We start from the raw sequence: 72,089 nt of genomic DNA, 5'->3' as shown, positions 1-72,089 counted from the left end.
AGAAAAATGTTTGTTAGTTTTTCTATACAAACCAAATGTAAACTACACAAACATTATACATTTAAATGTATAGTTATAATGTAAATGTATCATTTATTCACCACCTTCAGCTTATTATAAGTCACACATCTCAGAACAATGTTGTCAACTTGTTAGCACACTCCATTACCTATCACTCATGCCTTTACGATGCACTGCTTATACCCTTTCATATTACATCACTTGTACTATGTAAAATGATAGATTTGATAAAAACATTTATGGCATGAGGTAATTTGTGTGAATACTATGCATGCTAGTGTGGCGAGTTATAGTTACTGTAGTGTGGCTAGCGAGTTGGCAACACTGTGTTCAGAGGTGCCCAAGTTATAGTAAAGAGAAAGTTGTGTTCAAATGATAATTTATAAATCAAAAGTATAAGTGTGACTATACCATAGGAAGAGAGTTTCTTTGGTTTGCTAATAACTTTAAACAAACAAAAGAAGGAGTATAACCAGGAGACTGATCAGAGTCTCTAAAAAGCTGGGAAAAGAGCGCAAGGCACGAAGAATTCTCTCTTCGTGCCTTGCGCTCTTTTCCCAGCTTTTTGGAGACTCTGATCGGTCTCCTGGTTATACTCCTTCTTTTGTTTGTTTAAAGTATCATAAGGGGACTAGGAGTATTTCCCTTCATTTTAATGACAATTCCCTTCCCTCTCTCACTTGTTTTGTATTGCTAATAACTTTGGCATGGTTTGCCGAATCTTCACAAAACTTTCCCAGAATAAATGTCATCTACTTCAGCTCCTTTCCTGAGGGTGATTCATCAAATGGGGGCTAGGAAAAAAAGGAGAGTCCCAAAACACAATTTCCCAATGCAATTTTCATAGGGATTTTTAAACAGTGAGAGGGTTCCTCACAGCATGTTGGGTGCAGGCCTTTCAGCCAACTGCACTCATGGCCATAGGCTGTGAGTGGCAAGGGGGTGGGCATACTTTATGCTAAAATGAATCAAAGAACATTCACTGGAAAAGCTAAAGGTTAAAGTGAAGTTATAATTAGTTTTGTTAGTAATATGCGACTTTACATTTAAAAACATGATAAATTCAGTGAGAAAAACAAAAGTTAAAGTTACGTTATAGCTAGATGAAAATGTCAGCTTAAGCGTAACATTTTAAACTAAAAAACACAGACATTCCCCATTTATAGTTATTTCAAGTAACTATAACTCACATCCTTGCCACACACTGCTTATAACCTCACTTATTACAACAGTTGTGACATATTCTATGGCATCATTGATAACATCACTCATGACATTTGGCATGGAATCGTTGAAGGCAACACTGTGCATTGTGAATGTCATTGTAAAGGCTGTCTCCCTGTGGGATGAATGTGGGATTACTTACAAGTATTATGCACTATACCATCCATGGGGTCACCAACATTTGTTTGCCAAGATGCAGGGGGAGCTACAGGAGCAATGTAGACTCCCCCAGCACAAAAGTGGAAAGTCCCCTCCCCTAAGTGTCTGGAGATTTCAAGGAAATAACCACTCAAGGGTTCAGCCATGTTATTCAGCTTACCTAATGCTGGAACTTTTGTTCTGCAGTTTGGTGCTGATGTTTAGGACTACACCGAGGTGTGAAAGGCTGAACATGGATTGTCTTTGTGGAGACATCCCCTGGAGGTGTAAAGGTGCAATTGCACAATTGGTGCACTTACATAATGTTGTTCCTTTTAGTGACAGGAAGTCACATGCAATATATGAAATGTTAAGTAAATTGGAAATATGTTACTAGGCACTCTTTTCAGGTCGCCTGGTTGTAATTGCATAATCATGTGATGCCTTTTAGGTGCTGTGATTGACTTGCATTGATCATGTTACCAAATATGATAAGTACCTGTCATTCCAAGTGCTGCTTAGACTTGTATACTTGCTACTGCGTTAATTGAACAACCAGTCTGTCAGCCACTGTGATTTAAGGGCGTATACTGTATGGTTAGTATGAGAAGTTCTCAGACAGGGTTATGTGTCACTGTGGCAGGTGTTACCATTATAAATGTGTATTGAAATAATGGGGTACCAGTTGGAAGGGCCCTCCCTCCAGTTTATGGTCAACCCATTGCATTTGGGGGCAAGATGATGTTCACACTTGGGAGTGGTGGTACTAAACACCCCCCTGCGGGAGGGGTGGGAATGCTTAAGCAGTGTCTAAAAGTATTTCCCACAGCTTATGTATATATGCAAATTGATGCATAGTATTGAATAGTATGTGTGTGTGTAATAAATGTACTCTTCCTTTTTATAAAGAAAGTACAGACTGGACAATCAGTTACTGAGCGTTATTTCTGCTTACCTGTAAATGGCAATTACTAGCCCACACCACCTCCCTTGAGTAAGCCTTAGACTGCTGTGCAACGCTACCCTCTGAGGGTCAATCGCTACAATGGGGTGTTTGGTTCCCAGTGAAGGACTAATGTAGACCCAATTTGTGTGCAGGCCTCACAACGAATGCATCGTTTTCCAACAGAAATGTACACTTAAAAGATGTTAAATCAATCCCTATGTTAACCAGTGGGAGAGATAGGCTAAGCAGTAGTGAACAATTAATTTAGCAGTTTTTGACTACCAGAACAGGTAAAACTCAAAAGTGCATGTCCTACTTTTCAAATACACTGCAACCTGCCCATGGGGCTGCCTAGGACCTACCATAGGGGTGACGTATATGTCATAAAAGGAAAGGTTTGCGCCTGGCAAATAGGCGAACTTGGCAGTTCGAAATTGCAGTTTATAACTGCACACACAGGCTCTTTAGTGGCAGGCCTGATCCATCTTTATGGTCTACTGAGTGGGTTGCACAATCAAAGCTACAGGCCAACTAGTATCATTTTTAATTTACGGGCCCTGGGCACATAGAGTGCACTTTATAAGGGACTTATAGGTAAATTAAATATGATAGTTGTGGATAATCCTATGTTACCATGTTTTAAGTACAGAACAAATGCACTTGGGCACTAGTTAGCAGTGTTAAAGTTCCCAGAGTCCATAATCCAACAAAAAACTAATGCAGCACAATGGGCAAGAGGAAGGCAAAATGTTTGGGGGTGACCCTGCAGAAAGTGCCATTTCCAACGGTTGTGATCTGTTTTAACTCTATAGCACAAACTTAACAAACTTATCACAACGAAACCACAAGGAAAAAAGGAAGCACTTAGTACTTAAAATGGAAACATAGAAGTGCTAGTACTCCTCATCCAGAGTACGTTTTCTTCTGAAAAGTGCCAGTACTTTCCCATTAAATGTATTGCAGCAGTGTTGAGGAGTGCAGGGACACTCCTTTTCAAATTAAAGTAGTGCCGGTACTCAGTACCAGACAGTACCTGCCCATTTAAAACACTGCTTATGTATAATCCTCTATTTAACTCTAATCTTGGGTTCCGGAGGAGCGTATTAGTCGCTGCAAAGTGCTTCCCATCAGGGGTAGTAAATGCTATCATATGTCCCGTGCAGGCCCATTGTTGTTTCCCCTATGTTAGCATGAGCACGTTTCAGATTGTCCTCTGCGTTGCGGACGTTACTCTACAGACATATTTTGCTTTGTGCCACACTTTGGTTTCACACAGAACGTGCTATTGTTTTTGCGTTCTATTCGTTCGTGGGATTTAGTCTGAGCAAGTAGACAAAGTCGAAGAACAACGCCCCTTGTTATTCTGTTATGGAAGGCCCTAGCACCTAGACAAAATAGGCAACTGCAGCTGTTGTTTCGGAACACGTATTTTTGTCATATAGATAAGCACAGATAGGTAACACACACACTTGGGGAGGGACCTTTCCAGGGAAAAGATTGTGACAGCACCTGAGATGTGGAACTTTCAAATGTGTATACTGAGGTGTAGGGTCTGCTGCTAACACCTAGAGATCTTCTGATATATAATTATTGTGCTTCTTTAGAAAGGAAGGTAGGTTAGGTTACATTGTCGTATACAATGACTGCTCCATTTATGATTTATGGACTACTTGCAATGCTAACCATATTTGTGTTAGACATTCTCCTACTTGTTGTGGCTTGTATACTGCTTGCTAGAGCATGATAGTTAAAATAAATATTTTAAACTTTTCTTGTGTCTCTGTTAGAACTTATTGTGAACTAGTATGAGTGTGAGAACAAAAGGGTGTGTCCTCCAACCGTAATTCTTGAGAGGGGTGGGATTGTTGTATAATGGGGTGTCTAATCACGTGTTCCTCTGTGAGTGAGGAGGAGGGCAGGTGAGACAATAAAGCTAGTTGGTTCCGGCCCATGGGTATTCAAGTGATAGGATGACTCAGTCCCTGCCTACTAAGGTTCAATAATACCAAGCATAGTTCTGTGACTCTGCAGAATCCCTGCAAAATGGTGCCACAATGTTTGGTCTGGTACTTATTCACTGGACCCCTGGGTAGCGCGTGTGCTTGTCCACTATACCCTTGCACCGTTTTCCAGACACTTCCGTGGTGGTAGGACTTTGCCTTCTCAATTTTTAGAGTGCACCTATTGCTTTAGTGATGGGCCAACCAATTGCAATTCCGGCTCATTGCTGTGCAGCGCTTACTCAACATATGTTGCAGCATGTAGTCCCCAATGTGGGGTCTCTAGTTGTTTTTGCAATCGAAGCAGATCCTGCATACCATTTCAAAGTGTTTTACTCCTGGGTTACATTTCCCGCTGAGGATGTGAATGATAATTCTTTTCATTCTTATACTCCTGCTGCTGTTAGTGCAACTTATGGCCCTTTTGCAGTTGTTGAAGTTCCTCTTATGGCCTGGGAGCACCAGATTTGGTTTAATGGCACCCTACCCCATCCTATTTCTTTTGTTTGTATGGGCCCCTTAAGTATTGATGGGACCACATGGCCTGTTTGGGCCGGTTTTACTCCGCATGCTAATTATCTGAACGCTAATTTAGCGGACGTTCGCTTGTTGTAAGGTCAGGTGGTTCTTCTTTATAGGTGCCTCATCCAATGTGTTGGCCATACTTTTTTAGTGGCTCGACCTGGGGCTGCGCACCCGGTGCAGACTGCTCATGGTGGTGGTCTTGTGATTAGCCCCGTTAATATTAATATGTCCGCCAAATCGTGAGGACTTTGCTGTTTTGGATTGTTCTGAAAATTAAGCAGCTTGATGCAGTTTTCCCTCCTATGGGTCCTGTAGAGAAACACAGAATCCTGACTATGTGCTTTCCTAGTGGTCTCATTCTTCCTTTGGCTATCTGCAACACCTAGGGCCTCATGTAGGTAGCCAAATACCGGTCGGTAATGGACGATTTTTGGTAATTATACCGTTACCGACCGGTATTTTGGCTTTTGAGATGTAGGGGGAGAATTTCTGTATTCGGAATTTACCGAATCGGTAAAATTACCGATTCGGTAATTTTACCGATTCGGTAAATTCCGAATACAGAAATGAGATGTAGGGGGACTGTGTGGTGTGTGTGGGGATTCGTTATTTACCACCAACTAATAGTTGGTGGTAAATGATGAATATGTGTGTAAATGCAATATTTTGCCCGTAGATGTGTGCAATGTGGCAGACACACATGCCCTCAGGGCATGTATGTGTGCCACATGTGCACACATGGCCGAATCAGGGGTGCAACAGGGTGTCAATGTGACACCCTGCCACCCTTGCATGTGCTCCCCCATTACCGAATCGGTATTTACCGATTCGGTAATGAGGCATACCTTCCCATCAATGGGAAGGTATGCCTCATTACCAAATCGGTAAATACCGATTCGGTAGTTACCGAATTATTCCGAATCGGTAATATTTACCGACCAATAACCTACATAGCATTTACCACTTCATAAATACCGAATCGGTATGATTCGGTATTTATGAAGTGGTAAATGCCAGCCCACCTACTTAAGGCCCCTAGTGGATGGTGTTTACCTCAGTGTATATACTTTGTTATGGCACCACCTTGATGAACGTTCTTCCAAGCATTCTAAAACAGGTACACGGTGAACATGAGACGGGTCCTGCCCTAGATCTGGGTATGAAATAATTGGTAATTTTTGCCATAGTCTCCAGAATGATTCTTTCTAATGTTAAAGGTGAAGCAGCAGCTTTGATGGTTCCTCAATGCCTTTTGGCGGTGCCTGACCTTGATCGGGAACATTAGTTGCTGATTATTGTATGTCCTTGGCACGCAATAATGTGGGGGTTAGAGCTTCTACCCAGTCTCAGGGTAAGCACCCTCCTGCAAAGGAGTGACATCGGTCTTACTAAGAAGTCTTGGGACAAAAATAAGCAGCAACACAAGCCTAGGTCTCTTGGCGGTTCTCTGCGACCGGACGCTTCTGAACATAGACATGATTGCTCTAAGATTAAAACTGCTGAGATGTTTCAGGTTCCTAATCCTCATTCTCCTTCTTCCTTTCAGGAATCATCAGATCAACAGTACGACCGAGGGCGAAAAGCAAGATTACAGACAAGGTGAGTCTGAGCAACCTCAGTGGGACCTGCAGTGTCCTTTTGACATGAAAGTCAAGCGAGAGGAACCACTTCCATATAGATCCCCATTACAGAAGAAAAAAGGTGCGGCATTGACAGCAAAGTATGTGCCAGGTGGTGAGAACCCTCCTCCTGTACAGGAGTTGGGCAGTGACTCTCCTCAACAGCGCAGTGGACGTTACCATGGTGCGAAAGACACTGCACCGGTTTCTGGAGGCGAAAGCAATTGATACTTTTATCATTATTGAAACTGCGAAAACCCGTGTAGCACCCCCTGATAGACTTTATCATATAGACATTCAGATTGAAGGTGACATTAAGCGCACCATAAATACTATTTTTTGGAACAACTTGATGTCTTCTTATGAAATATTATTGGTGGAGGTCGATTGGACCCTAGCCCCTTTGTTATTGCTTGTCCTCGAGGTGACAATGTGATAATTCCTTCCTTTTCCCGATACATCCCTGATGAGACTAAGAATGCTTTGATGTGGGCTCTTGCCTTACCTCCTGCCTTATAGTCCAACGAGGCTGTTTGGGACAACGATTCTCCTTCACTTGTTGTACCTGTTTCCTCTATTCCTCAGCCATTGCCTCAGTATCCAATTAAGCTTGACAAAAAGGAATCTGTTAAAGAGACTCTGACTCAATTGGAGTATCAGGGTGTAATTGAACCCTGTGTCTCTGTGATGAATAATCCTCTCTTTCCGATTTGGAAACCTGATGGTTCATATTGCATAGTTTTAGATTATAGACTTATGCAGTGCAAACCAGGCATAGTGCAGCATTGATAAATAATATTCTATGTAAAAGATTTAAAACTACTTTGGATATTTCCAATGGCTTTTTGTGTCACAGCCTGGCTCATGGGAGCTGGAATTTGTCCGCATTCAGCACCCTCCTCAGCACTTAGAGGAGCTATGCGAGATTGCCTATGGAGTATAAGAATAGCTCCAGTGTTTTTGCAGCACGTATAGTGGCTCTTTTGAATGAAATTGATCCTGACACTTTTCCTATGTCAATGACATATACCTGACGGATGATGAATTAAATCCACAGCTTGTGAGAGTCGATCGCATTATCACTCGGTTCACTGCTCTAGGCTACACAAGTTCAATTTCAGCAAAGTCGCATATTGCTTTTCTAGCCGTTATTTTTCTTGGTTATGAATTGACCAATGAAGGCCGTGGCTTAGTTCCCCAATTCTTGAAGGAATGTGCACAATTGCAACCTCCATATACTATTAAGAAACTCCAATCTTTGCTTGGTTTTCTGAATTTTGGCAGGACATACATTCCTGACTATGCTCAGTGTAGGAAGCTGGAATCTGACTGCATGGTTGCCCCCACTTTTTTCCTTGTGTTTCTGAGTGCTTTGAAGTCCTGCACTGGGAGCACATTTGGTGTCACTATGCATAGTCCAGCTCAAACCGGTTCTGGGGCTTCCAGCCCCTGCTCTGGCGGGAAACTGGACAAAGGAAATGGGTGTAGCCACCCCTCTTTCCAAACTCTCACATAGGTGGGTCCCCAGAGCTAGTCCAACCCCTTCCTTAGGTATAAGTAAGGAACCTCTGTAACCAGAACTTTAGATTACCCTGGATGAAACTCTGAAGCCAAATCCTGGACCTTCGATGCTCTGCTCAAGACCAGAGGACTGAAGAAATCTCCCATGGGGTCAAGGATTGACTCCCCTTCTTGGCAGGCACCAAGGAAGCAATTTGCCGGCCTGCATTATCGAAGCTCCCGCCGGACTCTGAAGTATTTGCAGCCCAGGAAGAGGATTTCCAGACATCTGAGAGGCAGACCCAAGTCCCCAGCAAAGTGGAGACCTGCAGCCCTCGTGAGTAGCATCGAACCGGAACTACTGGTCACCGTACATTTCTGCAAGTGCATTGACTTCTCGATGTCTCTTGAAGTCGTACTTGGGCTGATTTGTAGCCCCCTCCTCAAGCACTAAATCCACTGAAGATTGTCAGCCTGGTCATTCCGAGTGACCCGTGGGCCGCCATTTTGTGTTTTGTCTTGTGGAACCTTTGCGATCCCTGGTCCATTGACTGGTGGGTCCTTGAGGGGGTAACTTTGCATTTCCTTGGACATCCCTGGTTGCTCCAGAAATGCCCTGACTCCCAACCAAGTGTTGAGTCCCACAGACCTTGCTGGTCTGCATAGAAGCATCTTTCTCGTTGCTGCGTGGGTTGCAGTTGCCAAGGCTTGTTGTGTCCAATCCAGGCACTAATGCTGCAGCACTCGACATCCTATGTGGAACAGCTCAAATCTAGCTCCTGGTTGTCCTCGACACCTCCTGGTCCTCGTGGCTGAAGAGTCAAGCTTCACCTCTTTCACTTGAAATCTCCTGACATCGGTGGGCATCTGCTCATCGCCTACCTGTTCACTGGATAGTGACCCAGACTCTGTCCCCTCCACTTTCAGGTTCTTCTCATCTTTGATCCAGGCCTGGATCTCTTCGGACACTTTGTATCTTCACAGCAGCAGCACTTCTTCGCCAGCTCCCATTGAAATCAATGACGCGACCCGACACCAAAAGACACCTATGCACCGGGCTTTCCTGGGTGAGGTAACACGAGTACTCCGGGGCTCCCGTGGGTGCTAGCCCTAGAGCTTCCTAAGTCCCAAAGGGTTTGGTCCTGACTCATTTCTAAGTGTCCCTAATCTTTAAAAATCTAACCGCGACTTTCCCCATAGAAGCTAATGGGAGCTCGCTGCTGTGTTCACACACTGCACATGGCCCCCGTGGGTCCCCTGTGTCACTACCTTGGGTGGTTCCTTGGGGTCCCAGCGATTCGACAGGCTCTAGGCCTTGTGTCTAGTTAAGTCGTGGTTCTTATTCCACTATTTTAGTATATGGTTTGGCTCGCCCCTTGGGCCTGACATGTATTTGTGCTATTTTACTGTGATCATTGAAGTGTAACTTATGTGTTTTGACCTCAAGTCTCATAAAGAGACTAGGAGGGTGTGTTTAGTAATAAATACATATATTTTATATATATACCTGGTGTGGATATTTTTCATTTAGTGACTCAAGAGATTATAGACTGGTAAAACAAGCTGCTTTACATTCCTTCAAGACTTAACCTGAAGGCTGCTCTCCATAGCTACCACTAGGATAGCTTTCAATAAAGGTTGTATTTAACCTATAACCAATAAGGGGCTGTTTGGACTGATACAAGGTGCCCACTATAACTAGTGGACAGCATATATCAGGCCAACTTCTCACACTCAGCATATAAAACCTCTTTATGCTTTGATACATCCATCCTTTTCTGCTTTCTCTTGGCTTCCGGAACACACCGAAGTGCTACACGCTTCACAGTCTGACTTCCTTGGGATGCAGTACTTACAGGCTAAGTTAAATACTACAAATGTGGCAATTTGGGTTCTCCCCAGAGCAACTGGTTTCACTTATGTATATTTTGATGAGGGTGACACAGTCCCAATCGCTCATAAATAGCATCTGTATACTCCTACGGAATTGCGTTTTTCTTCTACTGAAAAGATTCTCACTGCTGTGGAGATACCTGTTCTGACAGAATGCCTTCGGGCACAAGGTAAACACATTTTTGTTGTTTCTCCTGTGCCAGGTCTGGAGGCAATCACGAAAGCCATTGTCCCTGATTCTAAAGCTCTTTATCCTCGTTGGATTCAATGCGCTATGTCATTGACGTCGGCTGATGTCATTTTTTTTTACCCTTCTTTGCAAACACAAGAATTTCTTCAGTATGAACATGTTCATCCACTTCCTTCTTCCAGTCTTCCTTTGGATGAGTACAACTGTCTCATTTACACTGAAGGTTCAGCTCAATCAGCTATTAGCGCAAGCAGGCTTATTCAGCAGCTTGCGTTTCTGTCGTAGGTACAATGAAATTGAGTTTTTACATCGATCTTGGTGCACACACAGTCTCTTGGAGACTGCACGGCCCAGTTGTCCCAGTTATGTGCACTCCTTTTAGCTCTTGAATATGCTGATCCTGAATTACCCACCCTTGTTGTGTGTGATACTTTTTATTGTGAACAGTCTTTTAATGACAATTTGTTTTGGGGAAACAAAACGATTTACAGGATTCTAAAGGTAGCACAATAAAGCATAAAACCCTTTGGGTACGGGAGACAGCCCTAAAGAAATGCTTGGCCCTCACACATGTTGTCCATACATTGGGACATCAACATGCGGGAGTATACGCTGTTGGTAAATCATTGGCTGGTAAGGCAGCCAAACCTGCAGTAGCCACAGTTAGAGTAGCCTCTGTCCTTTGACTAAAGTTGCCAATGACATTTTGCCGGCTATTGCAGTGACTAGGGAGGGCACTCCTTTTCCACAGGGTTTTCCTTCTTGCTATGCTTATCACTTGGCTACTGACAAAGTACCTTTTGTTTCTACTCCTACTGTTGGCGATCGCTTGATTCCCAACCTTTACCGTAGACAGTTTCTTATAGTGGCCACCCATGAAGGCATGGCTTCTGCTCACGCAGGTGTTGCGGCTACTGTTTTTCTTTTACAACAGCGCTATTGGTGGCATAGGTTAGACCAACAAACTCACAGATATGTCCTTTGTTGTGATGTTTGTCAACAAATTATGAATTCCACTGTGTTGCATCCTCCACAAACTCATCTGTTTATTTCTATTCATCCTTTTAGTTGTATTTGACATCTGACACTGCCTTCAAATACATTTTAGATGCAGTGTATTCTTCCACTAGGTTCTTCTGGGTTTGGCTGCAGCCCTCTGCTGACGCTCGTTCTGTTATAAAGTATTTGCATGTCTTTGTCTGGACTTTTGTCTGTGGCACTTCCCATTCATACCAAAGTCTGGCTTTTGCCTATAAAGCATACCGTGATTCGATGAAGTCTGTGGAAGAGCAGATGCATTTCTCGTCTCCCTATTGGTCCAAGGGCAAGTCTGTGGTGGAGCGGATGAACTGTGACTTAAATCAATCTTTAAAAGAAAGAGTATTAGGTATGGGCCGTGGCTGGCTAATTCACCTCTATGCAGTTCAATGTGCTCCTAATAATCTCCCAAGAAAATATCTAGGTGGGCAGACCCAATATGAAAGGCTTTTGGCATCAAGATATTTGTTTCAGACCTTGATGGTCTAGACGTTGTGGCGGCTGCCGCAACATTTGATGTAACCGCTGTGCTGTCTTACAGGATCTACAAAAGTATCCTGATACACTGGCAAAAGCTCATTTGCCTTCTACTTCACCTGAATAACCAGATTTCTGTTTCAGGCTGGCTCCCTAAAATTAGTGTTCTGGTTCGTGAAAAGGTGGAGATAAAGAAATAATTTGGTCCCTACTACCATGCTCCTGTTCCAGTGCTTGGTCTTCAGGGTACCCGAACTGTAGATTTACCTCCTCTGTAAGATACAAAGGACATAGCTTTGTTTCAATTGACCATGCCAAGTTACACCATATGGCCAATACTGAATAGTATACCTCGAGGTGTCCCAGTAAGGGATATACATTTACAGCCTGTGAGCTCCGTTTATTTCTAATTATCCCCGGGTGCCGGAGGTGGATGTCGAGTCTGTTTTACCTCCTACACCCTCCACAATGGAAGTTGCTTATTCTGATCCACCCCTTGAGTCCCCTATGGAAGTAGAAGCCTCAAGTTCAAATTCAGATTATTATATTGATCAAGACAAGTTTTCTTCTGACATTTCTTCATTGTCTTCAATTTTAACCCCACCACCAGCGAGAATTTGTGTGCTCATATCTTAGTTAAAATGCACTTATCTGGTTCCACCTTGGACATATTTCTGGATTGTGTTTTCCATAGTATTTGTGTTCATGTGGATTGGATTCTTGACTGTTTTTTTCCTCTTGATTAATGACCACTATCTCCCGGAATGTTCTGCTGCGGAACTTGTCGACTGTGGGTTAGCCCCAAATTCGTACTCTTATAAAATGAAAAGAGACCACTCCCATGTTAACATTTTAGCAGTCCCAGTCACTGAAGGAATTGTATGGAATGAAGTACCATTTGATGTATTTGGTCCTACGGAGACCTTACTGATACCATATGTATTCTGTGTTTCTATGGGTGATGTGATAATACCTGGGTTACAATCAGATGAATGGGATGTCAATGCTGTGAATTCGATGTTTTCCGATATCACACTGTTTTTGATACTGAAGATTTATATTTGAATTCTGCTAACTCTGCTAACTCTGCTGATTTGTTCTGTTATCAACATTATGGCCATCATTTTCTGCACAGCTCAAATGGCCAACGTCCCCACTTTAACTATACTCAATAGGAATATTGCATTACTCCATCTAAGGGTAGTTCCAACATGCCAAAAATTAAGTACACTTCTTTTAACAGTAATACTCTTTCAGATCCGGTGTCATATTATTTTAAATTCCAATCTTTAAAAAAAAATACATGCTCACTCCGACCAAGGTAATTTATGCTTCTCCTTTTATTGGCAACTTAACACTAAAAGGATATGATTATTGTAAGGACAATATTGATTTAAAATCAGCATGTGGTCCTGGCCAGTCCAAGGTATTGAATCGTTATTCCATACATGTCTGATACCAGCTCAAATTATTCTTCTCAATGACATGGTCCAACAGACTACTTGTCTGGGGTTGACTAAGATTAAAGAATTGAATACTCCCACTATTCCGTCCTTGGCCCAGTTTGATGGAAGATTGGCAATCTTATACCAATTATGCTGCAGACCAATTAAATAGTATGATACAAAATGATACATTTAATTCTACCACGATATCTCCATTTGGATGGTTATTGTGGCCTCTAAACACTAATGTCTGTCAAGCTTGTTTTGTGAACACTACTTCAGGGTTTACATTAAATATACCTGATCCCCATTACCCACATTCCAACTCTGTTACCACTTATTGTGTGGGTAAATTATGTCAACAATGGTTAGAACATTCCACATTGTCTGCTGTGAAACAACATCTTTAACTTCTATCTGAAGATATACAATTTTTTGATTTCCTTTTGGGTCCAAATCCATGCATTCAAAATTATTCATTTATCCTGCATATAATTAATTTAGGAAAGTGTCACAAATGGAACCTGCTGTGCGTTTACGTCAAATTGATCAGGGCAATTTACACCAAGTGCTTGCTGTTGTCGACAAAAACATTGATACGTTATCATCTCATATTTATACTTTAGATAATATTGTGTCTTCTGTCATTGATATTGTGCAAAATGAAGTGTCAACCTTGTATCATAGACAACATCAACTTGGATAGGTTATGCAATTTGGTTGGTCACGGTAAACAGTGACAAATGGGTGCATACCTTGGCATTACCTAAATTGTTGAGCTTTGTTCTTACCATTTAATTTAACATGTAAACAGCAATTAATGGCTATGAAAGATGCAAGTTATACCATGCTACATATAGAAAAACTTGAATAGCTTCCCTTCACTGTAGCTGAAAGTCATTCAGCGGTTTGGTGAATACACAAGGTTATCTTGTTGCCCTTCTCTATGTTTCAATTTACTGCCTGCATGAAACACTTCCCTATAGGTAGATATGAACCCCTTGGGAGCAGTTACATACATGAGTTATGGTCCCTACATTTTACATGTTGTTATCAATGGGCTGAAAGAGAAGTTTTTCTTACGGCAGAAATGTGCATTTTCACTGCTGGCCATTCCCTTTTGTGCTAACAAGTAAAAATCCACAGCGCCTGTAATGTTTCTGACCCTAATCTGTCTTATTATTTGAAAGGACCTCCAGTTCCCGCAGTTATTTTGTTCTTAATAATCATGACTGTTGCGGTCTGCTGACGGGAATCCTGTACATGGTGTCTGTTTCTCAGTTATTTACTTGTTGCATCAATATCCTGCTTCCTCCTCAACATAGGAATATAGATAGTTTGATGTGGCCTGCCATACCAACCCTGAAAACAGCTCTCAATGAGTTAAGCAGACTCAAAGCGCTATTGTTTCAACAAGAAGTGGCTGTCACTTTAGCATGTGAGACCTTCGAGTTGCAGGTGGCAAGAACGTCCAGAGAAATACAATCATTACTGAAGACAAATCTATCATTGCATTTTGGATAATTGATACATCCAATATTTATTGTGTTTGATACCACGGGCCTGCCACGCTTTTTTAAACTTGTGGGCTCCGGCCTCGTGACTTCTTTTCAAACTATTTTCGAAGTAATCCCAGCTTTAGTGCATTCTCTTTCTTTCAGGGTATTTGGTGGGTTTCCGCTGCTGCTCATTTTGATTTGCGGTATCATTGTGCTTTCCTGCTATGCAGCAATGTCTGCTCTATCTGTGGTCCTGCCTGGAAAGTCATCACTGCAGCTGTACAATGAGCGAATGCTTCAAATCTTTGGAATGGTGCCTGTAAATGCTCTAGATGCTTAATTTTGTCTGACTTTTCTATATGCTTAGTTTACCTGTGTGCAACCTGTGTTTCACTGTATCCAGTGCCCCTTTCAGTGGGCCCTGGATATCTGCCTAGCTACCCAATCTCACGCTGCCCTGGATTTCAAACTGTTGATGGGTCCCTTAGTGGCCCATAACCAGGGCTGTTCCTTGGGTATGCGGTTTGCATACAACCCAGTGTTGAGTCTGGAGGCCAGAGGTGGTCCCTGTGCAGCTGCACAGCATCTCCTGGATCTCAGTTACATCGAAGTCCACACAGGTTCTCCTTGACTGGTTCTATCTACAACTGGAAATGAAGAGCATGCTTGTTCCTTTAACCTGCTTAATTGTATTGCAGCTATTAAGAATTTGGAAGGCCCGTATATCTTACTGGAATTGATGTCGTTCCATTTGGCATCTTACATCTTGGTTCCCTGCAATACACTGTAATTGGATGTATTGATGTGCACAAAACGCTTCCTCGCATTTGGCAATACTATTCTAATGAAGTTCTTCACCTGCAATTGCTCATACACTTTAGTTCTGCTTATCATCTGCTCTCCATCGTCATTCAGTGCTACTATCCTGACCAAGGGGAGGGTGTCATAAGGCTCGTGCAGGCCCATTGTTGTTTTCTCAGTTAGCATGAGCACGTTGTAGACTGTCCCCTGCTTTGCGCATGTTACTCTACAGACATATTTTCTTTCTGACACACTGTACTTTCACACAGAACTTACTATTGTTTTTGCGTTCGATTGTTTCCTAGAATTTAGTCTGAACATGTAGACAAGGTCGAACAACAATGCTCCTTGTTATTCTATTCTTGTCAGGTCTTAGAATCTAGACAAAACATGCAACTGCAGCTGCTGTTTGGGAACTCATATTTTTGTCATATATGTATGCACAGATAGGTAACACACACACTTGGAGAAGGACCTTTCCAGGGAAAAGATTGTGACAGCACCTGAGATGTAGAACTTTCATCTGTGTATACTGAGGTTCAGGGCCTGCTGCTAACACCTAGAGATCTTCTAATATATAATATTTTGCTTCTGTAGAAGGGAAGGGATGTTAGATTACATTGTCGTATATAAGGGCTGCTCCATTTATGATTTATGGACTACATGCTATGCTAACCATATTTGTGTTAGGCATATTCCTACTTGTTGTGGCTTGTATACTACATGCCAGAGCACAATAGTTACAATAAACATTTTAAAATGTTCTTGTGTCTCTGTCAGAACGTATTGTGGGCTTGTATGAGTTTGAGAGTGAAAGGGTGTGTCCTGCAACTGTGTTTCCTGTGAGTGTATGGAGTGTTGTGTTGTCGGGTGTCTAATCACTTTTTTTCTCTGTGAGTGAGTAGGAGGGCAAGTGAGACACTATAGCTAGTTGGTCCCGGGCTCATGGGTACTCAGCTGGTAGGATGACTCAATCCCTCCCTATTAAGGTCCTATGATCCCAAGCATAGTTCTGTGACTCCGCAGGATCCATGCAACAATGCTATATAAATACAATTTAAAAACGTACATTATTCATAATCGGTCTGGAATATACTTTTAGAAATGCTGACCCCTTGTACAAAATGGTAAGATTTCTGTCATGTGGAGAAGCTGTTAATGTGGGGTCAGTGGGAATGATGACGGACATGATATTCCGCACGCAGTCTTGTGCCAATTTAAGGTGAAAGTTTCTGTGAACTAAAGTGCCAAGAAGTTTGCGTCACAGAGTGCTAACTTCATTTTAATGAATGCAAAAGGTTCATGAAAGATTACCAACAGCTTAAAAATCTATGGGATTTGATGCTAAGTCAGATGTACTAATCTAGTGTGACCTAGCTTTGTTTCAATTCGAAACACTACATGAAACTACGCACAAGCTATGGACAAGTGAAACATCTTAAAATTCCAATAACTTGTAACTTTGTCTAAATTATACATTTTAGGTGGTTGCACTTAACTAGCTGTCATCTTATTGACATTTGTACTGCAGCTGCCCCTCTAGTCAGTGCTTTAAATAGAGATATTGTTATTCTGGTGCTTACTGTTCAGAGTACCTTATTGCCCCATAAAAGGAATGAAATGTCATATTTACAAAGAAGTGGCGGAGCGTGTCGTTAGTCTCCTTGGCCTAACGACATGCTGCGCCACTTCTGAAATGCAGAGCTGTACCATATTTACATGAATATGGTGCAGCCCTGCGTTTCCCCCTGCGCTGGTGCTAAGTTTAGCAGCCTGGCGCCAACGCAGGTACCATTGCACCATAGTGCAAGGGTGTGTGCGTTCATGGAAGATTGTTTATGTACAGGAAGATCCACCTTCCTGCACATAAACAATGTTGAAATGCTGCTTTGTAACTTCTATGTGTGCTGCTTAATGCAGCACACACAGAAGTTGCAGAACAACATTAAAAAAAAGTATTGTTTATGTGCAGGAAGGGCATCTTCCTGTACCTAAACAATCATTGGGGTTTTGATGTTTCATGTGTGCTACACAACGCAGCACACGTGAAAACAGCAAAGACAAGGAGAAATGAAACCTTTCTCCTCATTGCACCAGGGAAAGTCCAGGTTTTCCCTGGTCTTAATTCTGGAGCTGCCTCCTATTTATGCCACCCTTGTAAATAGGATGCAGCGTCAGAATCAATGGGTGTTGCAGTGGAGCGCCAACAACAACAGCCATTGCCCTCCCCGTTCACGCTAAGCATAGCATGAAAGGGGGCCTTATTTACAAGACAGCGTCAATCCACGTTAAGTGGCTTAACGCTGCCTTGTAAGTAAGGCGAGGCACCTATCGCCATTACAACGTCACTTTACATCACTTCAAGAGACATTGTGATGACGATAGGAGCTTATAAACATGCCCCTAAGTTACTTACGGGTAACTGTAGTTCTGCAGTATTTGCACCTTAATGTACTGCTTTATTATGGAACTGTGGGACTCCCACTTGGACAACAGGAAATGGGGAATGGTTCAAGCATGTGAATCTATGAAAGATACAACACTGGAGAAGTGTCAAGTACTCTATCCTTGAATGTATTGTAAGAGTGCTAAAAAGTGCCAGTAATCTCCCTTTCAAATGAAAGAACTTTGCCTCTAGTAGAAATCTGAGACTTCACACCCATGCTTCTCCCTTGCCTCATAGCGCTATGATTAGCAAAGCACTATTTTTGGCGTGAGCGCTGTCCATGACAGTGTTGATGTGTGACTCTTAGTAGTTGTGGAGCTGAACAATTTTTTATCATTTAGGCTGCTTTCATTGCATGGATTTTGTTAACTCTGGGCCTCTCTGTCATTTTGGCCTGGGCATTATCCTGTGCATATAGTCTTTGCACGCACATTACATTTAGAATCATGCCCGAATGCCAATAAAATAAATTACGCAGATGAATCCCTAAATTCTTTGTCATTTAAATATTTGACACACCGTGATCATCACGTCTGACCTCAAACTTTTTTGCCCTAATTTTGTGATAGGATTCATAGCACAGCCGTCATCTTCCGAAATTTGTATTTCGGGTGTTCTCTGTTGCAAAAAGTGTGCAGGACAACAACAGATGTAAAATACTGGCGGCCAAAGAAAGCATCGCCGTTATACCGGGGCCTGAGTGCTTTCGACATCCCTGAACCACATCCTATCTCATAGAGGCAATGAATGCAAATGTAAGCGACGCAGCGGCTAAGCATTAAGACAAATGAGTTCCCAGAAAATGTCAGCACTTTGTATGATGAGCTTTGGCAGCGGTGACAGCGGTGACAGCGGTGACAGCAGGCTAGAGGAGCTCTCAACTGAAATCAGTCTGCGCCACTCCTCACAGGAAGTGCGGGCAGGACTCCCTGATCCGAGTCAGGGGGCAACAACAAAGTCAAAGCAATAAAAGATGGCAACTTTGTCTCTCGAGCCTAATTTCGCTCACTGGCTTGATCCAACTGGCAAGCATTTTTTCCTGAAAAGACATTCATAAGTGCTGCGAATATAGAACATGCAGGATATGTGTCAGGGCCTCGAAAGTAGCAGAGGAGCGATTTTCTAACTTAGCCCTCTGCATTTTTTGTTGAATGATTTCATTAGGCTGCACTTTTCTGAATGTACTTTTACCATATCTTCAAAATGTTAAAAAATGTATTGTTCAAAACAGTCCTGATAATGCTCGACTTAATTAAAATAGAGAGAACTAAGGGCTGCATGGGGGTCACACAGGCCTAAGGGGCTTATTTACAAGCCACGTGGCGCAGGGCCCGCGCAGCAAGTGACGTTCCTGTGCTCCCCTGCACCACTGGCACACAATGGGCTGCCTAGCACGGATGCAAGCACCCTTGCATCATGGTGCGACACTGCAAACAGTGAAGCTGGTCCGCAGTATGTCATTTAAAAAATGCAGGGATGCATCGTATTGACAAGAATACGGCGCACTCCTGTGTTTTCTGTTGCACCGGCACTAAAAAAGCTGACTAGCACCAGTGCAGGCACCCTTGCACCACGGTGAAAGGTGCCTGCATTGCAGGGATGATTGTGTTTGTGCAGGATGGGATCCCTTCCTGCACAAAAACAATCATTAATGGCATTTTGCTCCTTCTATGTGTACTACAGAATGCAGCACACAAGAGCAACAAAAGAGAAATATACTTATGTCTCCTGGTTCCGCTACTCTAAGGCCTCTCGCAGATTTACAGATCCTTGTAAATCTAGGGCAGTGTCAAAAAGCAATTGGTGTTGCGTCTGAACACCCACAGCAACAACCACTGCATGCCCCTATGCCACAGAAATCTGTGGCGAGGAGGGCCATATTTACAAGGCGGCGTTGACTTTTAAATATGGAGCAGGCCATTGCGCCAACTGAGCATCGCAAAAAGTGACGCTCAGGTGGTGCAATATCCTAGCACACATAGAAAGATGAAAAAACAAGGAGAAATAAAGATATTCTCCTCGTTGCGCCTCCCCTGGAGAGGAGTAAGATGTTGACGCATTCCTAGGTGTACAGATTCTTGTAAATCTGTGAATGTGTCAAATGCCATGGGTGTTACGTGGGAAAACCCACTGTTACACCCGCCTATGGCACGGCTCCCCATCGCTGTGTGAGGCAATGCAGTGACTTGTGCTGTGTTGCTTAACGTCATTTGTACAAGGCCATGAAAAGCCACACAGGGTGGCTTTCTGTGGCCTTGTAGATATAGCTAAGCCCTGTGCGCCACCGGAATGTCACAAAAAGTGACATTCTGGCAGCACACAGGTCTTGTAAATAGGCCCCTAAGTGTATTGTGTAGAGCTGTTTGGGTTGGGACACTGAAGGACGTGTCTTCATATGGCGTTGATGCCTCCTTTTTCTATGATTTCCCTTTCCCGGGTACTGCAAATGCACCCTCATCTGTGCATGACCTCTGTTTCCGCTAGGTCTGAATGCATGCACAGATGCCTACTCTGGCACCTGTGACTTTGGGTGCGTGAGTGCTGGTTAGATCACTTAGGATCGCCATAGGCCCAGAGAGGCAGTGGCTGTATACTGAGAAAAAGCAGCTTGAGGTTTCAAGCAGCACACTATATAGCTGCCGAGTTTTTAGTTATTAGAATTCTTATGCGTGACACCTTTAATGTTTCAATTGGTGTATGTGTGACATTCTACTGTCAATGTGTCACAATTGAAGTAAGAAATGTTTGTGTTACCCAAAATAATGACTAGTATTCGAGTGCCTTTCTGCGTATTCCATTACTGCATTCAGACATATCATACAGCAATGAAAATATGTGTATATCATGCCAGATCTATTGGAATTCTCATTGCTTGTTAGTTCTGTGAGATCAATGTGTGATAATGTTTTTGTCATGAATACATTAAATTGAAATTGTTTTCATTCTGAGAATATTACACTGTAAATTACGTAGTATTAGGTCTGTATTAGAGTGGACATCAGAGGGCCTGAATCACTCCTGTTCGCTCTGTCACTACTTTGAACCTCTGCTCACAGAGCTATAGGTGAAAGTGCTGCCATTCACACCGAATGGCTAGTGTGTTGCGCTCAATTTGAGCATTTCAGGTCTTGGTGTCAGTGAGGGCTCTGTTGGCATAGGAACTGGGAACCCAAAACCATTCCTGTTTTTCTTCGAGCAGGACAGCGCCCAGGCCTAGGGGGCTTGCATCTACAACCAGCTCAGTTCTGGCACCCCCCTTTTATCTGAAGTATCTTATTGTGACACTTTTCTCCAGACATCTTTTCCCAAATTCTCTGAAATGCTGACACAATGTGGATGACAGGATTTAACCACCCTCCAGCAAGGTCTTGTCATTCAACAGTCAGGCCTTTCCACCCACTAGACTCGTACTCGAGGAAGCCGGCGTGAGGGGTGTTGGACGATTTAATTAAGAATTAAGACGTTTTTGAAGCCATATACTGGAGAGCGAACGTCTAATTTGGGGACCCTATTACAGACATTTACCCACGCTGGAGTATCGTGTGGGTTGGAATTATTACCACACATTAATAGGTACAAAGTGAATCCGATTGAGCCTTGAAAAAGTTGCATGTATATGTAACAGAAGCGACGAAACACGTGTTGGCTCTGGCTTTTGAACTGTCACAAAAACTCACACATGAGAAGAATCAATAGAAATAATAAAAGATTGAAGATTCAAAATTTTGACTTGTACATATGTTTGTGTTGACTTACTAAGCTACGGGTGTCAAATTCGATACTTCTTGTAATATGACATGTCCTAGGGATTTTGTAAACAAATTGTTTTTCTTAGAGCAGGACAGCGCCCATGGGGGCTTGCCTCTACAACCAGCTCAGTTCTGGCACACCCCTTTCATCTGCAGTATCTTATTGTGACAGTTTTCTCCAGACATCTTTTCACAAATTCTCTGAAATGCTGACACAATTTAGATGACAGGATTTAACCACCCTCCAGCAAGGTCTTGTCATTCAACAGTCAGGCCTTTCCACCAACTGGCCAGGCTTTGTCTCCCACCACAGCACACACAAACTGGAACTCAATTCCACTTAGAAGGACATCAGCTACTACCAGTAGATGTCAAGATCCATTTGCCACATCTGGTTCCACAAAACTAACATCTGGATTCACCAGTCAAACCTCAGGAAATACCAGTCAGACCTAAGGCCCCACCAACCATATCTATTAATACATCAACAGGACTTTGTAAAGGGCTTGTATCAAGGTAATTATTATGAACTGTGCAGCACAAAGGGGCTGCAGCTAAACATGGAAGAAAGGCACACTAGATAACTGGTACCGACAAGTAACCAGAAGCAATCACCTCTAAAAGCAGCTTTTATATTTGCTTTGTCATGTAGTTATCAAGATCCATTTGCCAGATCTGGGTCCACAAAACTAACATCTGGATTTACCAGTCAAACCTCAGGAAATACCAGTCAGACCTAAGGCCCCACCAACCATATCTATCAATACATCGACAGGACTTTGTAAAGGGCTTGTATCAATGTAATTATTATGAACTGTGCAACACAAAGGGGGGGGGGGAAGCTAAACATGGAAGAAAGGCACACTAGATAACTGGTACCGACGAGTAAACACAAGCAATCACCTCGAGAAGCTGCTTTAATAATTGCTTTGTCATGTCATTGCTTTGTCATGTCATATTTAACTTAAAGAGAGACAGATTCAGCGGGGAACACCAAAGTCTGATAGGGACCACATCACTCTCGCTATGGCGCAAACGTTTTGAGAAGGGCAAAATAAAGAGTCAAGTAGCACGTTGGCAATGCCAAAATAATATCAAAAATTATTGTTTCTTGAATGCAGACATTATGACAATCCAAAAGCATCCACACCAAGCAGGCTTCATTTCATGCAGACAAGGAGGCGGCACTACAAAAAGGGTCAAGAACGTTTTATCAATGCAAGAGTGAGGACAAGATGAGAGCCATATTAGTATCGCCAGAAGCCTAAAATGCATTCATCACAGTCGACTGCAGCGTCATGCGGTACGCACTGCCTGTGATAGACTTTGGGAAGGGCTTCCTCAGCTGGGCTGTGGTGGGATATCAAACCTTCTGAGAATATAGGGGCATATCATCAAGCACGGCGTTAAAATTATCGCCGCTTTAGCGGCAGAAAACTGCTGCTAAAGCGGCGATAATGGGCTTGATAATATGCCGCAGAGAATTCCAATAGAAGCCCATGTTGACACCAGAACATGGGCTTCTATTGAAATTCTCAAGGGCAAATTATCAAGCCCATTATCGCCGCTTATGCGGCAGTTTTCTGCCGGCAAAGCAGCAATAATCTTAACGCCGTTTCTTGATAATATGCCCCATAGTGACTATATAGTACTCTTTCACATTGGAATTGAATGCACTTGAAATGTGGAAAAATGTGGGAGCGTACTCTCCCCTTTCCGGTCTGTCCTTGCCAGAGCATAGCGAGCATTGTAAATTAAATTAAAGGGACTGAAACTCTTGCAACATTACAGGAACTAGAACAATTGCAGTACGTAGGTGTCAATTTTCTTAGCTGGGTCTCTATAATGAACCAAATAAATCAAGCTTGCTGCTCTGCAAAGAGCAGTGAAATCAGAACTGCCGAAGGCACAAGCAGAACTCCTGGGTAAGCTGAATAGTGGCACTTATAATGTCTGTACTGTCTAAAATCCTTTCAGGTGCTGTCCTTACATATAAGGAGGGACTGTCTGGCAAATTTGCAAATGCCATGCGCTGACTTTATATGCCAATGAAACAAGCATTTGCAATGCAATAGGTCTTTCATTTACGCGAGTTTCAGCTATTGACATTGCAAATAACAACGCCTTTTGTTTACGTTTTTAAAACATAAATAAAAGGCATTGTCATTTACAATGCCAATAGCTTAAACTCGTGTAAATGCGAGACCTATTGTTTTGCAAAAGCTTATTTTACACTATTGTTTTGACAAAACATCCCTGCAAATTAAATTATTAAATTCATAAACAAATTATATAAGATACAAAAACTGGGAGGGTTGAGGTAGACCATTTTGAATACTGGTCAACATAAACGCATTAAACCCTTGAGTGTCTCTTCTGTTTTTACTGTAGGTGAGTTCGATGAGATGGGCCATTGGGTGCAGTGATGCTTTACACAGTTGTTTCCTGAAAAATTACATTTGTTTAGGGATACCTTCGAATAAGAACTTAAGTAGAATTGTCTTATGTTAAATCATTAACAGTTGCATGGCAATATACCTTTATTTACAGGACCTATGATTTTCTTTGAATAGTTTCTTTAACCTCTTCAGTGCCCCGCCCTTTCCCCGCCCTGTTACGGGCGTTGCATTAGCGGGGGGTTCATGACGAGATAGTCTCGTCATGGGCACAGCGCAACCGCGCTCCATGACGAGACTATCTCGTCATGGGCACTGAAGGGGTTAAAAAAGTGACAAAATCATATCTGGGTGGAATTGACCTCAATAGTTGTATGTGCACAAAACAATCCGAGAAGCACTCGGTACTGCCCTCTTCCCTGTGGGGACATTTAGTTGCCTGTTTTTGTGCACTCTTGACGTGTCCGGTCAAGCAGGCATCCTTGTTTAGCAAGAAATGTTTACATTTGTCAAAGTTAAGGAGTTGAGTGGGCAGCAATAATAATGTTGGTCAGTTTCTAATATGTAAGGAGTCGTAACTCATCTATAATAAAGTAATAGTTTGTCACTTTCATTTAATTTATAGAGCGCATGAGGCTCTCCTTGACGTGCAATAGAGCGTTATTACAGACATTGAGATTAATATTAAAAGAAGAAAAAGAGAAAAAATATAAGAACGGTAGGAGAAAATTAATAAGAAAGGGAATTGAATGGAAAAAAAAATTAGAAACGGAAAAAGGGTAAAAACAAAAAGTAGGTGAAGAAAGCTGATATAAAGTCGAAAAATAAAACAGTCGAAAAAAGAGATAGGCTAATTGAAAAAAGAACAAAATGAAGCTAGAATAATAATAAAAAGGGTGAGAAAATGTAATTTGCGTTGTTTGCTTATTGAATAGCTACAATTTCAAAAAAACAGATTTCAGTGAGTTTAAATAAAATTCCTAAAATGCCATGGGTTGGGTTAGGAAAGATTCTGGGCATAGATTAGTGCCTGTGACAATATATGGTTGGTCCTATTTTAAACAAGTGAAGTGGGGTATCCTGAACGGCATGGGGAGAGCTCACTGCTGCTTTCTGAGGCTCCATACATTTCAGGTTCAGAATCATGAGACCAGAGCCCTCTAGAGGACAAAGCCCAGGTCTCGGTTACAAAATAAAGTTCACGCCAGGAAGTTTGGAAAGCTGATTTGGAAGCCAGCGTTGCAGATGACAGAGTTGTGAAACTTCCTGGCACACGCTGATATGCAGATTAGTATTGTTCACCCCTCCTCGGGCCCGTTTAAAGAGCAATTCATAGCCCAACCCCCCAGCAGCCCACCTGTAGTTCAGAGTGCGAAGGGTTAAAAGTGGTTCTTGCAGCGTAACTGGATGCCCTTCTAACTTGTTTGCCAGTTCTGGCGCTGTTTGTGCTTTACAGACCAGGGAGCACACTTTGGACGCACACTCTCGTGTTTGCCCGGATTATTCCCAGTCGTGACAGCACCTCTGTCAGCCTGTGATTGCCACACCCTGCCTGTAGAGGGCCATACAACTGCTACAATACATTGTAGCCAGCACACCACCCCTTGTGACTGAGCTCGGTCCGGGGGTATAAATAAATGGGCCCCAAGTCGCACATGACCTTTGGCCGACAAAGTAACCTAGAGTGAACAAGTCATTTATACCTCTGAATTTAGGCCTCAGCCCCTAACTTGCTGCAGCCCCTTACATTGGCGATGAGGGGGCAGAGTCGACCCTGCGTCCTTCCCATGCTGCGCAGCTGCTGCCCCACAGACCGGCTATGGCGCGGTCTGCCAGAGGATATTGCTACTGCTCGCCTCACCTTGATCGGCACTGCCTGGGGACAGGACGGCACACACCACAGCGTCATCGGTGCTGCCCGACTCCTGCCGCAACCTTGCAAGACGAGCGGTGAGTCACCAGAGTCTGAGGAGTGCTGCTCCAGCTGCAGAGGCGTTTGCAAGGTTCTGGCTGGAGCAGCGCTGGGTGAAGTCGGCCTCACTCCAGGCTGGACCGGCAGTGAAGGCGAGGCCCGCTATCCATTACTGCGCATGGTATTACATCCCATGCGCGGTAATGGCAATCCACCTCGTTGTGAGGAAACTGACGCTCTTTTGTTTCCTCACAATGACATGCACCTTGCACCACCCCTCAGCCGACGTGAAGCGAAGCAGGAACCAGGGAGAGGAACCACGAGGAGAGCGAGGTAGGGGGTTTGAGCCTGGGGTGGGGGTAGTGTTTTAGGGTTTCGGGTAGTGTTGTAGTGTTTGTGTAGTGTAGGGTAGTGTTTTAGAGTATAGGGTTTGTGTCGGGGGGTCGTGCAGGGTAGTGTTTTAGTGTAGGAACTGGACTAGGGGTCGGAGGAGGGTCGTGCTGGAGGTAATGTTTTTAGGGTAGTGCTGTGGTGTGTGTGTAGTGCAGGGTAGTGTTTTAGGGTTTAGGGTAGTGTCAGGGGGTCGTGCAGGGTAGTGTTTAAGTGTAGGGAGTGGACTGGGGTCGGGGAGGGTCATGCTGGAGGTAGTGTTTTATGGTTTAGGGTAGTGCTGTGGTGTGTGTGTAGTACAGGGTAGTGTTTTAGGGTTTCGGGTAGTGTTGTAGTGTTTGTGTAGTGTAGGGTAGTGTTTTAGAGTATAGGGTTTGTGTCGGGGGGTCGTGCAGGGTAGTTTTTTAGTGTAGGAACTGGACTAGGGGTCGGAGGAGGGTCGTGCTGGAGGTAATGTTTTTAGGGTAGTGCTGTGGTGTGTGTGTGGTGCAGGGTAGTGTTTTAGGGTTTAGGGTAGTGTCAGGGGGTCATGCAGGGTAGTGTTTAAGTGTAGGGAGTGGACTGGGGTTGGGGGAGGGTCATGCTGGAGGTAGTGTTTTATGGTTTAGGGTAGTGCTGTGGTGTGTGTGTAGTACAGGGTAGTGTTTTAGGGTTTAGGGTAATGTCAGGGGGTCATGCAGGGTAGTGTTTAAGTGTAGGAAGAGGACTGGGGTCGAGGGATGGTCGTGCTGGAGGTAGTGTTTGAGGGTAGTGCTGTGGTGTGTGTGTAGTGCAGGGTAGTGTTTTAGGGTTTAGGGTAGTGTCGGGGGTTGTGCAGGGTAGTGTTTGAGTGTAGGGAGCAGACTAGGGGTCAGGGGAGGGTCATGCTGGAGCTAGTGTTTTAGCATTTAGGGTAGTGCTGTGGTGTGTGTGTAGTGCAGGGTAGTGTTTTAGGGCCCGATTCACAGTACTAACTTAAGACAAAATCCTAAACTTACTACCAATTTGGTATTCACAGAAGGCACTTACTCATTTTGGTATTCACAGAAGGTACTTACTCATTTCGGTATTCACAGAAGTTAGGAGTCCTAACTTTAGGACTCCTAAATGCCTTCTGTGAATACCGAAAGTCTTAAAATTAGGATTTTTCGCAGTTTAGTAGTAGTATAGTTAGGACTCCTAACTTTAGGACTCCTAAATGCCTTCTGTGAATACCGAAAGTCTTAAAATTAGGATTTTTCTCAATTTAGTAGTCCTAAATTTAGATTTAGGACTACTAAATTGAGAAAAATCCTAATTTTAAGACTTTTGTTATTCACAGAAGGCATTTAGGAGTCCTAAAGTTAGGAGTCCTAACTATACTACTACTAAACTGAGAAATATCCTAATCTTAAGGCTTTCGGTAGTCACAGAAGGCATTTAGGAGTCCTAAAGTTAGGAGTCCTAAACTTAGGACTACTAAATTGAGAAAAATCCTAATTTTAAGAATTTCGGTATTCACAGAAGGCATTTAGGAGTCCTAAAGTTAGGACTCCTAGCTTCTGTGAATACCGAAATGAGTAAGTGCCTTCTGTGAATACCAAAATGAGTAAGTGCCTTCTGTGAATACCAAAATGGTAGTAAGTTTAGGATTTTGTCTTAAGTTAGTTCCGTGAATCGGGCCCTTAGGGTTTAGGGTAGTGTCTGGGGGCTGTGAAGGGTAGTTCTTAAGTGGAGGTAGCGGATTAGGGGTCAGGGGAGGGCCGTGCTGGAGGTAGTGTTTTAGGGTTTAGGGTAGTGCCATGTTGTGTTTGTAGGGCAGGGTAGTGTTTTAGGGTTTAGGGAAGTGTCGGGGGTTGTGCAGGGTAGTGCTTAAGTGTAGGGAGCAGACTGAGTGTCAGGGGAGGGTCGTGCTGGAGGTAGTGTTTTAGGGTTTAGGGTAGTGCCATGGTGTGTGTGTGTAGTGCAGGGTAGTGTTGTTGGGTTTAGTGTAGTGTCAGGGGTTTGTGCTGGGTAATCTTAATGTTTAGAGAGTACTGGGGGTGGCCCCGTGGTGTGTGTTTAGTGCAGGGTAGTGTTGGGTTTGGTGTAGTGTCAGGGGGTCGTGCTGGGTAGTCTTAATGTAGGTGTGTGTAGTGCAGGGTACTGTTGTTGGGTTTAGAGTAGTGTCAGGGGGTCGTACTGGGTAGTCTTAATGTAGGGAGAGTACTGGGGGTCAGAAAGGGTTGTGCAGGGGTACTAAATTAGGGTTGAGGGCAGGGCAGGGTAGTGTCACTTACATTGCATACTTTTATCATGAGTATAGCTTTACCACACATGGCTTTGCATTGTGATGGTATGCGCAGTTAAAGCATATGTGTGGTAAAAGTATGCGATGTAATGGCATGTCGTTGTAATTGCAATGCATAGTAATACGGGCGATGTAATGGCACACGTGGTATTAGTATGCGTTGTAATGAGTCCTATTCCCTACAGACCAATATGAAAGGCTGTCACCCAAACCAAAGCTAACCCCCAGCGCTGCCAGGAGCTACACAAACGGAGGCACCAAACCGATACCACTGGGAGGGATGATGGAAGTCGAGGTTTCGAACTCTAAATATTCAGGGAAAACAAAAGTTCATGTAACCAAAGGAAAGGAAGAAACGCTGCTGAGCTGCTACACAGCGGAAGACTTGGAGCTGGTGTTCTTCACCAAGCAGGTCCATGATAATCATGCCGAAGACATGATGAAGGAATTTCCCCAACTCTTCCAAGGGCTGGGCAAGCTCCGAGATGGTGGCAAGTGAAACTTCACATTGACCAGGCTGTAATGCCGGGCGAACTCCGACATCGGCGCATACCATTCCACCTCCGCCCCCTGGTGGAGCAAGAATTACAGATCCTTGAAGAGTTGGGCGTAATAGAAAAGGTGTAGGGGCCCACTCCGTTGGTATCCCTGCTAGTGGTGGCACCGAAGCAGAAGCAACCTGGCGCAATCCAGCTGTGTGTAGATATGAGGCTCCCCAACAAGGCCATCCACAGGGGGAGGCATGTGACCCCGACGATGACCCAAACGGCGCCCAATGTTTGTCGAAACTCAATCTGAACTCCGGATACCACCAGCTGGAGTTAATGCAGAAGAGCCACTACATTACCACCTTCTCTACGCACGTGGGACTCCGAAGGTACACCCAACTCAGCTTCAGGGTGTTGTCAGCCGCAGAGGTGTTCCAGAACGCCATCAAGAAAGCCCTCTCCAGCCTCATGGGGTGATCAACTTAAGTGCCGATATCTTGATCTACTCAAAGAGCCCAGAGGAGCACCATGCCTGACTGAGAGCCACGCTACAGAGGCTAGCCAACTCTGGGCTCACTCTCCACAAGAAAAAGTGTGCCTTTTATCAAGGGTTGATAGGCTTCTTTGGCTATGTCTTCTCGAGAGAGAGGGGCTTTGCGTCGATCCTCGCAAGGCGTAAGCCATCCGAAGTGTCCCAGTGCCACAGAATCCCACAGAAATAAGAAGCTTCCTAGGGATGGCAACATATTGTGGAAGGTATCTCTCAAACCTTGCTACCGTATCAAGACCTCTCGAGCAATTGACCAAGACTGGAACACCCTGGGAATGAAGCGGTGTTTCAAGGCATCGAGAGAGCACTGCTAGACCAAACGAAGATGGCCTACTTTCACCCCAAAAGGAAGACTACGTTCGTTGTGGATGCCAGCCTGGTGGGGCTACGGGCACTCCTACTGCAAGAAAACACCAAAGGAACCTGCGTCTCAGTGGCCTACACCAGCCGCGCACTGTCTCTGACGGAAACAAGATACCCGCAGATAGAGCAAGAGGCTCTTGCCATACGATGGGCATAACAGAATTTTCATCTGTACCTGTGCGGCCATCCTTTTAGAGTGATAACGGACCACACACTACTCATACACTACTCATACTACTATTCAGCGGGTCCACGCACCTAGCGCCCTCAACGATCGAAAGGTGGACCATCCAGCTCCAGGCAAATTCATTCCAGCTGCTATACCAACCTTGGGGAGGCAACCGAGCCGACTTTCTGTCAAGACACCCCACGGCAAAGGAGGGAGACCCGGTCCCGGATGACACTGCAAACACAGAGGCCTTCATCTGCATGGTGAAGACAATGCCGGCCCTCGAGCAGTCACCAAGGACGATCTGTGCAACCCCACAGTGGTGGATGACACTATGAAAAGATTCAAAGAGGCTCTCGAAAAGGGACAGTGGCATCGATTCCTGGACGGTCTCTCTCTACTCACCCGGCTACATATATGTAGAGTACGACACAAACTCAGCATTAATGGGTCAGGACTAGTTTTAAGAGGGCAGAGGATCATGGTGCCCAAAGACCTGCACCAACGGATGGTTACCCTGGCTCATCAAGGTCATCAGGGCACTGCCAAGACAAAGGCCCGGCTCCGGCCAAAGGTGTGGTTCCCCGGCATGGACAACCAGGTGGACAAATAAGTCAGGAAGTGCCATCTCTGCACTATAATTGGCAGAGAACCCACTCCCACACCTGTGATCACAGAAGAACTCTGCTACACACCCTGGGCCAAAATCAGTTTCGACTTTGGGAGTTTCCCATACGGGCGACATACCATGGTTGTCATGGACTCTTTCTCTAAATTCCAGGTGGTGGAGTTGGTACCATCAACAGCATTTACACACGTTCAACCAGCCCTGGAGAAGATCTTTTCCATCTTTGGACTGCCGAAGGAAGTCAAGTCTGACAACGGATCCCTTCCAGGGTCAGGACTTCCACGACTTCCTAGAACGTCGAGCCATTCAACACCGTCGGATCACACCCCAATGGCCTCAAGCCAACGGCGAGGCCGAGCAATTCATGAGGACACTCAACAGAGCCCTTCGAATTGGTGTGGATCAGGAACAAGATCCGGAGACGTGCCTCCACCAATTCCTGCTCACCTATCGGCAGACACCTCAATCAACAACGGGATGTGTCCCGGCCACACTGCTGTTAAAGTCCCCGAAGATCCTGATGGGATACCGCCAAGTCCGGACGTTGAGCGAACCAAGCAGAAGCAGAGAACTACCAATGAAAAGGTGACGGAGAGCTGAGTAGCTGGGACTCCAGCTGTGTGTGTAGGATCCTGGGTGGTCCTCAGAGATCGCCACCCCGATGGAAGTTTTGCACGCCCTTCGAACTGGAGGTGTGGACAGTCACCTGGGTGGTTGGTACCATGGTTACGGCTTGGTGAGGCCGCCACATGGGTGTACAAAACATATCCTGGTTCAAAGAGGCCCCGCACACCAGCAGGGCGTCACCTAAAGACGATGAGGAAGCACCGGCTGGGTCCATGGAACCTGCAGTAAGTCCGAGCGTGAGTCCGACACTGATACACAGAGGTGATGCGACAAGTGACCAAGGAGTAAGCCCCAGAGACTCACCACGGCGTAAGAGATGGAGAGCTCCACAGGGAACAGTGTGGCGGATACAGGTGAACTGCCCACTTGTAGTCAATGGTACATGCTTCGACCCAGTCAGAAGCTAAGAGACTTTGTATGTTGAAGAGCTGGTTGTGGGCAACCTCGGCCAAGACAGCAGTATCCTGATGTATGGTTGAATTAATACTTTTGTTCCGATGTTCCTTTCCTCTTTCTTTTCATGTTTCAGCTAGTCTTTATCTAAAAGCAAGGAGGAATGTAGAGGGCCATCCGGCCACTACAATACATTGCAGCCAGCACACCACCCTTTGTGACCGGGCTCAGTCTGAGGGTATAAATAAATGGGCCCCACGTCACACGTGACCATTGGCCGACAAAGTAATCCAGAGTGAACCAGTCATTTATACCTCTGCATTTAGGCCTAAGCCCCTACCTTGCTGCTGCCCCTTACACCGCCCTCCCTGCAGGCAGCAGGACATGTCCCCCATCCGCCAGGCCTCTCTCTCCACAGAAGCTGAGGAAACTGTTCCAGACAGCATGGCAGAGCCGTACCGGAGCCCTCTGAGGTGGTGTGACATTGCGCACAAGGTGTGACTGTGCTGTCCATGCCCCTGAAGGGGGATCCTCGAGCAGGCAAGGCAAAACAAAAACACAGGAGCGGCTGGTGGAGGTGCGGGAAATGAAGAGTAGGGTGGGAAGGGAGGCGGGTAGGGAAGAAGGAAGGTGCAAGGCAGGAATGGAAAGAAAAACAAGCATTACGCAAGAACGAATGCATCACGGACAATGGGAGGGAGGGCACGGACAACGGGAGGGAGGGTGGGTGGAAGAAGGCATGGATGATGGGAGTGCCGTCTGGGGGAGAAGCGGGCAACATGTAGTGCTCACAGTCCATGTACCGTGTAACACTCGCAGTAAACGGGCCAGTAACCAAGGGAGGTGACAAATGACAACATGGCCGTCATAAGGAGGGACTAACAAGCCTCATAATGAATCATAAGACAGCATTTACAGAGGACAAAGACTCAAGCCAAAATGGGTGGGGCAGTGGGCAGGCCTTCCTTCACGTATTGAACTACCCCAGATCTTTCCTAGAGCAGCGCTTGCGCACTGACTCTAGGCTCGACCTAAAAAGGCACAAAGTTGGTGTGCAATGCTCAATACAGCATTAAGCAGAGTTAGATCTTTGGAGTCAGGAGGTATGCGTGCTGACTAGTAGTAAGTGACATGTTTTGCATGGGTCATTTTAAACATGGATACAGGTCAGGGAAAACGTTGAGTTCGATTTAGATATGTGCTTCCTTGCACGGATAAAGAAAGTAGCATTGAAAAAGTCCTCCTCAACAATAAAGATCAGAGATATGCCGTATCACACATCCATCACATTTTAAACAGCCACAGGAGAGAGAAACTAGCACAGAACTTCTTACAGCTGCAGCCACACATAGGCTCTTCAGTTAGGAAGCAGAATCATCAGATCATCAGACAAAGAACAGACAACACATATTTGATTGAGAAAGCAAGACACACTGACAAAAACTCAAAGGTGCAATGCGTTAATATTGATTTATTTGACAGGACCATGTCAGTCATGTAGCAGGGAATTATTGCTGCCAGGAGGCCTACAAGAAGACATAATCTTTGCTAGTTGCTGGCACTGTTTGTTTTGGGCCGTATGGCTCGCTTAAATGGTGAACGAATAGGTCAAACCTGTATGCTGTGAATTATAATATTTTCGTAATGCACAATTTTGATAAAATTACCATAGTTACCAGTTACTATAGAGCAGTTATATCGGCAGCAAAGGAGGCTTTAGGAGTGACCCGGGAAATTGATTAAACACACACACACACACACATATATATATATATATATATATATTCACTGAAAAAACCATGGGTTTCACACACGTTATAGTTAGGAATTAGCATTTAAAAAACCTTAGAAATTCAATGAAAAAACCAAAGGTTTCACACATGTTATAGTTAGCTGGACATTTCACTCGTAAAAAACCATTGAAATTCCCCCGTTATAGTTAGTTCAGCTAACTATAACTCACGCGCCCGCAATGCACTACTGATGACGTCACATATTACATCACTCATGACATGGTCAGTGACATCACTCATGACATCACTGATGACATCTCAAATGACATCACTGATGACATCATCCAGTGAATGTGTGTTTTTCTGAAAATTAAATATGTTTAATATATGTATATCTCAAGGTCGATGGAAGAATAAATGAGTATATAAGTGTCTAAATTGATGATTTGTTTTTTGAAAAATTGATTGTGTAACTGACTGATTAAGTGTATCTTTATGAATACATGGCTAAGTGAGTAATGTTTAAATGTGTAAATACCTGTATCAGTCTCTCACTTTGTATATAAGTGGCTGCATGGGTTGGTGAGTAGCTACATGAGTGTCTATATAGGTTATTAGTTGGTTTTTTGAGTATCAGTATGGGTGTCTGAGTGTCTTCATGGTTCGGTGGGGGTTATTATGTAGTGCATAGGTGCATGAATGAGTGACTCACTGTTTGTATGTGTTGAAGACAGCATGTGTGTAGGACCGTATGGGTGGATGAGTGTGTGTATGGGTGTGTTAGTGAGTGAATGACTGTCTCAATAGTGTCTTTATGAGTAACTACATATGTTTTAAACTAGTATATATGACTATTGGTGTATATAAGTAAGTATATGTGCGAGTGAGAGATTGGAAGAGTGCCTGTATGAATAAGTATGTGTTTCTATAAGTGATTATTTAAAAGACTAAGCATGTGTAATTTTCTGTAAAAGTAAGTGTGGTGGTGTGTGTATAACTGTATATGCAGGTAAATGGATGTTTGATTCTTTATTAGCATGAGTGACTATGTGTGAGTAATTCTATGAATGAGTGGCATTGTGTTACAGGATGTTTAGGTGTATGAGTACATATGATGTGTGAGTACATGTATGAGTGACTGTATAGGATTGTTGGTGGATGAGTGGATGTGTATGTGGATCTTAGAATTACTGAATAGGTTGTTGTAACTGTTATTGGTATGTCCATTTTTTTGAAAATTTCAGTCTCTATTTTTAAATGAGTGTATCAAAGGTTATATTAGGGTGAGAGGAGGTCTACCACTCTATCACAAGGATGATGTCATCAGTGATGTCATTTGAGATGTCATCAGTGATGTCATGAGTGATGTCACTGACCATGTCATGAGTGATGTAATATGTGACGTCATCAGTAGTGCATTGCGGGCGCGCGAGTTATAGTTAGCTGAACTAACTATAACGGGGGAATTTCAATGGTTTTTTACGAGTGAAATGTCCAGCTAACTATAACATGTGTGAAACCTTTGGTTTTTTCATTGAATTTCTAAGGTTTTTTAAATGCTAATTCCTAACTATAACGTGTGTGAAACCCATGGTTTTTTCAGTGAATTTCAAAGGTTTTTTAAATGCTAATTCCTAACTATAACGTGTGTGAAACCCATGGTTTTTTCAGTGAATTTGCAAGGTTTTTTAAATGCTAATTTTTTTTTTTTTCTTCTTTTTTTTTTTTTTTTTTTTTTATTTTAATTTTCTATCCTTTTTTAAAGACTATGGTTACATTTTTAAAATTATACAATATGATTTATTTTACATTTTTTATAAAATAAACAGGTAAAATTTATTAGCAATACATTTTTTCCTTTTTTTTTTTTTTTTTTTTTTTTAGTGCGCGTACGGTAAGCTTACGGTAAGCGTACGGTTTACGCAATGTCCGTAATTTATCTACGCTCTTTGCGTATAGTTACGCAATTTGCGTAGCCGCGCGTACTCCGCGTGGGGCGCGTACGCGTGTACGCTACACGCGCACGTTACGCGGAAGTGTTGGGGAGTGACTGTTATGCGCATGCGCGCGAGCGCGTGTCTTTTTTACGCGCATGCGTACTTTTGACGTAAGCGCACCGTAAGCGTACGGTGGGTCATGTGATCATGAAACACAACTTTTGATTGGTTGAAACTACTTTCAGTTCTAGAACTCTCCTACACCACACCCATTCCCCTCATTTCTGCTTGTGATCCCTTAGGAGAAGGAGCTGGGTTGTCTTTGTGATACGATGGCAGAACAGCAGAGCTCTTCTGTGAGTGAGGCTAGCAGCACTACCTTGAGGCAGAGAGCGAGGAAACAAAAGACCTCTTACGTATGGGAGTATTTTTCTTTTCCAGAAGGCCAGCAAAAGGTAAATGCACCCTTAGTGACTTGTAAGCTGTGTAAGCGTGTACTTTCAAGAGGGAATCCTGACAGGAAGTATTCCTTTGGGAATCACACCATGATGAGACACCTTAAGGATGTACACAGAAGGACACATGCTCGACTTACTGAAGGTAACCCTTCAGTAAATCAACCAAGCACATCCACAGCAGCTCATCCTGGACCATCATCTGCAGTGCCGAGTCCTTCTTCTGCAGGTTAGGTGAGCCCTTCATCTGTGGGGGGAGCATCTCCTTTTTCTGGTCCTCTGGAAATTAACCCTCGGTTTGCGAGGGTTGAAGTACGGTGCGCCACTTGTCATGATCTAATTAGTTATAAGGAGACCAGTATTTCCCTAGTGAACTGTAAAATAGATCAGCACACTTGTCGTACCATCTAATATTCCCAATCTTTCTTTCCTCTGTCCCTTACCTTTCATCTATTTTTTATATATGTTTTTAAAAACTTTTTTTTTTTTTTTTTTACCGTACGCGTACGGTACGCGTAATTTTTTTTTTTTTTTTTTAAAAAACACTAAAAATCAATTATCACATTACAAGGTCCTTGAGAGACTACAATTAAAAACTGAAAATGTGATTGTAGAGAAGTGGAAAAAAGGGACCATGATATTATTGACTTACCATACCCACTCAAAAAAAGATTTATTCATTTAAATTTTTTTTGAATTGCTTTAAAAATGGTTCTAGTTTTCGAAAATTTTCCATCTCAATCTGAAAAAAAAGAAAAAAGTATTAATATTTAATAAAACATTTTATAATACAGTACACATATTTACATATTTTTCAAAAAATATTTTTGCCTTTTTTTTGCTGTTTTCAGAATATATTGCATTTCACTATAAATTGTGAAAGCAATTGTATTCATCATTTAACAGCAGGCAAAAAAAAATTAACAATCTCAAAGATTGTTTTAAAAAAGCCCACAATCTCTTTTTGCATAAACATAACTTTATAGAAATGCATAATATTCTTAAAAAATATCATCTAATATCAATACTTATTTCTTTAAAATACCGTCTGATATTTTTGTTTCAGAAGTATAATCACAATAATATATCTCAAATAACTCCACAATACATCGGGTTCCATTTCCTTTAGGCCAAATAGTAATTTTAAAATTCTTTTTTGGTTAAATTTCCAATGGTAATCCAATAAAAATCTAAAGTTTAAATTGTACAGATGTCACCGATTCTCTGTAACATTTTGGTTTCCGAAAGATTAATTAATAATTAAATAAGTCCACAATAGAATTGTTTACCTTTCCGCATGGCCAAATAGTAATTTTAAAAATCTTTTTTGAAAAAATTTCCAATGGCAATCCAATAACATTCCAAAATTTAAATTGTGCAGATGTTACCGATTTTTTCTAAATTTTTGGTTTTCCAAAGTTTCCTTAAAAAATTGAAAAATTCCACATTACAATTGGTTACCTTTCCATTAGGCCAAATGATAATTTGTTAAATCTTTTTATTTGTAAATTCCAAATGGTAATCCAATAAAATGGTAAAATTGTTTTGTCCAGATGTTGCCAAATCTCTCTAAAATTTAGGTTTCAGGAAGATTAGATAGGAATTTGCTAAATCAAAAGGCAAACGTTGCTTAAAAATCAATTGGGAATCATTACACAGTGTCCAGCCTTTTTCACATTTAAGATAAACTGTGTAATGACCAGAAGTTACAGTAGGTCCATCATGGAAAATTATTGCAACTGTTACAAAAGTTTTTCCTGAAATTGATAATTGCTGTCCTGTAAACTTCTTTATTAAAGTATCCAATTTTGAACCATCAGCTCTACATCGTTGCATCATTAAAATGACATACTGTCCGTATTCCTTTAAAATTAACGTTGAAAACATGTCAGATTTACACTCATCGCATTGCATGCTATGATTAGCATCTTTAACTAATTTAGCAAATGTGACTGTTTTACTCTCTGGCAATGTTAAATAAATAAACCTTTCATTATCAACATTAGAGCCACATATATTATAACAGTTTTCACAACTATGTTCCCATTTATAAGAGAGACCAAATAAATTTTCAATGGGAACCCCTTCTTCTTCCAGTACCTGAAGAAAATACATCAAGAATTCCTGTGCGTCTTGCTGTACATTTTGAGAAAACTGTGTTCGTCCTGAACATACATAAGTTTTCTAATTTCAGTAGCACTTTCTATTTGAGTTTTATCATTACTCAGCTTTTCAAAAAGGAGACTCAGCACAGAACAGAATCTTTTTCCCTGATTTACTATTATCTGCTCTTGCAAACTTTCCAGATAAAATGCAACATTCAGCACTACATTAGCGTAGCAGTTGACACCAGAGCTATTTTCAAAATGACATCCTACAACCTGTTCTTCATTTTCCTTATTATTTTTGCTTGCAATTACATCACTCCTCTTTTTTTTCCTCCTCTCTACATCTTCATTACAGATATTCTCATTTCTCCTTTTACGAGAAACTACACGTTTCTCCAACACAGGATACTGACCTAAATGAGGAGCATAGCTTCTTCTTAATCTATTATACTCCTTTACACAATTTGTATCAGCACTAACTTTTGAATCATCAAAGTCTATCATGAATAAACCTGATAATATTTTCACTCGTGACAAAGCAACATATGCCATACCTTCTTTGAACACAGTTGAACCAATGTTCACAAATGCACAATCTACAGTCAATCCTTGAGACTTGTGAATAGTTACAGCATATGCTAGCGAAAACGGAAACTGCTTCCTACGTACATATAAGTCTTTCACAAGCATGAAACGAACTGAACAACGACAAATGTCTTTAACTTCTTCTATCTGATCAAATTTTATTTTTAAACATTCAATTCCATCTTTTTTCTGATAATTAATAAAACCCACAACTCTTCCCATAGCTCCATTAACTAAACCTTTTTCAACATCCAAATTTCTCCTTAAAAATACTCTACAGTTCATGCAAACATATAGATTTTTTTCTAATCCAGCTGTTTTGGAAATGTTCTTCTCTAGTGAATCCAATTTATTTTTCAGTGTGCCTGTTAATGTGACAGTAATTCTTCCATCCTCAATTTTGTCCACTGCTTCCAATTTCCTGATATCTTCCTTTTCCAATTTCAAAAGCTCCTCATTGAATATTGAGCATTCACGTAGAGTTGGCATTAAGCAGATGACACTTTTGTTTTCTGCAATGTTCTTGTATATCTTCTCTGCAACTATTTCTTCCTTTGGAAATAAATTATGTAGCAGATGACTCTGTAATGCTTTTTTGCCAGCTTCAGTGAGTAGTCCAATTCTGATATCTTTCAGAATACTTCCATATTCTTCATCGTTTGCTTGCCTCATATTAGTAGTAAGTTCCTTGTACTCAAAGAAGGACCAAATATTTGTATTACCGATGCTTCCCAATGACTTCTTCGTGTCTTCATGTGTCACAGTATTAAACACTGGTTGTCCTTTAACTGGAGTAAGTTGCAAAAGATCTCCAAAAACTATGACGTGTTTTCCTCCAAATAACACGTCATAGTCTGTCTTCAGAATTTGCTGCATTCTTAAATGCACAAAGGCAAGCATTAAGTTTGATACCATGCTCTCCTCATCAATAATAAGAACTTGCATCTTCTTCAATACTCTTGAAACTTCCAAGCATGCTTCTCCAGTTAGCTTGTTGTATTGTATTTTGTTCTCATGCTCCACTGGTAACATTAGCAAACGATGTAAAGTGATTCCTTTTATGTTATATGCTGCTAACCCAGTTGGAGCAGTAACCACACAAGACAAAGTAGAATCCGTTTTTTGCTGTAGGTAGCTTCTGATGACTTTTATTAGGAAACGTTTTCCAGTTCCAGCTTGTCCGCTTACATACATCCTGATTGGATGAAATGATGTGCATGAGCACTCTTTTTTTTCATGTAGAAATCCGTGATCAATTTTGTTTCTGATCTCTTCATAAATTTGTTGCTGCTCTTCGTTCAGTTGTCTTTCCAAATTTTGTAAGTCTATAAATTCTTCTTGAGCTTGATTCATAGCCGTTTCCACTTCATTCATGGCTATTGATGCTTCATTTTCAACGATTGGTTGTCCTAGGGGATCTTGACTGAGTGTTCCTGAACTTTGGCTGTCCTGAGAACTGTCTCTAGCTATTTCTGCTGCAATTGTAGTTTCCTGTTCAATTTCTTCATTTAACATTTGCAGATAAGTTGTGAATGTATTGCATTGTATGCTGTCTTTGCAAGCATTAAAAGAATCTTCATAGCTTTGAAATTCTCCCAGTAGTTCATCCTCTGTACGCCATGGTTTAAACAGCTGTAAAAGAGCCAAGTAGTAAAATTCCTTTTTGTCAGTAGTGTCGCAACTCAGCTTCCGGTGATGTATCAAACTTCCTTTTGTTTGCTTCACCAAACATCCTTCCTCACCAATGACTTTATATTTTCCATTGTTGATGTCTTCTGCGGCTTTCCGTGAATAAATGTAGTTCTGCAGCACTTCATGGAGACACATGTTCTCCAGATGATGACTTCTCTTGGGATAATATGTGTCCAACATGTTTGATTTCAAAATATCTGTACTTTCTGGGTCATTCTCGGCCAAATATTCAATTTCTCCAACAGATTTCAGTACCCGATTTCTCATTGCTGCAAGGCCTAAACTTGCCCAAATTATTCTTCTTGATTTCGAGTAGAGACTTGCAGAAGATAACCTATCTGAACATTCGTAGGATCCAATTTCTCGATGCGATAACATCTTCAAACTGAAACTGTACAGCTTCTTACTGACAGTTTTCTCGTGAGAAATCTCTTCCCACATTTCCTTCAATTCTGTTTTTTCTGATTTCGTAATGTAAGACGTTACATATCGAGCAACAGCAATGGAATTGTCAGCTACATACTGTATATCCATGTTAGCGTTCCACATGGATAAAATCACTGGGTTGTAGTCATTTATATTTTTTGATTCTTCTTTTCTTTTAAGGTTGTAGGTATTCTTAGGTGATTTTCTTGTGATAGCATGTCTCACAGATGACATAAAACTGTTAACTCTTCCATTTGAAAGAACAGGTCTAGGAAATCCAAATCGACATTTAATGTAGTATTTATCTTTGCTCTTGTATTTACGTCGACAGTATTTTCCACACCGATGACTTTGGAAACGTAAAACTTGCTCCTTTAACTTTTTCTCTTCTGTGCTTTTTGGTATAGCACATGTTGCATATTCTTCAATGTAAGATAACACTGCTTCATCAGTATCTGTTCCAAACTTTGGGGCATCCTTGATCCACAACAGCATATGAATATGAGGAGCACCTCTTGCCTGGTACTCTTTTCTCCAAAAGAAATCCACTACTTCTCCTAGAGGTGGATTTTTTTTATTGCAGATGAAGGACATCATAGCCTCAAATCTATGATTGAAATATCTGCAAACATTAACCGGATCCAATGAGCACAGTTCTCCTGCTGTCTTGTATTCGATGTTTTTAATGTTTGAATTTGCCTCTCGTAGAAAATCCAGTAAATCATCCCAAGCGTACTCCGCACAGCTTAGGGTAACAAACCATGTTGGTGTTCCTAAATTCCGTAACATGCATTTTAATTCACCATGGCGTCGGTACCAATATTCATTTGTCCCACGCTGACAAGCCATCAGATTGATCAGTTGTGTTTCCAAATGATCATCTCGGTGCTGCACTTTCTCCATAAAATCCTCAGCAGACACATTTTGCAAATGTACTCCACTTTTTAAAATGTGATTTACTGCATAAGACAATGCAGACAAGTCGCTTTCAAATAAAAGATGGAACAAATAAGGAATACTTTGTCAAAATCTGGGATCTTCAGCATATAGTCTTGTAGTCCGATACTCAGAAGCTGGAATCTGTTCCGGACGTTCATCGTATCGTCCTCCTTTTCCTTTAGGAAACAGCTGGGGAAAACATCGAGCTTCCAAGCTCTCCTCCCATACACTCACGGGAGTTCCTTTTGCTTTCTTCATCTGAAATAGATCAATATTGTCTCCCATAACTTCTTTTGAATGAAGAGGATGTATGCTAAAATGTTCATAAATTTCTTCTTCCTTTGACTTGTCCACTTTTTCAATTTGTCCAGTTGGTGTTTCTGTGTCTTCTTGTAAATCTTCTTCTTCTTCTTCTTCTATATAAATTGATTCATACCATTTGTTATTCCTTTTCAAATACAAATTTGCTCTTTGTACTTTCCGTACATCTACCAGCTCCTGCCAAATCTTCTTATTCTTTGTAGGTACACCATTAACCAGAATAATTAATGGTTCCGTTTCCAAAGTATCCGCATCAATAGTTTCCATATTTTTTTTCAAATCCAAGGGCAAATACACCACTCTACCTTTTAAACCTCTCAGTAAATCTGAAGGAGGTAATTTACCAGTTTTGGGCTCCATACGTACTATGGTCTGGAACGGATGAACACATTGAATGAGTATAGACTCATATGTATTTAATTCAGAAAGTTCAGCAGGAATAGCATCCAATTCTAAATTATTATGTACAGCTCTGGTCGGCATTCTATTTTCCTCTAACTTGTTGTTACAGTATTTACAAATACGCTGATCTTCACCCAATTCAAAACAATTTTCAAGAAATATATATGTGGCAAAATCCTTCCACTTATAATTATCTTCATTTTCACTCTTTCTGTAGAGATCAACATTCCTAGTTTGTTTTCTATAATGAGTTCTGCGGCAACAAATACAAGTAATATTTGGTCTTTCATTAGAGATTATTGCAAATTTTGTTATGTGATCATTAAATGTCTTACTTACAGAGGGTTCTACATTCTCTTCCACTTCTTCCTCATTTACTGTGTCCTTCTCTGCACTGTTTTGTTCAGGTCCAAAGTAACAAAACTGAATTTCATCAACAACCTTCTCTACATCTGATACCGTTCCACGGAACAGAGCCCTATTCAATTCATCTAACTTTATTGCTGGACTTTTAGCAAAATACAACCGTCTCACAAACTTTCTCATTTCAGTATGATGAACAGCCAGCATCCTAAAATGATGGAAAACACTATTACACACTTTTCTAGATAGACAAGCCAGAGAATGACCCTGCAAACCAGTATTCTCTCTCACTCTGCATGGATCCAGACTTTGAAGCACCTTAATCTTCTGTTTTACACTTTTTTTACTATATTCTCTTAGAAACTCACGAAATTTATCAATAGATTCCTGACGCACAGTGCAAATACTACTACAATTCCAAGTGTACACTGGGGCTTTAGGACGTCTCCCCATAGCCTCATCCGCCATCACTTGTACCTCATCTCTTGGAACCATTATCTCCTTCTCCATTATGCAACCATTTTTCACTTCATAAGCACGACCTCTGGTGTCAACTGCATGCAGCAAACTATTACTTTGAAAATAACTCTCTTCATTAAAAAAAGGTTCACTACTTGAACTATGCATCCATTTTCCTAAAAACACTTTAGAAAAGTTTGTTCTGTTCACTACTCTTTTCCTTTTGCTATGTGATTTCAGTACATTAACCATTTTGTCTAATGTACGCATCCTATTCAAAATTAAAATGAATAGTTTCCTTTTTAATTCTAATGCCTTTGCTGCAATGGCTTCAATTTCTTTTTTTCTCTTATAAAACTTAGCCTTTTGCTTATATTTCTTCACATCCTTTATCAAATTGGACATAACTCTTCTCTGAAACATTTTTCTACGTATCTCTTTAAACGCTGTTTTTCTGTTTAAGTTAATCTTTTTAGTTGCAGAAGGTATATTTGCATTAACTAAATTCTCAATTTTTTCCTGTCCTTTTCGATTGAAATCATTCTTTCCAGTTCAGACATTTTGTACATTTTTCCTTTTTTTGAATATGTTCTTTAGAAAATTTTTTGTCTGCTTACCAGAAGATTTTTTCTTTTTCCCAACATGAGCATCTTCAACTAACTTAGGTCCTCCAGTTGTCTTCAAATATAGGTTTTTTTTGTGGTCTTTTTTTACTCTGGATTTTGTAGGCATCTTAAATTTTGTTCACTGCTCTTCAGCAATACCTGAAAAAAACTAAAAAAAAATCCTTTATTTTATTTAAATATATTACTACATTTGTTTTCACATTAGTCACAAAACGAAATTTCTTTGCCAATTTGAAAGCACACTTACTACTCTTTTTTTTGGCAAGTGATAATCACTTTTACAGACTGACACATTATGAATCCACTTTTCAGATTTTTTAAAAAGCACATGTCCAAACTGCTTTTTCAGACCAGCACCATTTGTAACCTGGGTGACTGCCTACACTCCAGCAAGGGCAACCAGCCTTAGTGATGCTGAATGTATTTGCATTACTGACTGAAACCTCAAACCCCACTCGCTTGTGAATACTGTGCATGATTCCACATGGTAAGCAGCTGGGTGTGTGCTAAGAGTCTGCTTCTGCACCAAAAAATGGCTCCCCCTTTCCATCTAATGCAACTATGAAATCACCACAGCAATACGCAATAAATCTCTGCCTATAATTCCTCTTTGCACACAGAGTCATGTTTTCACATTAGGCCCTTAAACGAAATTTCTTTGCCAATTTGAAAGCACACTTACTGCTCTTTTTTTTGGCAAGTGATAATCACTTTTACAGACTGACACGTTATGAATCCACTTTTCAGATTTTTTAAAAAGCACATGTCCAAACTGCTTTTTCAGACCAGCACCATTTGTAACCTGGGTGACTGCCTACACTCCAGCAAGGGCAACCAGCCTTAGTGATGCTGAATGTATTTGCATTACTGACTGAAACCTCAAACCCCACTCGCTTGTGAATACTGTGCATGATTCCACATGGTAAGCAGCTGGGTGTGTGCTAAGAGTCTGCTTCTGCACCAAAAAATGGCTCCCCCTTTCCATCTAATGCAACTGTGAAATCACCAGAGCAATACGCAATAAATCTCTGCCTGTAATTCCTATTTGCACACAGAGTCATGTTTTCACATTAGGCCCTTAAACGAAATTTCTTTGCCAATTTGAAAGCACACTTACTGCTCTTTTTTTTGGCAAGTGATAAACACTTTTACAGACTGACACATTATGAATCCACTTTTCAGATTTTTTAAAAAGCACATGTCCAAACTGCTTTTTCAGACCAGCACCATTTGTAACCTGGGTGACTGCCTACACTCCAGCAAGGGCAACCAGCCTTAGTGATGCTGAATGTATTTGCATTACTGACTGAAACCTCAAACCCCACTCGCTTGTGAATACTGTGCATGATTCCACATGGTAAGCAGCTGGGTGTGTGCTAAGAGTCTGCTTCTGCACCAAAAAATGGCTCCCCCTTTCCATCTAATGCAACTGTGAAATCACCAGAGCAATACGCAATAAATCTCTGCCTGTAATTCCTCTTTGCACACAGAGTCATGTTTTCACATTAGTCACAAAACAAAATTTCTTTGCCAATTTGAAAGCACACTTACTGCTCTTTTTTTTGGCAAGTGATAAACATTTTTACAGACTGACACATTATGAATCCACTTTTCAGATTCTTAAAAAAGCACATGTCCAAACTGCTTTTTCAGACCAGCACCATTTGTAACCTGGATGACTGCCAACACTCCAGCAAGAGCAACCAGCCTTAGTGATGCTGAATGTATTTGCATTACTGACTGAAACCTCAAACCCCACTCGCTTGTGAATACTGTGCATGATTCCACATGGTAAGCAGCTGGGTGTGTGCTAAGAGTCTGCTTCTGCACCAAAACATGGCTCCCCCTTTCCATCTAATGCAACTGTGAAATCACCAGAGCAATACGCAATTATTCTCTGCCTGTAATTCCTATTTGCACACAGAGTCATGTTTTCACATTAGGCCCTTAAACGAAATTTCTTTGCCAATTTGAAAGCACACTTACTGCTCTTTTTTGTGGCAAGTGATAAACACTTTTACAGACTGACACATTATGAATCCACTTTTCAGATTTTTTAAAAAGCACATGTCCAAACTGCTTTTTCAGACCAGCACCATTTGTAACCTGGGTGACTGCCTACACTCCAGCAAGGGCAACCAGCCTTAGTGATGCTGAATGTATTTGCATTACTGACTGAAACCTCAAACCCCACTCGCTTGTGAATACTGTGCATGATTCCACATGGTAAGCAGCTGGGTGTGTGCTAAGAGTCTGCTTCTGCACCAAAAAATGGCTCCCCCTTTCCATCTAATGCAACTATGAAATCACCACAGCAATACGCAATAAATCTCTGCCTATAATTCCTCTTTGCACACAGAGTCATGTTTTCACATTAGGCCCTTAAACGAAATTTCTTTGCCAATTTGAAAGCACACTTACTGCTCTTTTTTTTGGCAAGTGATAATCACTTTTACAGACTGACACGTTATGAATCCACTTTTCAGATTTTTTAAAAAGCACATGTCCAAACTGCTTTTTCAGACCAGCACCATTTGTAACCTGGGTGACTGCCTACACTCCAGCAAGGGCAACCAGCCTTAGTGATGCTGAATGTATTTGCATTACTGACTGAAACCTCAAACCCCACTCGATTGTGAATACTGTGCATGATTCCACATGGTAAGCAGCTGGGTGTGTGCTAAGAGTCTGCTTCTGCACCAAAAAATGGCTCCCCCTTTCCATCTAATGCAACTGTGAAATCACCACAGCAATACGCAATAAATCTCTGCCTATAATTCCTCTTTGCACACAGAGTCATGTTTTCACATTAGGCCCTTAAACAAAATTTCTTTGCCAATTTGAAAGCACACTTACTGCTCTTTTTTTTTGGCAAGTGATAAACACTTTTACAGACTGACACATTATGAATCCACTTTTCAGATTTTTTAAAAAGCACATGTCTAAACTGCTTTTTCAGACCAGCACCATTTGTAACCTGGGTGACTGCCTACACTCCAGCAAGGGCAACCAGCCTTAGTGATGATGAATGTATTTGCATTACTGACTGAAACCTCAAACCCCACTCAGTTGTGAATACTGTGCATGATTCCACATGGTAAGCAGCTGGGTGTGTGCTAAGAGTCTGCTTCTGCACCAAAAAATGGCTCCCCCTTTCCATCTAATGCAACTGTGAAATCACCACAGCAATACGCAATAAATCTCTGCCTATAATTCCTCTTTGCACACAGAGTCATGTTTTCACATTAGTCACGAAACGAAATTTCTTTGCCAATTTGAAAGCACACTTACTGCTCTTTTTTTTGGCAAGTGATAATCACTTTTACAGACTGACACATTATGAATCCACTTTTCAGATTTTTTAAAAAGCACATGTCCAAACTGCTTTTTCAGACCAGCACCATTTGTAACCTGGGTGACTGCCAACACTCCAGCAAGAGCAACCAGCCTTAGTGATGATGAATGTATTTGCATTACTGACTGAAACCTCAAACCCCACTCGCTTGTGAATACTGTGCATGATTCCACATGGTAAGCAGCTGGGTGTGTGCTAAGAGTCTGCTTCTGCACCAAAACATGGCTCCCCCTTTCCATCTAATGCAACTGTGAAATCACCAGAGCAATACGCAATTATTCTCTGCCTGTAATTCCTATTTGCACACAGAGTCATGTTTTCACATTAGGCCCTTAAACGAAATTTCTTTGCCAATTTGAAAGCACACTTACTGCTCTTTTTTGTGGCAAGTGATAAACACTTTTACAGACTGACACATTATGAATCCACTTTTCAGATTTTTTAAAAAGCACATGTCCAAACTGCTTTTTCAGACCAGCACCATTTGTAACCTGGGTGACTGCCTACACTCCAGCAAGGGCAACCAGCCTTAGTGATGCTGAATGTATTTGCATTACTGACTGAAACCTCAAACCCCACTCGCTTGTGAATACTGTGCATGATTCCACATGGTAAGCAGCTGGGTGTGTGCTAAGAGTCTGCTTCTGCACCAAAAAATGGCTCCCCCTTTCCATCTAATGCAACTATGAAATCACCACAGCAATACGCAATAAATCTCTGCCTATAATTCCTCTTTGCACACAGAGTCATGTTTTCACATTAGGCCCTTAAACGAAATTTCTTTGCCAATTTGAAAGCACACTTACTGCTCTTTTTTTTGGCAAGTGATAATCACTTTTACAGACTGACACGTTATGAATCCACTTTTCAGATTTTTTAAAAAGCACATGTCCAAACTGCTTTTTCAGACCAGCACCATTTGTAACCTGGGTGACTGCCTACACTCCAGCAAGGGCAACCAGCCTTAGTGATGCTGAATGTATTTGCATTACTGACTGAAACCTCAAACCCCACTCGATTGTGAATACTGTGCATGATTCCACATGGTAAGCAGCTGGGTGTGTGCTAAGAGTCTGCTTCTGCACCAAAAAATGGCTCCCCCTTTCCATCTAATGCAACTGTGAAATCACCACAGCAATACGCAATAAATCTCTGCCTATAATTCCTCTTTGCACACAGAGTCATGTTTTCACATTAGGCCCTTAAACAAAATTTCTTTGCCAATTTGAAAGCACACTTACTGCTCTTTTTTTTGGCAAGTGATAAACACTTTTACAGACTGACACATTATGAATCCACTTTTCAGATTTTTTAAAAAGCACATGTCTAAACTGCTTTTTCAGACCAGCACCATTTGTAACCTGGGTGACTGCCTACACTCCAGCAAGGGCAACCAGCCTTAGTGATGATGAATGTATTTGCATTACTGACTGAAACCTCAAACCCCACTCAGTTGTGAATACTGTGCATGATTCCACATGGTAAGCAGCTGGGTGTGTGCTAAGAGTCTGCTTCTGCACCAAAAAATGGCTCCCCCTTTCCATCTAATGCAACTGTGAAATCACCACAGCAATACGCAATAAATCTCTGCCTATAATTCCTCTTTGCACACAGAGTCATGTTTTCACATTAGTCACGAAACGAAATTTCTTTGCCAATTTGAAAGCACACTTACTGCTCTTTTTTTTGGCAAGTGATAATCACTTTTACAGACTGACACATTATGAATCCACTTTTCAGATTTTTTAAAAAGCACATGTCCAAACTGCTTTTTCAGACCAGCACCATTTGTAACCTGGGTGACTGCCTACACTCCAGCAAGGGCAACCAGCCTTAGTGATGATGAATGTATTTGCATTACTGACTGAAACCTCAAACCCCACTCGCTTGTGAATACTGTGCATGATTCCACATGGTAAGCAGCTGGGTGTGTGCTAAGAGTCTGCTTCTGCACCAAAAAATGGCTCCCCCTTTCCATCTAATGCAACTGTGAAATCACCAGAGCAATACGCAATAAATCTCTGCCTGTAATTCCTATTTGCACACAGTCATGTTTTCACATTAGGACCTTAAACGAAATTTCTTTGCCAATTTGAAAGCACACTTACTACTCTTTTTTTTGGCAAGTAATAAACACTTTTACTGACTGACACATTATGAATCCACTTTTCAGATTTGGTAAAAAGCACATGTCCAAACTGCTTTTTCAGACCAGCACCATTTGTAACCTGGGTGACTGCCTACACTCCAGCAAGGGCAACCAGCCTTAGTGATGCTGAATGTATTTGCATTACTGACTGAAACCTCAAACCCCACTCGCTTGTGAATACTGTGCATGATTCCACATGGTAAGCAGCTGGGTGTGTGCTAAGAGTCTGCTTCTGCACCAAAAAATGGCCCCCCCTTTCCATCTAATGCAACTGTGAAATCACCAGAGCAATACGCAATAAATCTCTGCCTGTAATTCCTATTTGCACACAGAGTCATGTTTTCACATTAGTCACAAAACGAAATTTCTTTGCCAATTTGAAAGCACACTTACTGCTCTTTTTTTTGGCAAGTGATAAATACTTTTACAGACTGACACATTATGAATACACTTTTCAGATTTTTTAAAAAGCACATGTCCAAACTGCTTTTTCAGACCAGCACCATTTGTAACCTGGGTGACTGCCTACACTCCAGCAAGGGCAACCAGCCTTAGTGATGCTGAATGTATTTGCATTACTGAGTCCAACCTCAAACCCTTAAACTATTCTTTTTTTATACCAGTACACCTTAATTTATTGTGAAAACATAGTCCATATTATTTTACTTGTTCCTCACATTTAAATTTCTCCCAAAACAGAAAATAATAAACACAACTTCAACAAAAAGAATTGCATTTCTATTATTCATTTCTTAATTTACCATATACATCCCCTCTCAAACTCTAAACTCACCTTTAAAATTAGTTAGTTGTGAAAGAAATGTGGCACTCAAACAGCAGATTATCAGAGCCAGGATCTCTGTTCTTTACACCTCTCTCCTCTCAGCAGAACCAGATAATGGCAAACGTTCCCTCTCTTTTTCCACATATATACATGTTAATTTCAAATCTCAGTGCTTCCCCCTTTTTTTCAAATGTAATCACACATTTCTATTGGTTGAAAACCAACCCTTTTCCAAAAGTACCCTTCCCCCAACTTGACTTCTGCCTAGTACCCTTCCCCCAACTTGACTTCTGCCTGCTACCATAGCAACAGCTCATGGAACACTGCTGTGTGGAGTTAGGTCAGAAGTTCGCCAAACAATGTTTCAATTCCACAGAGCAAGAGTGCTTGACTTTTCAAATCCATAGTACTGTTCTTTGGTAACACATTTTTCTGTACCAATACAAAACATGCTTCTATTAATTTACACATACAGCCTAGTTTTTATTCTAGAATGGTATGAAACAGCCAATCAGTTCATTTTTTTATGAAAAAAATATGTATGCCTCCATTTCCAAACTGTCTTTCTTTTCATATTGCCATTCTACTGAAAGACACCTCCTGAGTGCATCCAGTTCTCCTTTGAAGATGTTCACAGTGTGGATTGTAGGGCACAGCTATGTCTTCTGGAGTGAAAAGTTTGCAGAGAAAACAGGTATGGTGAGAGACCTTGCTTTGCCAAATGTAGACATTAAATGGATTGGTCAGAGAGGGTTAAAGTGGCACCAATTGATGCCATTGGTGAAATCCTTCATGCAAAACCAACACCCTGACCTCATAATAGTGCACTGCGGTGGCAATGACCTAGGCACTTTGACTGGGGTAGGTCTGGAAATGCTTATGAAGGACACCTTTGCACAACTGTTTTCACTTTTCCCTAAAACTGCCTTTGTGTTTTCTAACATATGCCAAAGGCAAAAATGGAACTGGTCCAATCATTTCTGTCCACAGATTGACAAAGCAAGAAAGCACGTCAACAAATCTGTTTCTGCTTTCCTCCGTGACTATGGTATGGGTTCCATTTACCACAACAACTTGCGTTACGACATGCAAGACATTTATAGAGGAGATGGTGTGCACTTCAATGATGAAGGGAACAGAGTCTTCCTCTTGAACCTTAGACTCTGCATCGGTACTTACTTGTAGGTACCACTTAAAAATCACTTCATAAACACAACGGCTCTTTTTAGAGCCCCCTAATATCTAAACACTTAAATCTGCATTTCATTTCTTTTTTTTTTTTTTTTTTTTACCGTACGCTTACCGTACGCGTACCCCGCGATTTTTTTTAAAATCAATAAAAGTTTTCTTTGTACTTTTCTGTCCTTCTTTGACCCCCTTACAAATGTTAGGGGGTCTGTAACTCTCCTCCTTGCCCCCTTTTCTTGTTATCACTCTTTTTTTTTCTGAGTGAAACACACGAAATGGCGGCCGCCGCTTCCTGGTTTCGGCCGATTCGAATGTTTACTAAGATCTAAGAGCCAATCAGAATCATGCTCGCGCACGCCACCGTATGCGTACGGTAAGCGTACCGTAAGCGCACCGTAAGCTGGCTCAGATATATATATTGATTTAAAGGCTATTTTCTCAGAATCTACTGAACAGATTTACACCAAACCTACAAAAGGCACTTCCTTGACCTGAGGACTACCTCTCTGCCAAATTTCTAGTAATTCTGTTCAGCCGTTCGGGCTGTAGCCCTGTCTAAAGGTCCTATGGAAAAATGCATGGGAAAAACGCGTTTTGGGACCCCCCTTTTATCTCAGCCCCCGCTTGACGAATCCCCCCGAGACTTTCAGGGAAGGAGCGGAGCGTAGCGCCCCACCTATTTTGATAAATTCGCGAGGATTCGTCGACCGGCGCCAAAGTTATTCAAAATAGAATGTTGCGGATTTCCTATGGAAACGTGGTCCTAACTATAACTACCTACTGGCGACCGCCAGTAGGTAATATATATATAATCTACTGCCGGTCGCCAGTAGATAGTTATAGTTAGGACCGTGTTTCCATAGGAAATCTCAAAATTCTATTTTGAATAACTTTGGCGCCGGTTGACGAATCTTCGCAAAATTTTTAAAACTATTGGGGCGCTCCGCTCAGCTCCTACCCTGAAAGTCTCGGGGTGATTCGTCAAGCGGGGGCCGAGAAAAAAGGGGGTCCCAAAACACGTTTTCCCCATGCATTTTTCCATAGGACCTTTAGCCGAAGGTACAGCCCGAACGGCTGAACAGAATTACTTGAAATTTGGTAGAGAGGTAGTCCTCAGGTTAGGGAAGTGCCTTTTGCAGGTCTGGTGTCAATCTGTTCAGTATTTCCTGAGAAAATAGCATTTAAAAGCATATAAATATCTATACGCGCGCACCGTGCGCGCACGGTGAGCGCACGTGCGCGCACAGTGCCGTGCGCGAGCGAAATTCTGATTGGTTGTTAGATGTCAGTAAACATTCGAATCGTTCGAAATCAGGAAGTGTCGGCCGCCATTTTGTCTCTCGCACTGAAAAGGAAAGGGGGGAAAACGGTTGAAAACGTGAAAAGGGGGCAGGGAAGAGAGTTCCTGACCCCCTAGCCTTTGTCAGGGGGTCACAGAAGGACCCCCATGGGTGAAATAAACATTTTTTTAATTTTTTTAAATCGCGGGGTGCGCGCACGGTGCACGGTGAAAAACCGTACAAATTCACTTAAAAAACCATAGGTTTCACACATGTTATAGTTAGGAATTAGCATTTAAAAAACCTTGCAAATTCACTTAAAAAACCATAGGTTTCACACATGTTATAATTAGGTGGACATTTCACTCGTAAAAAATCAATGAAATTCCCCCGTTATAGTTAGTTCAGATAACTATAACTCGCGCGACCGCCACTCTATCACAAGGATGATGTCATCAGTGATGTCATGAGTGATGCCACTGACCATGTCATGAGTGATGTAATATGTGACGTCATGAGCAGTGGATTGCGGGCGCGCGAGTTATAGTTAGCTGAACTAACTATAACGGGGGAATTTCAATGGTTTTGTACGAGTGAAAAGTCCAGCTAACTATAACGCCCCTGGAACCTATGTTTTTTTTCAGTGAATTTCCAAGGTTTTTTAAATGCTAATTCCTAACTATAACGTGCCTGAAACCTATGGTTTTTTCAGTGAATTTCAAAGGGTTTTTTAAATGCTAATTTCTAACTATGCCTACAGAGATAGGACATGTGAAGAAACAAGAAAAAACGCACAGAAAGAAAAAAACAGAAAACGTGCAGAAAGAAAAAACAGAAGAGCAGAAAGAAGCCTTGTTGCAAAATCATCCTGTACCCTCAATTTTTTCGAACGGATACTGGTGGTAACTGAGTCTGACTAACCAGTCCTAGAGCCTGTGCTATGTTAAAAGATACTCAGAATACAGTGAAAACCCCTACATACACTAGGGAACACTATGCGTGATCAGCATGACCTCCTCTGTAAGCCCCTAGTATATAATAGGGCAGGGGATTAAAACTACCTCTTAAAACGCGCCACAGGGCGTGTTTGCACACGTCACCTCAGGCCCCGTCCCCTCACTTCCCCACTGTGTAAACATGCCCTGTGGCAGTTTTAAGTTGGGAGATTAAGTCCCCTTAAATCCTGAGGGTCCCTAGGGTCGAACTAGACCACTAGGTACCTCCAGTAAGCGCCACAGAGCTGCGTTGCAGAGAGATGTAAAAAGGGGCACGGCCTAGACCAACTCTCTGCAACGCAGCGCAGTGGCGCTTACTGGAAGCACCTGGTGGGCTAGTTGGGCCCCAGGGTCCCTCAGGATTGAAAGGGACCCCATCTGCTCGCTTCACTACTGTGTTTACGCGCCCTGTGACTGTTCTAAATTGAGAGATTAAGTCCCCTTGATTCCTAAGGGTCCCAAGGGTCAAACTAGCCCACTAGGTACCATCAGTAAGCGCAACAGAGCTGCGTTGCATAGAGGTGTAAAAAGGGGCGTGGCCTCAGAACACCTGTCTGCAACGCAGCTCCCTGGCACATACTGGAGATAACTGTTGGGCTAGTTGGCCCTCAGGGACCCTCAGTATTGAAGGGTAATTAATTCCCCAACTTACAACTGGCCAGGGGGAGCGTTTGCAGAGTGCTGCAAGGAGGGGGCGTGGCCTCCGGAACAATGCCGGTCTTTTATTTTTTTTATTTTTTTAAGAAGAAGGGCTGTGTGCCCCCCCCCTTCTTTTTCTAATTTACTGGCCCTGGGGACCCCATCCCCCAGGGCCTGCACCCTAATTTTTTTTGTTGAAAAAATAAATTTGGCCCTCCCAAGGCCTTAATCGGCCCCGGGGACCCCAACACCCGGGTCATGGCCTTTTTTTTTTTTATTCTTTAGGAGGGGGCTGCGTTGCCCCCCTCTTCAGGCGACTTATGGCCCCGGGGACCCCATCCCCCGGGGCCGGCCTTTTCTTAAATTATTTTAAAAAAATATATATTTATAGAAACACCTAGGACATGCTGGACAAACCGTACGTGCCTATCACCATGACGATTTTTGTGATATTTATTAAAAGGCGACTATGCATAGAATGAATCCACATGGAATGTATTTACACCGCTAGTGAATCTCTGACATGTCTGACGCCCTACCGTGCCTAATCCCAGCGCCCCCGCCGGTGGGTACTCTCCAAGTAGACACCCTTGTCGTTTATTTATACAAATATGGGTAGCTATTTACGGGCACATTTACTATACACGCACACCAAGCCATTCAAAGGGATTCGACAAAAATTCAACCAAACTATGCAAGAAACCCCCCTCACGGTTAATAAAATACACATCCACCGCCGGATGTGTAATACTTTTTATTTTACTCTCTGGAAAGGAGACAAACCTCACTTGAGAGTCACAGCGTGCTCCTGGCTGAGCCCGATGCTGTGTTACACCCACCTGTGCCCGCCAAGTGCCTCACACCTCTGTGTTGTATTCCACCAGCTAGTGCGTATGCTATGACACTCTCTAGCCCATGTACACTGTAACACCCCCCCGTGTATATGTCATGCCACACTTGCCTTTGCATGGGTTATATTGCCCCATCTAACGTGCCTTTCTCGATGCCTATGTTATAACGCACAGCGCTATGCCATACATATTACAATCTGGGATCCATAGCTTTGTCACAGTGCATATGCAACGTTACACTCCCCAGCACATATTTTATGTTACAACTTTAGAGACTAGTTAGGTTACACAACACTGCCCTGTGCATATTACACTACAAGGGGCATATCGCATAGCACGCGCTAGTGCCTGTGCTATCTCGCGCTTTCCAATGAATCTGTCATTGCGCACGATGTATTGAATGTTACATTTCACGCCCGGGTTCATCTTATATCACACTTTTTGGTGCATAGTTTATACCATATACTATATCTACTTTTCATTTTCAATCGTGCTCTCAGGACTATGTTCTATATAACACTGCGTCCACCTACCCTTTTCACGGGCATTACATTTTGCGATGGGGGGTGGAGGGTCAGGGGGTGTTTCTGCCAAGTGAGCCCGGAGTCACAGTCACAAACGTCCTCTTCTTCCTGAATAAAAGTGAGATTATGCTGCATACTTGTTCATATTTTAAGTAGTTCACACAGACACACATTTTACCTGTCACCTCCACTCGCCTGTCCACATGCCATGCCACTATCCCCTTCCTCCTGTCCTCCATAGTCCATTTTACTGCCACACCCTTCTGCCCTCCGTGGTCTGTTGTGCTGCAACTGCTCCTCCTGCCTGCCCCGCGCGGTCTGTTGTGAGTCCCCTTCCCCTGAACTCTCTTGTCTGTGCCCAGGTCCTGACCCTCCGTTCTATCCTCCATGGTCCTTTGTACATGCCCCTGCACCCTCCTTCTTGCCCGTCATAGCCATTGTGCTGCCACTAACCCTCCCGCTTGCCATGCATGGTCTTCTGTGCTGCCATGGCCCCTCCCACCTTCCCTGTGTGGTCAGCCAGCTGCCCCTGACCGCCTCCCACCTTCCCTCCATGGTCTGTGTGTATGCCATCATAGTCTCATTGTTGCTCTCCATGGTGTGTCTTGTTTCTAGTGCCCATCCTGCCTGACCTCCATGGTCAACTTGCTGCTCCTGTCCTGCCCCCTTGCCCCCAGCTCTCTGTTTCTATGTGCAGACCCCTATTCCCTCCCTCCTGGCTTGTCTGTTCCATTGTAATACTGCTGATCCATCCCTCCTGCCCTTTATGGTCTGTTATGCTGCAGCTTTCTCTCCTGTCTGTCCATTATGGTCAGCTAGCTACCATTGCCTCTTTCCCCTCTGTTTTCTGTTGTCCATGTGCATGGTCCTGACCCCTCTCTATTGCTTTCAATGGATTGGTGTGCTGTACTCCCGTCCCGCATGCGCTGTGTGGTGTATTGTGCTGCTGCAAACCCTGATGCCTGCCCTGTAGGGTCAGTTTGGTGCACCTCTCCATGTCCCTCCTGTCCTTTGTTATCCGAGTCCATGTCCCTACCCCAATTCCTCCTGCCTACCATGATCCAATGTACCATACTTTTGAACTTGGTAAGAGGGACATTTTGAAAAAAACTGGGGTATTGATTTTCCCCTTTGAGTTACATTGAAAAAGGGGAGATTGTAGACAGGAGACGGATCAAATTAAGCCCATTTGAGCTTAAAAACATTGGATGTTTCCTGGCTGAAATGGGTCTGTTGGCATGTATGGTTGTACTACCACTGCCTCTTCCTTCTGCCCACAATGGTCTATTATATTGCCACAGCCTCTCTTGCCAGTCCTGTATTGTTGGTGTGTGCCCCTGCCCCCCTTTCCACTGCCCTCCATAGTCTGTTGTGCTGCCACTGCCCTTCCTGCCTGTCCACTGTGGTCAAATTGTTGCCTCGGCACTCTCCTACCTGCCTTCAATTTTCAGAGTCCGTGCCCCTGGCCTCTGCCTCTCAACAGTATCCCAATGAACAACTAGATTGCTAACATTTTATATTTATTACAAAAGTGTGGAACGCCTGACGTCATCTTGATGTAATCAAAACTGTAATACCTAGAGTATTTCCTTTAGAAATTACATATATGAGAGGGTCTTATTTGCATCAAAATTATGGTTAGTGCCCTAAAAAACTAAAATGAGGACATATTTTCTGAGTTTTCAAATAGCGCCATAGAACTTTTAAATTATTTGTAATCTTTATTTTTTTTATCCAGTTGACCACTTGATTAAATGTTGCACCTAGGGGAGAGGATGTGGTGTTACTTTCAGAGCTGCAGACTTTGCAACTGGGGAACCAGGTTGGAGTTTCTGCTTCAGCTCAACATTCAATCAATCAATCAATCAGAACATTTATAGAGCGCGCTGCTCACCCGTGAGGGTCTCAAGGCGCTGCTGCTCGAAAAGCCAGGTCTTGAGGTGTTTCCTGAAGGTGAGATGGTCTTGGGTCATTTGTAGGTGTGTGGGGAGGGAATTCCATGTTTTGACTGCCAGGTAGGAGAACGATCTTCCCCCGGCAGTGGTTCTGCGTATCCATGGGACGGTGACGAGGGCGAGGCTGGCGGAGCGGAGCTGGCGGGTGGGAGTGTAGAACGAGAGGCGGTTGCTGAGGTATTCGGGGCCCATGTTGTGGAGCGCTTTGTGTGCGTGGGTGAGGAGCCTGAATGTGATCCGCAGGTTTCTCAGGTGGGCGGATATGTGGCTGTGGCGAGGGATGTCGAGGATGAGTCTTGCGGAGGCGTTCTGTATGTGTTGTAGTCTTTTCTGAAGTTTGGTGGTGGTTCCTGCGTATAGGGTGTTTCCGTAGTCCAGTCGGCTGGTGATGAGGGCCTGGGTGACCGTCTTTCTGATTTCGGTGGGGATCCATCGGAAGATCTTTCGGAGCATGCACAGGGTGTTGAAGCATGATAACGAGACGGCGTTGACTTGCTTGGTCATCGTGAGGGAGGGGTCCAGGATGAATCCCAGGTTGCATGCGTGGTCCGAGGGTGTTGGCGCAGAGCCCAGTGCTGAGGGCCACCAGGAGTCGTCCCAGGCGGATGGGGATTGTCCGAGGATGAGGACCTCGTCTTGCCTGAGTTCAGCTTCAGGCGGCTGAGCTTCATCCATTCTGCAACGTCTTTCATTCCTTCCTGTAGGTTGGTTTTGGCGGTGGCTGGGTCTTTGGTGAGGGAGAGTATCAGCTGGGTGTCGCTGGCGTAGTAGATGATGTTGATGTTGTGTTTGCGTGCGATGGCGGCGAGGGGGCTCATGTAGATATTGAAGAGGGTTGGGCTGAGTGAGGAGCCTTGGGGTACGCCGCAGATGATCTCAGTGGCTTCTGAGCGAAAGGGAGGGAGGCGGACTCTCTGGGTTCTGTCGGAGAGGAACGAGGTGATCCAGTCCAGGGCCTTTCCTTGGATCCCAGTGTTGAAGAGGTGGGTTATTAGGGTGCGATGGCATATGGTATCGAAGGCTGCTGAGAGGAGGATGAGGGCGGTTGTTTCTCCGTTGTCCATAAGGGTCCTGATGTCGTCGGTGGCTGCGATGAGGGCAGTCTCGGTGCTGTGGTTGGCTCGAAATCCAGACTGGGATGGATCGAGCGAGTTGTTTGCCTCGAGGAAAGCAGTCAGCTGTTTATTGACGGTTTTCTCGATGACTTTGGCCGGGAAGGGAAGAAGAGAGATGGGGCGGAAGTTCTTCAGGTCTTTGGGGTCCGCTGTGGGTTTCTTCAGGAGGGCGTTGATTTTTTCGTGCTTCCAGCTCTCGGGGAAGGCAGCTGACGCGAACGAGATGTTTGTGACGTTCCGGAGATGGGGTGCGATGATGGTGTCGGCTTTGTTGAAGATATGATGGGGGCATGGGTCTGAGGGGGAGCCGGAGTGGATGGAGTTCATGACGTTGGTGGTGTCTTCAGTGCTGATGGGGGTCCAGGCACAGAGGGTGGTGGTGAGGGTCACTGGTTCAGTGACTGGAGGCGGTGTCTGGCGTCCAAAGCTGTCATGTATATCTGCGATCTTTCGGTGGAAGAATGTGGTGAGGGAATTGCAGTGTTCTTGTGATGGTGTGATGTCGTTGTTGCTGGGGTTGGAGAGCTCTTTGACGATGGTGAAGAGTTCCTTGCTGTTGTGGGTGTTGTTGTCTAGTCGCTCTTTGAATGATGTCCTTTTGGTGGTGTGGATCAGCTGGTGGTGTTCGCGGTGGCGTTCTTGAGGGCTGTCATGTTTTCTGTAGTTCGATCATAACGCCAGGTCTTTTCGAGTGTTCGGCAGGTTTTCTTTGAGTTTTTGAGGGCGTCTGTGAACCACAGAGTTTCCCTGTTGCTGGTCTTGCCTGGGTGGTTCTTCAGTGGAGCGAGGTCATCGGCCCAGGTGGTAATCCACTGTGCGAGGTTGTGGGCTGCGTCGTTGGTGTCAGCGGTGTCGGTTGGCGGGTACTGGCTTAGAGATGAGAGGAGTTGGTCTGTGGTGATTTTGCTCCAGCATCTTCAGGGGATTTGTTGCATTCGGTGGTGGGAAGTAGTTTTTTTGAAGCTGAAGTGGCTGCATCTGTGGTCAGTCCAGTGTAGTTCAGAGGAGTGGCTGAAGGAGACGTGGTGCTGGCGGAGAAGATGGGGTCGAGCGTGTGTCCAGCGAGGTGAGTGGGGGTGTTCACCAGTTGTTTGAGTCCGAGGTTGGCCAGGTTGTCGAGCAGGTGTTGTTTTCGTTGTCTTTCTCCAGGTGGAAGTTCAGATCCCCCAGGAGGATGTATTCTGGTGAGGCTAGGGCGTGCGTGCTGATGAAGTCAGCGATGGTTTCGCTGAATTGTGTGCGCAGGCCTGGAGGTCTGTAGATGAGTGTTCCTCTAAGAGTGGTTTTGGGGTCGATGTGAATCTGGAAGTGTAGGTGTTCTGCAGCAGAGAGTGTGTCTTCGGTTTTGGTTGTGACGTTGATGGTGTTCCTGTAGATGATGATGATTCCTCCTCCCGTTTGGTTGATGCGGTCTTTCCGGGTGATTTTGTAGCTGTCCGGAATGGCTATGGTGATGTCGGGGGCCGAGGAAGCGTTCATCCAGGTTTCCGTGAGGAAGGCGACGTCTGGTGTGCCATACTTTTGTCATGAGTAAGACTGTTAGTGCTCTAGTTGTTTGTTAGAACACTCAGGGACATTCTGTCATTGGGCTATACTTGGGCTACATCTGGGTGATATTTGCGCTACATTTGGGCTCTTTTGTCTCTGGTGGCCATCTTGTGAGATTTATTTGTTATGAAGTTTCCTAATTTCCTCATTTACTGCAGTCTCCTCAGTAGGAAATACTTTCAGTTTTTTATTTTGGTTCCATCAAGAAGGCATTCAGATGTGTCACACATTTGCCATAAATTCTGAATGTTAGCACTCTAGTTGCTCATTAGATCACTGTAGTAAAGCTACTGCTCACCAGGGAAGTCTGCTGCTGGTATTCAAAGTGCATGTTTCAGTCTGCATGTCAGAATTTTTTTTGGTGGAATAGAAGAAGATTTGAGAAGTCAAAATGTGCCCTAATTTTTCTTTCTGCAGCACTAATCATAATTTCTATGGCAAAATGAACTCCCTCATTTTGTTTCTTTGTAAATTAAATGTTTTAAGTGTTACCACTTCATTCCAATCACGATGGCTTCAGGTGTGCAATACGTTTGTCATAAGTAGGACTGTTAGCGCTCTAGTTGTTCTTTAGAACACTCTGGGAATTTGCAGTGGAACACAAAGGAATCAAATGACAGTCTCTGCCCTTGTTGGATGTTCATATTTTACTGAGAATGTCAGACTTCATTCCCACATGACTGAGAAAAATAATGTGAATTTACAGAACATATGCTCTCAGTTTAGCTTATAGATCACCTTCCAAACCTCTGTGGGAAAAGCATGAGAAAATAGTTTTCTCTCAAACATGATTCATGATATCACAGCAGAAGGCTTTTTCACATGGTAAAATCACCTTAGAACACACCACAATTCCAAAAATGAGTATGGTACCATCAACAAATGATTTATAATGTAACTAAAGTCTTAAAATCTTCTATTAACTGCAATGCTTTTTAATGAGGTGCTATCATGTATATTGGTCCCAAGATGGTTGCCAACACTTCTTGGATGAAGTACTGAGAGCCAATCAGATCTCACGATGAGATGTGTGGTTAGGCTCCGCCCAGATATATCTATCTTTTTAACTCCAATTTTCTCAGGAACTACTGAACGGATTTACACCATTTAAGCAAAAGGCATGAGTCTGAACTGAGGACTAACTCTTTGCCAAATTTGGTGTAATTCCATTCAGCAGTTCGTGCTGTAGCTGCGTCAACAGGTCCTATGGGAAAATGCATGGGGAAAACGCGTTTTGGGATCCCCCTTTTTTCTCGGCCCCCGCTTGACGAATCACTGTGAAATTTTCAGGATAGGAGCGGACCGGAGCTGGCCAAAAGTTTGGAAAATTTCGCATAGATTTGTCAATCGGCGCCAATGTTATTCCAAACAGAATGTTGCGGATTGCCTATATATATATATATATTACCCACTGGCGGTCACCAGTAGGTAGTTATAGTTAGGACCTATTATCCATAGGAAATCCGCAACATTCTATTCCTAATAAGTATGGCGACGAATCCTCGTGAAATTTTCCAAACTTTTGGCCAGCTCCGCTCCGCTCCTACCCTGAAAGTTTTGTGGTGATTCGTCAAGCGGGGGCCGAGAAAAAAGGGGAGTCACAAAACACGTTTTCCCCATGCAATTTCCCATAGGATCTGTTGTCGCAGCTACAGCCCGAACCGTTGAATGGAATGACACCAAATTTGGCAAAGAGGTAGTCCTCAGTTCAGACTTGTGCCTTTTGCATAAATGGTGTGAATCCGTTCAGTAGTTCCTGAGAAAATTAGATTTAAAAGTACATAAATATCTATGGCCGCGGAGGATCCACGGACCGTACACGCACCGTACGCGCACCCTCCTCGAACCGAGCGCGCACCCTCCCGATTGCACGCTGAATGCTAATTGCCTGTTGAGTGTCTCTCTACATTCGAAACCAGGAACTGTTGGCAGCCATTTTCTGCCTCGGTAGAAGCAAGGCTGAAGAAGCAAGGGGAATAAGTGTGTAAAATATATAAAGGGGGCAGAGTGGAAATACTCTGATCCTCTAGAGGTGCTTAGGGGGTCCCAGAAGGACCCCCTAGATCCCCCTTTAAAAAAAAAAACAGCGAAATGCGCGCACAGTGCACGCATCTTATCGCGTTGGGAGCGTGGATCCCCGGAATTTAAAAAAAAAAAAAAAGAAATCATTGGTTGTATGACTACTTTGTACAATGAAAGGTAGGGTGTATATTTCTGTTTTTTAGGTATGATTCTTATTGGTTAACAAAAACAGATTGTAAGGAACATTATATATGATTAGCTGATATGTTGAAAAGTGAAGAACACTTCCTCTCTTGTGTAGGAACATTGTGTGCTGAACTTCTGACCTGTGTGCTTAGTGCAGTGTTCCATGACCTGTTTCTATGGTAACAGGCAGAAGGCAGATTGGGGGAAGGGTTGAAATGTATTTCAGTTGGAAAGGGTTGAAATGTTTAACCAATAGAAATGTGTGTTTGCTTTTGAGTTTATGTGTGAAGGATTGTGATTTGATGTTTACATGTATATGTGTGGAAAATGAAAGTGAACTTTTCCATTCTTTGTTTTTGCTGAGAGGTGCACAGTGCAGAGATTCTGTTAAAGAAAATATGGTGAGTGACTGATATACTTCCTAATCTACAAAAGAACTTGAAAGATGAGTTATTTAATTGTGAGGGGATGTATGTAGACTATTTTGATTTTAATCAGACTAATGTATTTCTTCTGCTAAAGTGTAGGGAGTACTTTTTTTCTCTACAATCTTATTGACAGTGTGTGTGCATGTAGAAACCATTCTGTGATAAGCATTTGTGTTTTTCATGTGTTTGTAGACAGATAACTGTGCTGTTTTTATATTTTGGTAGAATTAGAAACCAGTCATTATTTATGAATTTGTGAAATGAGTTATGTTATGTTTCTATACTAAAATGTAGTACTACTTCTAGATGAAGAAATGTGTTTTGGTATAGTGCAAGGGATAGTGTTGTTTGTCTAGAATCACACAGTGAGTCTGTGTGCATTTGGGAACCACTGTGAGAGAAGCATTTGGTAACATCGTGTATTTGCTGACAGATAACTGTTTTAACCTGTCATGTTGTGAAGTTTTAGTAGCATTAGAAGACAGTTATGGCTTATGATTTGATTAAATGAGTCAGGCTTTGACAGAAAAGTGCAGTCCTGAAATATGTAGATTGTGTGCAGTTCCCTTACCACTTGCACTGTAGTGAATGAGTTTTGGTAAACTCCTAGGGATAGTGGTGCTTGTCTAGAATCACAGTGTGAGTTAGTGTGTATTTGGGATCACTGGGAGTGAAGCATTTCGTGACATCATGTATTTGCTGACAGATAACTTTTTTTAAACTTGTCATGTTGTGAAATTTTAGTAGCATTAGAATCCAGTCTTTGCTTATGAGTTGGTTAAATGAGTCATGCTTTGACACTGATGTGCGGTACTTAAATATGTAGATTGTGTGCAGTACCATTAACTCTTCTAGACTAGTGAATGAGTTTTGGTAAACTCCTAGGATAGTGTTGATTGTCTAAAATCACACTGTGAGTCTGTGTGCATTTGGGTAAGGATTGTGAGAGAAGCATTTGGTAACATCGTGTATTTGCTGACAGATAACTGTTTTAAAACCAGTCATGTTGTCAAGTTTTAGTAGCATTAGAAGCCAGTCTTTGCTTATGCTTTGATTAAATGAGTCAGGCTTTGACACAAAAGTGCAGTCCTGAAATATGAAGATTGTGTGCAGTTCCCTTACCACTTCCACAGTAGTGAATGATTTTTGGTAAACTCCTAGGAATAGTGGTGCTTGTCTAGAATCACACTGTGAGTCTGCGTGCATTTGGGAACCACTGTGAGAGAAGCATTTGGTAACATCGTGCAATTTTTAGCAGATAACTCTTTTAAAACCTGTCATTTTGTCAAGTTTTAGTAGCATTAGAAGCTAGTCTTAGCTTATGCATTGATACAATGAGTCAGGGTTTGACACTAAGGTGCACTACCATGTACTATTCTCTTCACTGTGGCAGAACTGAAAATTTCAAAGTTTTACCTAAGCACTGTCCTAGAAGTAGTCTGATTTTTTAGTCAGTTTCTAAGTACCAAATAGATTGCTTCAAATGTCTATGCAGTATGCATGTAGTGTTCTAACATACTATACACTTGTCTTTTACACCTTCAATTCCCTAGTCAGTATCCATACACTTCCAGGAAACACCCTGTCCCTCCCTTTGCATTCCTCTAGTGACCCATTCAACACCATGTACTAATCCATTCACTGTGCCAAAACACAAACACTTATAAATTCACCAAGACACTCTCTTTCCAGTACTCTAATGATTCAGTTACTGCCTACGTATTCATGCACTGAGCCAGGCCTTAGCACATGGACTTCTTCAAACCCCTATCCACTATGCATGAAGTCCTCTAACCACCTACACACTTGTCTTTCACACCTTTAATTCCCTAGTCAGTATCCATAAACTTGCAGCAAACACCCTGTCACTCCCCTTGCACTCCTCTAGTGACCTTATTAAGCATCATGTACTAATCCATTCACTGTGCCAAACCCTAATAAATTCACCCAGGCACTCTCCTTGCAGTACTCTAATTATTCAGTCAGTACCCAAGTACTCATCCAGTGACCCAGGCCTTAGTATATGGACTGCTTCAAACCCCTATCCACTATGCATGCAGTCCTCTAACCACCTACACATTTGTCTTTCACACCTTCAATTCCCTAGTCAGTATCCCCACACTTCCAGGAAACACCCTGTCACTCCCTTTGCAGTCTTCTAGTGACCCATTCAGCATCATGTACTAATCCATTCACTGTGCGAAAACTCAAACACTTATAAATTCACCAAGATACTATCTTTGCAGTACTCTAATCATTCAGTCAGTGCCTAAGTATTCATGCACTGAGCCAGGCCTTAGCACATGGACTGCTTCAAACCCTTATCCACTATGCATGCAGTCTTCTAACCACCTAGACACTTGTCTTTCACACTTTCAATATCCTAGTATCCATACAGTCCAGCAAACATCTTGTCACTGCCTTTGCACTCCTCTAGTGACCCATTCAGTACCAAGTACTAATCCATTCCCTGTGCGAAAAGCCTAGCACTTATAAATTCACCTCGGCACTCTCCTTGCTGTACTCTAATCATTCAGTCAGTACCCAAGTAGTCATGCTGTGAGCCAGGCCTTAGCACATGGACTGCTTTAAATGCCTATGCAGTATGGATGCAGTCCTCTAATCACCTACACAGTGGTGTTTCACACCTTCAATTCCCTAGTTAGTATTCATACTCTTCTAGCAAACACCCTGTCACTCACCCAGTGTGTCTCCTTATAGTACTGTAATCATTTAGTCAGTTAGCATGTATTTTAGTGAGGTAGGCTTTAGGGCATGAACTGCTTCAAAGTAGTATGCACTATGCATGTAGTGTTTTAACCATCGTCACACTTGTGGTTCAGGGCTATAGTTTCTTAGTCAGTATTTATATAAAATGTGTTTGTACAGTAATGGAATAGTATAATTGTGAAAGTTATTAATATACATTTATTTGTAATTCTTTTTTACAGATACAGAACAGGAGTGTTTCTCATCTGTTTGCACTCTTCTCGTGCAAGATTGTTTGGATGAAGGCTCCTTAGGTGTTTCATCATACTTGCTGTGCCGCATGAGTATTTTTTGTTAGGATCCCCTCGTAACAGAACTCTTTTGAAAATCTTGTGCATGAGAAAGGTGGTATTGGTCTTTGTTTGCCCCTCGAGAAAAGTAGAAAATTTCCACATCACTGAAGGAAAACGTTGTGGGCGTGGTGCATCCTCCAAAAATTAAACTTTAGATTTGGTGAATATTTTATAGCGACATCATTTACAGTTTTTGTAAGTTAAAGTTAAAAAAAATGTGTTAGCTGTGTGCATTTTATATATCTGGAATTTGTATTTTGAGAATGGCATGTTTTTTTTTTTTTAACAATCTCTGAGATTGTGTTTTTTTTGCCCGCTGTTAAGTGATGAGTACGATTGAAATCACTATTTTTAGTGAAATTTAATATATTCTGAGAACAGCAAAAAAGGCAAAAAAATTACTTTGTGGAAATTATGCTGTGTTGTAAAAAATGTATTATTACATGTTATAATTTTTTTTCCTTTTCTTTCACAGATCCAAATTTTAAAATAAGCAATTTATTTGAATTTATATGAATGAAAAACAGACAAAAATGTATACCATTTTTTATTCCTGTGAAGGTAAGTTTAACTAAGTGTCAATATGCAGAATGAAGAGGCCTGCAAGAAGCTACAAAGTTGAAACATGTTTCTAAAAACACTCTGTTTATGTAGTTTTGAAATCTGACATAATCAGATATCATGTGACATGCAAAAAAAGAGATTTGAGGAGTTCATATTATTTCCCATTTTAGCTGTTGAAGGACCGCAATCATTTCAATCATTCTTCTTTGAACATCTTTGCAGACAAAACTCTGTGCTTACCTTCTATCATTCGCAAGGAAATTTAAAAACGGAAATATGTCACTTTTTGTAACACAGTTATTGCGCTAGATACTCTTTTATATTTACAAAGAGAGGAAAAGGCACTCTGTGCATTTTTTATACTCTATGTAAATATAACCTCATCATGCACACCACTTTGTGTTGAAAGGGTGTTTTATAAGTGTTGTTGTGCATGATTGCACTTAATACTCATAGAACAAGTCACATGTCTAGATTTATCAGAAATCATAAATCTCGATATGTGTGTGAATAGTGCACCATTCTAAAATTGGTATAGGGAAGCACAACAAGGAGAATTGTTTTCATTTCTCCACATTTTTATATCTTCAATGCATGCTGAAATGTTCAGCATACATTGAAGGAGAAAAATGCATTTTCTCATTGTTTTTGTGCAGGAAGGTGTGTCTTCCTGCAGAAAAACAAACAGCACATGACACAGATATCCTTGCACTACGGTGCAAGGGTGCCTGTGTCACCACATGGCTGCAGTTTAAGCAGCCGTACAGACAGAGGCATAGATTTGCAACATATTTATGTACATATGTTGCATGCCTGTGCTTTGGAATACTACAGCACACTGCAGTTAAAGAGGTTACTGTGTGATGCTGCAGCACTTTCTCATACTTCTGCACTTATACATTCACCATACGCTACTAATGCATTCATTCAGTCAATTACGTACTACACATACATTCATCTAAACTAAGCCTGGGCGTTGAACTACGATCCGTTTGCGGAGCTTGCGAAGTTTAGGGAACTTCGCAATTCGCGTAGTGCGCGAAGTTGCAGATTGCTACGCAATCTAGCGCGTAGCGTAGTACTTTTGCTTCCTCGCACGCTCAATATTCATTCTCGCGGGCGCGGTAACGTCTTACTGTGATTCTGCGATCACCAACTTGCTTTTCTGTCTGTTCACGAGCGCCACGAGATTTGTAATATGGCTGCCCAAGCCCGCAAGAGTGTGGGATCGTGAACACGTAATTCGGGCACGCGAGCTGGCTTCCGACGGCTGTCTTGGTAAGATCGTGATCCCGAACATGCAAGAACTACAATCTGGAGAAGAATATCTCGCGAGCTTCATAAAACCTTCTCTAAAATTATCATTTTGCTCAGAAAAACTCCTCAGATTGTGATTTTACTGTAGTCTTTTGTGTAAGGAGGAGTCCTTTAATTTTTGTAACTCTTTTTTTCAAGAGGAAGGAAGTGCCCCTGAGTCTACAACTTCCTGTTCCTGTCCAGCAGGCTCCTCCCAGTGCTTTGTGCATGTGCTGTTCACTTTCATTTGGATTTGGAGCTGGAAGGTTCACTTTTTGTGTCTGTCTGCTGCATCATACCATTGGATTGGATTAATTTGAGGACTTTTTGATTTGAGATTTAATTTAGTAATGTAAGTTGGAGAATTGGTGTGTTTGTTTCATTGGGGCTTGTTTGTACCTACATTTTTCTGGTATTTTCATTGTTTTTTAAAATTATTGTTGTGGCGGGTGGCCTGTACTTTCAATAGGGGCCTAGTTGTTTTTCTGTGCAATTTCTGCCAGTAGGGTACCCATGGGACCATGTTTCGTGGTGTCTGTAGAATTTTCAACATCATGTAGGGCATGGATGGCATAGGATTGAAATGCTAAATGTGGCGTATTTGACTGTTGGTGTGTGTGTGTGTGTGTGAAATACCTTTGTTGGATGTGTGTGCTTGATGTGTAACTTCTTTCCAATCCTTTTGTAGCCCTGTTGATTTTCATTTTTGGATTAAAGCTGTGTTGTTTAGCAGGTCGCCTTTGTCCCATCATCTATTATAGGCCTGCTTCAGTTCATTTTTTCCATGGCCTGTTGTGACTGTGAGTGCCCATGTGGCTTGTGGCAATTTTGTGGTGGTAGTTTAGTAGTGTGTGCTTCTTTTTCCATAAAGGCCTGCATTTCTTTTCTTTGTTCCCCTTGGCTTATGCTTGTTGTTGTTGTGTCCTCCTAGCCATGTGTGTGGCGGCCATTTTGTGAAGGCAGGCATTGTGCTTTTGCCATAGGCTTACATTGACTGCTCCAAGCTTGTGGCCCAGTCTGCCAGTAGGCCCAGAGTTAGTCAGCCTCAAATCTTTGGTGCGTTATTTAAATTTACAGTTTGTGTTGTCTGTTGATTTTTTTTTACACCATGGATGGCTTTGGATTTTATTGCAAAAGGTGTTTTTGGGGTGGAATAGCAGTTTTTGGGTGTGTGTTAAATAAATAGGGCTTTTCAGCCAGTAGGTAACCCTAGGGATCCAGCTGGCGTACTTTCGGTAACTCTGCACAGCGCGACAATGCGGACTTACAGTTTTTGGCATTTTCGCGCTCTCAATATGCGTGTTCGCGCAGGCGATAAAGCATTTTTGTACAGTTCGCGATCCCGAACTCTCAGCATTTGCAATCTGGCAAACAATATCTCGCGAGCAACATAAATCCATCTCGAAAACGCTGATTTTGTGCATTTTGCTAAAAAAACTCCTCAGGTTGTCATTGAGCTGTAGTTTTAGAGCACGGAGAAGCTTGTATTTTTTTAAAAATATTTTTTATGAGAGTAAGTAAGTTCCACTGACACTACAACTTCCTGTTCCTGTCCTTTGTAATCACTTTTTGGTTATTATTGTGGTGGGTGGCCTGAGCATGTGTGTGGCGGCAATTTTAGGAAGGCAGGCATTGTGCTTTTGCCATAGGCGTACATTGACTGTCTTCCATTTCTTGTTGTTTTGGGTGTGTGGCTGCCATTTTGTGGAGCCATCCAAGCAGTGTGATTGCTTTTGCCATTCTGTTCCAAGCTTGTGACCAAGTCTGCCAGTACGCCCAGAGGTAGTCATCCTCAAATATTTGGTGCATTATTTAAATTTACATTTTGTGTTGTGTGTTGAATTATTTTTTTACACCGTGTATGGCTTTGGGTTTCATTGCAAAAGTTTTTTTTTGGGGTGGGATAGCAGTTTTTGGGTGTGTGTTAAATAAATAGGGCTTTCAGCCAGTAGGTAACCCTAGGGACTCAGCTCACGTACTTTCGGTAACTCTGCACAGCGCGACAACGCAGACTTACAGTTTTGGGCATTTTTGCGCTCTCAATATGCGTGGTCGCGCACGTGATACAGCATTTTTGTACAGTTCGCGATCCCGAACACGCATCATTCGCAATCTGGCAAACAATATCTCGCGAGCAACATAAATCTATCTCGAAAACGCTGATTTTGTGCATTTTGCTAAAAAAACTCCTCAGGTTGTCATTGAGCTGTAGTTTTAGAGCACGGAGAAGCTTTTATTTTTTTTTAAATATTTTTTATGAGAGTAAGTAAGTTCCACATACACTACAATTTCCTGTTCCTGTCCTTTGTAATCACTTTTTGATTATAATTGTGGTGGGTGGCCTGACCATGTGTGTGGCGACAATTTTAGGAAGGCAGGCAGTGTGCTTTTGCCGTAGGCGTATATTGACTGTCTTCCATTTCTTGTTGTTGTGGGTGTGTGGCGGCCATTTTGTGGAGCCATCCAAGCAGTGTGCTTGCTTTTGCCATTCTCTTCCAAGCTTGTGGCCTGGTCTGCCAGTATGCCCAGAGGTAGTCATCCTCAAATCTTTGGTGCATTATTTAAATTTACATTTTGTGTTGTGTGTTGAATTATTTTTTTTCACCGTGTATGGCTTTGGGTTTCATTGCAAAAGGTTTTTTTTGGGGTGGGATAGCAGTTTTTGGGTGTGTGTTAAATAAATAGGGCTTTACAGCCAGTAGGTAACCCAAGGGATTCAGCTGGCGTACTTTCGGTAACTCTGCACAGCGCGACAACGCGGACTTACAGTTTTCGGCATTTTCGCGCTCTCAATATGCGTGTTCGCGCACGCGAGAAAGCATTTTTTTACAGTTCGCGATCCCGAACACGCAGCATTTGCAATCTGGCAAACAATATCTCGCGAGCAACATAAATCCATCTCAAAAACGCTGATTTTGTGCATTTTGCAAAAAAAAACTCCTCAGGTTGTCATTGAGCTGTAGTTTTGGAGCACGGAGAAGCTTTTATTTTTTTTTAAATATTTTTTATGAGAGTAAGTAAGTTCCACAGACACTACAACTTCCTGTTCCTGTCCTTTGTAATCACTTTTTGGTTATTATTGTGGAGGGTGGCCTGAGCATGTGTGTGGCGGCCATTTTAGGAAGGCAGGCATTGTGCTTTTGCCATAGGCGTACATTGACTGTCTTCCATTTCTTGGTGTTGTGGGTGTGTGGCGGCCATTTTGTGGAGCCATCCAAGCAGTGTGCTTGCTTTTGCCATTCTGTTCCAAGCTTGTGGCCTAGTCTGCCAGTACCCCCAGAGGTAGTCATCCTCAAATCTTTGGTGCATTATTTAAATTTACATTTTGTGTTGTGTGTTGAATTATTTTTTTACACCGTGTATGGCTTTGGGTTTCATTGCAAAAGGTTTTTTTTGGGGTGGCATAGCAGTTTTTGGGTGTGTGTTAAATAAATAGGGTTTTACAGCCAGTAGGTAACCCTAGGAATTCAGCTCGCGTACGTTCGGTACCTCTGCACAGCGCGACAATGCGGACTTACAGTTTTCGGCATTTTCGCGCTCTCAATATGCGCACGCGATGAAGCATTTTTTACAGTTCGCGATCCCGAACACGCAGCATTTGCAATCTGGCAAACAATATCTCGCGAGCAACATAAATCCATCTCGAAAACGCAGATTTTGTGCATTTTGCTAATAAAACTCCTCAGGTTGTCATTCAGCTGTAGTTTTGGAGCACGGAGAAGCTTTTATTTTAAAAAAAATATTTTTTATGAGAGTAAGTAAGTCCCACAGACACTACAACTGCCTGTTCCTGTCCTTTGTAATCACTTTTTCGTTATTATTGTGGTGGGTGGCCTGAGCATGTGTCGCGGCCATTTTGTGGAGGCAGGCATTGTGCTTTTGCAATAGGCCTGCATTGTCTGTCTTGTATTCCTGACCTTTTCTTGTTTTTGTGAGTGGCCTGGCCATGTGGTGGCGGCCATTTTGTGGTACCAGCCACTGCGCTTTTTCCATAGGCCTCCAAGCTTGTGGCCTAGTTGTACAGTAGGCCCAGGGGTACTACTCATCAATCATCACGGATGCATGGAATTTAAACAACTGTTTTTGTGTTGTGCGTTAAATTTCAACATCATGTATGGCTTTGGATGGAATTGTAAAATGTGGCCTTTACTTTTTTTCGGGGGTACATTTCACTTTTTGGGTGTTGTAAATAAATGCCTTTAGTTTTTATGTGTATATGTTCGTTGTTGTTGCTCCCTGATGCTGCATCCATCCCATAAGATACACAAACAGGCTAGAGTACATTTATGTTTTTGTTCTTTGCTATTCTTCTTCCTGAGTGTACACAGTACAAATACACCAGGATCCTTGGCCTTGTCAGTCTCTTTAATGGCTGGCTATACTGTTGTTGTTCACTGACTTGTATTGTATTGTATTGTATTGTATAT

This window comes from Triturus cristatus, chromosome 2_2, assembly GCF_964204655.1.
Source record: "Triturus cristatus chromosome 2_2, aTriCri1.1, whole genome shotgun sequence".
Classification (NCBI taxonomy): domain Eukaryota; kingdom Metazoa; phylum Chordata; class Amphibia; order Caudata; family Salamandridae; genus Triturus; species Triturus cristatus.
The sequence above is the reverse complement of the archived record's forward strand: the minus strand, read 5'-3'. Positions refer to the sequence as shown.